General features: G+C 48.4%; 2 protein-coding genes and 1 pseudogene across 2 annotated transcripts; 2 read left to right on the top strand and 1 right to left on the bottom strand.

Annotated features, from left to right (window-relative positions):
- Nucleotides 1–29924: 29924 nt before the first annotated feature.
- LOC132358163 (myosin-8-like) lies at nt 29925–36326 on the top strand (the record flags this gene model as incomplete). Its single annotated transcript, XM_059912008.1, has 9 exons — nt 29925–29994; nt 30168–30292; nt 31070–31378; nt 31459–31662; nt 33618–33743; nt 34053–34226; nt 34411–34515; nt 35076–35171; nt 36177–36326. Coding segments are annotated over 9 exons (1359 nt in total), but the record flags the coding sequence as incomplete, so codon positions are not given.
- A 24848-nt stretch (nt 36327–61174) lies between these two features.
- On the top strand, nt 61175–71690 carry LOC132358166 (myosin-13-like). Its single transcript, XM_059912010.1, has 6 exons — nt 61175–61378; nt 65853–65996; nt 66082–66238; nt 68064–68091; nt 68897–69008; nt 71562–71690. The coding sequence occupies exons 1-6, from the start codon at nt 61175–61177 to the stop codon at nt 71688–71690; spliced, it is 774 nt and encodes a 257-aa protein (XP_059767993.1).
- Nucleotides 62904–64589, bottom strand: LOC132358167 (UBX domain-containing protein 4-like; annotated as a pseudogene).
- Nucleotides 71691–72089: the final 399 nt, after the last annotated feature.

The following is a 72089-nucleotide window of genomic DNA, read 5'->3' as shown; positions in this document are numbered from 1 at the left end:
CCACATCACAGGTATGTGAAACACACCAGCTGTCTCCGCATCACAGGTATCTGACAGCCCCCAGGTCTCTCCCCATCACAGGTGTTTGACAGTCCCCATCTCTTTCCCCATCACAGGTGTGTGACAGACCCCAGCTCTCTCCCCATTTCAGGTGAACAAGAGATCCCAGCTCTCTCCGCATCACAGGTATATGAGAGACTCCATCTTTCTCCGCATCACAGGACTCTAACACCCCCAACTCTCTCCCCATCAGAGGTATGTCACAACCCCCATTGTCTCCACATCACAGGGATGTGACAACCACTAGCATTCTGTGCATCATAGGTATGTGTGAGCACCCAGCTCTCTCCCCATCCCCGGTGAGTGACAGCCCCCAGCTCTCCCCCAATCACAGCAGTGTGACAGCCCGCAGCTGTCTCCACATCACAGGTATGTGACAACGCCAAGCTCTCTCCTCGTCACAGGTGTTCCACCATCCCCAGCTGTCTCCATATCACAGGTGCGAGGAAGCCCCAGCTCTTTCCCCTTCACAGGTGGATGACAGCCCCCAGCTCCCGCCCCATCACAGTTGATTGACAGCCCCCATCTCTCTCCCCATCACAAGTGAGTGACAGCCACCAGCTCTCTCCCCATCACAGTTGTGTGACCGTCGCCAGCTGTCTCTATATCACAGGTGCGTGACAGCCTCCTACTCTTTCCCCATCACAGGTATGTCACAGCCCCCAGCTGTCTCCCCATTATAGGTATGTGATAGACCACAGCTGTCTCTATATCACAGGTATGTGACAAACCCAAGCTCTCTCCCCATCACAGGTGTTTGACCGTCCCCAGCTCTCTCCATATCACAGGTGAGTGACAACGCCCAGCTTTCTCCTCTTCATAGGAGGATGACAGCCCCCAGCTCTCTCCCCATCACAGGTGAGAGACAGCCCCCATCTCTCTCCTCATTACAGGTGAGTGACAGCCCCCAGCTCTCTCCCCATCACAGGTGAGTGGCGGCCCCCAGCTCTACCCGTCACAGTTATGTGACAGCCCCCTGCTGTCTCAGCGTCACAGGTATGTGACAGTCCCCATCTCTCTCCCCATCAAAGCTGTGTGATAGCCCCCAGCTCTCTCCACATCATAGGTGAGTGACAGACCCCAGCTTTCTCCCAATCACAGGTATGTGACAACTCCCAGCTGTCTCCACATCACAGATGCCTGACAGCACCCAACTTTCTCCCCATCACAAGTATGTGTTAGCCCTTAGCTGTCTCCACATCAGAGGTATGTGAAAGACACCAGCTGTCTCCGCATCACAGGTATGTGACAGCCCCCAGGGCTCTCCCCATCACAGGTGTTTGACAGTCCGCATGTCTTTCCCCATCACAGGTGTGTGATAGCCGCGAGCTCTCTCCCCATTAGAGGCGAGTGACAGCCCCCAGCTCTCTCCCCATCACAGGTGTGTCAGTCCCCAGCTCACTCCCCATCACAGGGGAGTGACATTCCCCATCCCTTCCCCTTCACAGGTGTGTGACAGCCCCCAGCTCTCTCCTGATCACAGGTAAGTGACAGCCCCCAGCTCTCTCCACATCACAGGTGTGTGACAGACCCCAGCTGTGTCCGCATCACAGGTGCCTGAAAGCCCCCAACTATCTCCCCATCAGAGGTATGTGGCAGCCCCCACTTGTCTCAACATCACAGGTATGTGACAGACCCCAGCTCTCTCCCCATCACAGGTGTTTGACAGTCCCCATCTCCCGCGCCATCACAGGTGTGTGACCGTCCCCATCTATCTCCATATCACAGGTGCGTGACAACGCCAAGCTCTCTCTCTTTCACAGGTGGGTGACGGCCCCTAGCTATCGCTCCAACACATGTATGTGACAGCCCCCATCTATCTCCCCATCACAAGTGAGTGACAGCCTCCAGCTCTCTCTCCATCACAGGTGTGTGACCGTCCCCAGGTGTCTCCATATCACAGGTGAGTGACAATGTCCAGCTCTCTCCCATTCACAGGTGTGTGACGGCCCCCAGCTCTCGCCCCATCACATGTGAGTGACAGCCCCCAGCTCTCTCCCCATCACAGGTGTCTGAGAGACCTTAGCTGCCTCCGCATCAAAGGAGCCTAACAGCCCCCAACTCTCTCCCCATCACAGGTATGTCACAACGCCCATTGTCTCCACATCACAGGTATGTGACAACCACTAGCTGTCTACGCATCACAGGTATATGTGAGCCCCAGCTCTCTCCCCATCATAGGGGAGTGACAACCCCCAGCTCTCTCCCCATCACAGGTGTGCGACAGACCCCAGCTCTCTCCCCATCACAGGTGTGCGACAGACCCCAGCTCTCTCCCCATCACAGGTGAGGGATAGGCCCCAGCTTTCTCCCCATCACAGGTATGTGACAGCCCCCAGCTGATTCCGCATCACAAGAGCCTGACAACCCCCAACTTTTTCCCCATCACAGGTATGTGTCAGCCCCCAGCTGTCTCCACATCACAGGTATGTGAAACACACCAGCTGTCTCCGCATCACAGGTATCTGACAGCCCCCAGGTCACTCCCCATCACAGGTGTTTGACAGTCCCCATCTCTTTCCCCATCACAGGTGTGTGAAAGACCCCAGCTCTCTCCCCATTTCAGGTGAGCAAGAGATCCCAGCTCTCTCCCCATCACAGGTATATGAGAGCCCCCAATTTTCTCCGCATCACAGGACCATAACAGCCCCCAACTCTCTCCCCATCACATGTATATCACAACCCCCATTGTCTCCACATCACAGGGATGTGACAACCACTAGCTGTCTCTGCATCATAGGTATGTGTGAGCCCCCGGCTCTCTCCCCATCCCTGGGAAGTGACAGCCCCCAGCTGTCTCCCAATCACAGCAGTGTGACAGCCCACAGCTGTCTTAGCATTACAAGTAAGGGACAATCCCCATCTCTCTCCCCATAACAGTGTGTGACAACCCCAAGCTCTCTCCCCATATCAGGTGTGTGACATTCCACAGCTCTCTCCCCATCACTGGTTACTTACAGCCCCCAGCTCTCTCCCCATCACAGGTATGTGACAGCCCCCAGCTGTCTCCGCATCACAGGTGCATGACAAACCCCAAGTCTCTCCTCATCACAGGTATGTGACAGCCCCCAGCTCTCTCCCCACCACAGGTGAGAGACAGCCCCCATCTCTCTCCTCATTACAGGTGAGTGACAGCCCCCAGCTCTCTCCCCATCACAGGTGAGTTGCGGCCCCTGCTCTACCCGTCACAGTTACGTGACAGCCCCCAGCTGTCTCAGCGTCACAGGTATGTGACAGTCCCCATCTCTCTCCCCATCAAAGCTGTGTGATAGCCCCCAGCTCTCTCCACATCATAGGTGAGTGACAGACCGCAGCTTTCTCCCAATCACAGGTATGTGACAACTCCCATCTGTCTCCACATCACAGATGCCTGAGAGCACCCAACTTTCTCCCCATCACAGGTATGTGTTAGCCCTTAGCTGTCTCCACATCACAGGTATGTGAAAGACACCAGCTGTCTCCGCATCACAGGTATGTGACAGCCCCCAGGGCTCTCCCCATCACAGGTGTTTGACAGTCCGCATGTCTTTCCCCATCACAGGTTTGTGATAGCCGCGAGCTCTCTCCCCATTAGAGGTGAGTGACAGCCCTCAGCTCTCTCCCCATCACAGGTGTGTCAGTCCCCAGCTCTCTCCCCATCACACGTGCGTGACCGTCCCCAGTTGTCTCCATATCACAGGTGCGTGAAAGCCCCCAGCTCTTTCCCATTCACAGGTGGGTGACAGCCCCCAGCTCTCGCCCCATCACAAGTGAGTGACAGCCCCCAGCTCTCTCCCCATCACAGGTGTGAGACCGTCCCCAGGTGTCTCCAAATCACAGGTGAGTGACAATGCCCAGCTCTCTCAGATTCACAGGTGTGTGACAGCCCCCAGCTCTCTCCCCGTCACAGGTGAGTGACAGCCCCCAGCTCTCTCCCCATCACAGGTATCTGAGAGCCCCCAGCTGTCTCCACATCACAGGAGCCTAACAGCCCCCAACTCTCTCCCCATCACAGGTATGTCACAACGCCCATTGTCTCCACATCACAGGTATGTGACAACCACTAGGTCTCTACGCATCACAGGTATGGGTGAGCCCCAGCTCTCTCCCAATCACAGGTGTGCGACAGACCCCAGCTCTCTCCCCATCACAGGTGAGTGATAGACCCCAGCTTTTTCCCCATCACAGGTATGTGACAGCGCCCAGCTGATTCCGCATCACAGGAGCCTGACAGCCCCCAACTTTCTCCCCTTCACAGGTATGTGTCAACCCCCAGCTGTCTCCACATCACAGGTATGTGAAACACACCAGCTGTCTCCGCATCACAGGTATCTGACAGCCCCCAGGTCTCTCCCCATCACAGGTGTTTGACAGTCCCCATCTCTTTCCCCATCACAGGTGTGTGACAGACCCCAGCTCTCTCCCCATTTCAGGTGAACAAGAGATCCCAGCTCTCTCCGCATCACAGGTATATGAGAGACTCCATCTTTCTCCGCATCACAGGACTCTAACACCCCCAACTCTCTCCCCATCAGAGGTATGTCACAACCCCCATTGTCTCCACATCACAGGGATGTGACAACCACTAGCATTCTGTGCATCATAGGTATGTGTGAGCACCCAGCTCTCTCCCCATCCCCGGTGAGTGACAGCCCCCAGCTCTCCCCCAATCACAGCAGTGTGACAGCCCGCAGCTGTCTCCACATCACAGGTATGTGACAACGCCAAGCTCTCTCCTCGTCACAGGTGTTCCACCATCCCCAGCTGTCTCCATATCACAGGTGCGAGGAAGCCCCAGCTCTTTCCCCTTCACAGGTGGATGACAGCCCCCAGTTCCCGCCCCATCACAGTTGATTGACAGCCCCCATCTCTCTCCCCATCACAAGTGAGTGACAGCCACCAGCTCTCTCCCCATCACAGTTGTGTGACCGTCGCCAGCTGTCTCTATATCACAGGTGCGTGACAGCCTCCTACTCTTTCCCCATCACAGGTATGTCACAGCCCCCAGCTGTCTCCCCATTATAGGTATGTGATAGACCACAGCTGTCTCTATATCACAGGTATGTGACAAACCCAAGCTCTCTCCCCATCACAGGTGTTTGACCGTCCCCAGCTCTCTCCATATCACAGGTGAGTGACAACGCCCAGCTTTCTCCTCTTCATAGGAGGATGACAGCCCCCAGCTCTCTCCCCATCACAGGTGAGAGACAGCCCCCATCTCTCTCCTCATTACAGGTGAGTGACAGCCCCCAGCTCTCTCCCCATCACAGGTGAGTGGCGGCCCCCAGCTCTACCCGTCACAGTTATGTGACAGCCCCCTGCTGTCTCAGCGTCACAGGTATGTGACAGTCCCCATCTCTCTCCCCATCAAAGCTGTGTGATAGCCCCCAGCTCTCTCCACATCATAGGTGAGTGACAGACCCCAGCTTTCTCCCAATCACAGGTATGTGACAACTCCCAGCTGTCTCCACATCACAGATGCCTGACAGCACCCAACTTTCTCCCCATCACAAGTATGTGTTAGCCCTTAGCTGTCTCCACATCAGAGGTATGTGAAAGACACCAGCTGTCTCCGCATCACAGGTATGTGACAGCCCCCAGGGCTCTCCCCATCACAGGTGTTTGACAGTCCGCATGTCTTTCCCCATCACAGGTGTGTGATAGCCGCGAGCTCTCTCCCCATTAGAGGCGAGTGACAGCCCCCAGCTCTCTCCCCATCACAGGTGTGTCAGTCCCCAGCTCTCTCCCCATCACAGGTGTGTCAGTCCCCAGCTCACTCCCCATCACAGGGGAGTGACATTCCCCATCCCTTCCCCTTCACAGGTGTGTGACAGCCCCCAGCTCTCTCCTGATCACAGGTAAGTGACAGCCCCCAGCTCTCTCCACATCACAGGTGTGTGACAGACCCCAGCTGTGTCCGCATCACAGGTGCCTGAAAGCCCCCAACTATCTCCCCATCAGAGGTATGTGGCAGCCCCCACTTGTCTCAACATCACAGGTATGTGACAGACCCCAGCTCTCTCCCCATCACAGGTGTTTGACAGTCCCCATCTCCCGCGCCATCACAGGTGTGTGACCGTCCCCATCTATCTCCATATCACAGGTGCGTGACAACGCCAAGCTCTCTCTCTTTCACAGGTGGGTGACGGCCCCTAGCTATCGCTCCAACACATGTATGTGACAGCCCCCATCTATCTCCCCATCACAAGTGAGTGACAGCCTCCAGCTCTCTCTCCATCACAGGTGTGTGACCGTCCCCAGGTGTCTCCATATCACAGGTGAGTGACAATGTCCAGCTCTCTCCCATTCACAGGTGTGTGACGGCCCCCAGCTCTCGCCCCATCACATGTGAGTGACAGCCCCCAGCTCTCTCCCCATCACAGGTGTCTGAGAGACCTTAGCTGCCTCCGCATCAAAGGAGCCTAACAGCCCCCAACTCTCTCCCCATCACAGGTATGTCACAACGCCCATTGTCTCCACATCACAGGTATGTGACAACCACTAGCTGTCTACGCATCACAGGTATATGTGAGCCCCAGCTCTCTCCCCATCATAGGGGAGTGACAACCCCCAGCTCTCTCCCCATCACAGGTGTGCGACAGACCCCAGCTCTCTCCCCATCACAGGTGTGCGACAGACCCCAGCTCTCTCCCCATCACAGGTGAGGGATAGGCCCCAGCTTTCTCCCCATCACAGGTATGTGACAGCCCCCAGCTGATTCCGCATCACAAGAGCCTGACAACCCCCAACTTTTTCCCCATCACAGGTATGTGTCAGCCCCCAGCTGTCTCCACATCACAGGTATGTGAAACACACCAGCTGTCTCCGCATCACAGGTATCTGACAGCCCCCAGGTCACTCCCCATCACAGGTGTTTGACAGTCCCCATCTCTTTCCCCATCACAGGTGTGTGAAAGACCCCAGCTCTCTCCCCATTTCAGGTGAGCAAGAGATCCCAGCTCTCTCCCCATCACAGGTATATGAGAGCCCCCAATTTTCTCCGCATCACAGGACCATAACAGCCCCCAACTCTCTCCCCATCACATGTATATCACAACCCCCATTGTCTCCACATCACAGGGATGTGACAACCACTAGCTGTCTCTGCATCATAGGTATGTGTGAGCCCCCGGCTCTCTCCCCATCCCTGGGAAGTGACAGCCCCCAGCTGTCTCCCAATCACAGCAGTGTGACAGCCCACAGCTGTCTTAGCATTACAAGTAAGGGACAATCCCCATCTCTCTCCCCATAACAGTGTGTGACAACCCCAAGCTCTCTCCCCATATCAGGTGTGTGACATTCCACAGCTCTCTCCCCATCACTGGTTACTTACAGCCCCCAGCTCTCTCCCCATCACAGGTATGTGACAGCCCCCAGCTGTCTCCGCATCACAGGTGCATGACAAACCCCAAGTCTCTCCTCATCACAGGTATGTGACAGCCCCCAGCTCTCTCCCCACCACAGGTGAGAGACAGCCCCCATCTCTCTCCTCATTACAGGTGAGTGACAGCCCCCAGCTCTCTCCCCATCACAGGTGAGTTGCGGCCCCTGCTCTACCCGTCACAGTTACGTGACAGCCCCCAGCTGTCTCAGCGTCACAGGTATGTGACAGTCCCCATCTCTCTCCCCATCAAAGCTGTGTGATAGCCCCCAGCTCTCTCCACATCATAGGTGAGTGACAGACCGCAGCTTTCTCCCAATCACAGGTATGTGACAACTCCCATCTGTCTCCACATCACAGATGCCTGAGAGCACCCAACTTTCTCCCCATCACAGGTATGTGTTAGCCCTTAGCTGTCTCCACATCACAGGTATGTGAAAGACACCAGCTGTCTCCGCATCACAGGTATGTGACAGCCCCCAGGGCTCTCCCCATCACAGGTGTTTGACAGTCCGCATGTCTTTCCCCATCACAGGTTTGTGATAGCCGCGAGCTCTCTCCCCATTAGAGGTGAGTGACAGCCCTCAGCTCTCTCCCCATCACAGGTGTGTCAGTCCCCAGCTCTCTCCCCATCACACGTGCGTGACCGTCCCCAGTTGTCTCCATATCACAGGTGCGTGAAAGCCCCCAGCTCTTTCCCATTCACAGGTGGGTGACAGCCCCCAGCTCTCGCCCCATCACAAGTGAGTGACAGCCCCCAGCTCTCTCCCCATCACAGGTGTGAGACCGTCCCCAGGTGTCTCCAAATCACAGGTGAGTGACAATGCCCAGCTCTCTCAGATTCACAGGTGTGTGACAGCCCCCAGCTCTCTCCCCGTCACAGGTGAGTGACAGCCCCCAGCTCTCTCCCCATCACAGGTATCTGAGAGCCCCCAGCTGTCTCCACATCACAGGAGCCTAACAGCCCCCAACTCTCTCCCCATCACAGGTATGTCACAACGCCCATTGTCTCCACATCACAGGTATGTGACAACCACTAGGTCTCTACGCATCACAGGTATGGGTGAGCCCCAGCTCTCTCCCAATCACAGGTGTGCGACAGACCCCAGCTCTCTCCCCATCACAGGTGAGTGATAGACCCCAGCTTTTTCCCCATCACAGGTATGTGACAGCGCCCAGCTGATTCCGCATCACAGGAGCCTGACAGCCCCCAACTTTCTCCCCTTCACAGGTATGTGTCAACCCCCAGCTGTCTCCACATCACAGGTATGTGAAACACACCAGCTGTCTCCGCATCACAGGTATCTGACAGCCCCCAGGTCTCTCCCCATCACAGGTGTTTGACAGTCCCCATCTCTTTCCCCATCACAGGTGTGTGACAGACCCCAGCTCTCTCCCCATTTCAGGTGAACAAGAGATCCCAGCTCTCTCCGCATCACAGGTATATGAGAGACTCCATCTTTCTCCGCATCACAGGACTCTAACACCCCCAACTCTCTCCCCATCAGAGGTATGTCACAACCCCCATTGTCTCCACATCACAGGGATGTGACAACCACTAGCATTCTGTGCATCATAGGTATGTGTGAGCACCCAGCTCTCTCCCCATCCCCGGTGAGTGACAGCCCCCAGCTCTCCCCCAATCACAGCAGTGTGACAGCCCGCAGCTGTCTCCACATCACAGGTATGTGACAACGCCAAGCTCTCTCCTCGTCACAGGTGTTCCACCATCCCCAGCTGTCTCCATATCACAGGTGCGAGGAAGCCCCAGCTCTTTCCCCTTCACAGGTGGATGACAGCCCCCAGCTCTCGCCCCATCACAGTTGATTGACAGCCCCCATCTCTCTCCCCATCACAAGTGAGTGACAGCCACCAGCTCTCTCCCCATCACAGTTGTGTGACCGTCGCCAGCTGTCTCTATATCACAGGTGCGTGACAGCCTCCTACTCTTTCCCCATCACAGGTATGTCACAGCCCCCAGCTGTCTCCCCATTATAGGTATGTGATAGACCACAGCTGTCTCTATATCACAGGTATGTGACAAACCCAAGCTCTCTCCCCATCACAGGTGTTTGACCGTCCCCAGCTCTCTCCATATCACAGGTGAGTGACAACGCCCAGCTTTCTCCTCTTCATAGGAGGATGACAGCCCCCAGCTCTCTCCCCATCACAGGTGAGAGACAGCCCCCATCTCTCTCCTCATTACAGGTGAGTGACAGCCCCCAGCTCTCTCCCCATCACAGGTGAGTGGCGGCCCCCAGCTCTACCCGTCACAGTTATGTGACAGCCCCCTGCTGTCTCAGCGTCACAGGTATGTGACAGTCCCCATCTCTCTCCCCATCAAAGCTGTGTGATAGCCCCCAGCTCTCTCCACATCATAGGTGAGTGACAGACCCCAGCTTTCTCCCAATCACAGGTATGTGACAACTCCCAGCTGTCTCCACATCACAGATGCCTGACAGCACCCAACTTTCTCCCCATCACAAGTATGTGTTAGCCCTTAGCTGTCTCCACATCAGAGGTATGTGAAAGACACCAGCTGTCTCCGCATCACAGGTATGTGACAGCCCCCAGGGCTCTCCCCATCACAGGTGTTTGACAGTCCGCATGTCTTTCCCCATCACAGGTGTGTGATAGCCGCGAGCTCTCTCCCCATTAGAGGCGAGTGACAGCCCCCAGCTCTCTCCCCATCACAGGTGTGTCAGTCCCCAGCTCTCTCCCCATCACAGATGTGTCAGTCCCCAGCTCACTCCCCATCACAGGGGAGTGACATTCCCCATCCCTTCCCCTTCACAGGTGTGTGACAGCCCCCAGCTCTCTCCTGATCACAGGTAAGTGACAGCCCCCAGCTCTCTCCACATCACAGGTGTGTGACAGACCCCAGCTGTGTCCGCATCACAGGTGCCTGAAAGCCCCCAACTATCTCCCCATCAGAGGTATGTGGCAGCCCCCACTTGTCTCAACATCACAGGTATGTGACAGACCCCAGCTCTCTCCCCATCACAGGTGTTTGACAGTCCCCATCTCCCGCGCCATCACAGGTGTGTGACCATCCCCATCTATCTCCATATCACAGGTGCGTGACAACGCCAAGCTCTCTCTCTTTCACAGGTGGGTGACGGCCCCTAGCTATCGCTCCAACACATGTATGTGACAGCCCCCATCTATCTCCCCATCACAAGTGAGTGACAGCCTCCAGCTCTCTCTCCATCACAGGTGTGTGACCGTCCCCAGGTGTCTCCATATCACAGGTGAGTGACAATGTCCAGCTCTCTCCCATTCACAGGTGTGTGACGGCCCCCAGCTCTCGCCCCATCACATGTGAGTGACAGCCCCCAGCTCTCTCCCCATCACAGGTGTCTGAGAGACCTTAGCTGCCTCCGCATCAAAGGAGCCTAACAGCCCCCAACTCTCTCCCCATCACAGGTATGTCACAACGCCCATTGTCTCCACATCACAGGTATGTGACAACCACTAGGTCTCTACGCATCACAGGTATGGGTGAGCCCCAGCTCTCTCCCAATCACAGGTGTGCGACAGACCCCAGCTCTCTCCCCATCACAGGTGAGTGATAGACCCCAGCTTTTTCCCCATCACAGGTATGTGACAGCGCCCAGCTGATTCCGCATCACAGGAGCCTGACAGCCCCCAACTTTCTCCCCTTCACAGGTATGTGTCAACCCCCAGCTGTCTCCACATCACAGGTATGTGAAACACACCAGCTGTCTCCGCATCACAGGTATCTGACAGCCCCCAGGTCTCTCCCCATCACAGGTGTTTGACAGTCCCCATCTCTTTCCCCATCACAGGTGTGTGACAGACCCCAGCTCTCTCCCCATTTCAGGTGAACAAGAGATCCCAGCTCTCTCCGCATCACAGGTATATGAGAGACTCCATCTTTCTCCGCATCACAGGACTCTAACACCCCCAACTCTCTCCCCATCAGAGGTATGTCACAACCCCCATTGTCTCCACATCACAGGGATGTGACAACCACTAGCATTCTGTGCATCATAGGTATGTGTGAGCACCCAGCTCTCTCCCCATCCCCGGTGAGTGACAGCCCCCAGCTCTCCCCCAATCACAGCAGTGTGACAGCCCGCAGCTGTCTCCACATCACAGGTATGTGACAACGCCAAGCTCTCTCCTCGTCACAGGTGTTCAACCATCCCCAGCTGTCTCCATATCACAGGTGCGAGGAAACCACAGCTCTGTCCCCTTCACAGGTGGATGACAGCCCCCAGCTCTCGCCCCATCACAGTTGATTGACAGCCCCCATCTCTCTCCCCATCACAAGTGAGTGACAGCCACCAGCTCTCTCCCCATCACAGTTGTGTGACCGTCGCCAGCTGTCTCTATATCACAGGTGCGTGACAGCCTCCTACTCTTTCCCCATCACAGGTATGTCACAGCCCCCAGCTGTCTCCCCATTATAGGTATGTGATAGACCACAGCTGTCTCTATATCACAGGTATGTGACAAACCCAAGCTCTCTCCCCATCACAGGTGTTTGACCGTCCCCAGCTCTCTCCATATCACAGGTGAGTGACAACGCCCAGCTTTCTCCTCTTCATAGGAGGATGACAGCCCCCAGCTCTCTCCCCATCACAGGTGAGAGACAGCCCCCATCTCTCTCCTCATTACAGGTGAGTGACAGCCCCCAGCTCTCTCCCCATCACAGGTGAGTGGCGGCCCCCAGCTCTACCCGTCACAGTTATGTGACAGCCCCCTGCTGTCTCAGCGTCACAGGTATGTGACAGTCCCCATCTCTGTCCCCATCAAAGCTGTGTGATAGCCCCCAGCTCTCTCCACATCATAGGTGAGTGACAGACCCCAGCTTTCTCCCAATCACAGGTATGTGACAACTCCCAGCTGTCTCCACATCACAGATGCCTGACAGCACCCAACTTTCTCCCCATCACAAGTATGTGTTAGCCCTTAGCTGTCTCCACATCAGAGGTATGTGAAAGACACCAGCTGTCTCCGCATCACAGGTATGTGACAGCCCCCAGGGCTCTCCCCATCACAGGTGTTTGACAGTCCGCATGTCTTTCCCCATCACAGGTGTGTGATAGCCGCGAGCTCTCTCCCCATTAGAGGCGAGTGACAGCCCCCAGCTCTCTCCCCATCACAGGTGTGTAAGTCCCCAGCTCACTCCCCATCACAGGGGAGTGACATTCCCCATCCCTTCCCCTTCACAGGTGAGAGACAGCCCCCATCTCTCTCCTCATTACAGGTGAGTGACAGCCCCCAGCTCTCTCCCCATCACAGGTGAGTTGCGGCCCCTGCTCTACCCGTCACAGTTATGTGACAGCCCCCAGCTGTCTCAGCGTCACAGGTATGTGACAGTCCCCATCTCTCTCCCCATCAAAGCTGTGTGATAGCCCCCAGCTCTCTCCACATCATAGGTGAGTGACAGACCGCAGCTTTATCCCAATCACAGGTATGTGACAACTCCCATCTGTCTCCACATCACAGATGCCTGAGAGCACCCAACGTTCTCCCCATCACAGGTATGTGTTAGCCCTTAGCTGTCTCCACATCACAGGTATGTGAAAGACACCAGCTGTCTCCGCATCACAGGTATGTGACAGCCCCCAGGTCTCTCCCCATCACAGGTGTTTGACAGTCCGCATGTCTTTCCCCATCACAGGTTTGTGATAGCCGCGAGCTCTCTCCCCATTAGAGGTGAGTGACAGCCCTCAGCTCTCTCCCCATCACAGGTGTGTCAGTCCCCAGCTCTCTCCCCATCACACGTGCGTGACCGTCCCCAGTTGTCTCCATATCACAGGTGCGTGAAAGCCCCCAGCTCTTTCCCATTCACAGGTGGGTGACAGCCCCCAGCTCTCGCCCCATCACAAGTGAGTGACAGCCCCCAGCTCTCTCCCCATCACAGGTGTGAGACCGTCCCCAGGTGTCTCCAAATCACAGGTGAGTGACAATGCCCAGCTCTCTCCTGATCACAGGTAAGTGACAGCCCCCAGCTCTCTCCACATCACAGGTGTGTGACAGACCCCAGCTGTGTCCGCATCACAGGTGCCTGAAAGCCCCCAACTATCTCCCCATCAGAGGTATGTGGCAGCCCCCACTTGTCTCAACATCACAGGTATGTGACAGACCCCAGCTCTCTCCCCATCACAGGTGTTTGACAGTCCCCATCTCCCGCGCCATCACAGGTGTGTGACCGTCCCCATCTATCTCCATATCACAGGTGCGTGACAACGCCAAGCTCTCTCTCTTTCACAGGTGGGTGACGGCCCGTAGCTATCGCTCCAACACATGTATGTGACAGCCCCCATCTATCTCCCCATCACAAGTGAGTGACAGCCTCCAGCTCTCTCTCCATCACAGGTGTGTGACCGTCCCCAGGTGTCTCCATATCACAGGTGAGTGACAATGTCCAGCTCTCTCCCATTCACAGGTGTGTGACAGCCCCCAGCTCTCGCCCCATCACATGTGAGTGACAGCCCCCAGCTCTCTCCCCATCACAGGTGTCTGAGAGACCTTAGCTGTCTCCGCATCAAAGGAGCGTAATAGCCCCCAAATCTCTCCCCATCACAGGTATGTCACAACGCCCATTGTCTCCACATCACAGGTATGTGACAACCACTAGCTGTCTACGCATCACAGGTATATGTGAGCCCCAGCTCTCTCCCCATCATAGGGGAGTGACAACCCCCAGCTCTCTCCCCATCACAGGTGTGCGACAGACCCCAGCTCTCTCCCCATCACAGGTGTGCGACAGACCCCAGCTCTCTCCCCATCACAGGTGAGTGATAGGCCCCAGCTTTCTCCCCATCACATGTATGTGACAGCCCCCAGCTGATTCCGCATCACAAGAGCCTGACAGCCCCCAACTTTTTCCCCATCACAGGTATGTGTCAGCCCCCAGCTGTCTCCACATCACAGGTATGTGAAACACACCAGCTGTCTCCGCATCACAGGTATCTGACAGCCCCCAGGTCTCTCCCCATCACAGGTGTTTGACAGTCCCCATCTCTTTCCCCATCACAGGTGTGTGAAAGACCCCAGCTCTCTCCCCATTTCAGGTGAGCAAGAGATCCCAGCTCTCTCCCCATCACAGGTATATGAGAGCCCCCAATTTTCTCCGCATCACAGGACCATAACAGCCCCCAACTCTCTCCCCATCACATGTATATCACAATCCCCATTGTCTCCACATCACAGGGATGTGACAACCACTAGCTGTCTCTGCATCATAGGTATGTGTGAGCCCCCGGCTCTCTCCCCATCCCTGGGAAGTGACAGCCCCCAGCTGTCTCCCAATCACAGCAGTGTGACAGCCCACAGCTGTCTTAGCATTACAAGTAAGGGACAATCCCCATCTCTCTCCCCATAACAGTGTGTGACAACCCCAAGCTCTCTCCCCATATCAGGTGTGTGACATTCCACAGCTCTCTCCCCATCACTGGTTACTTACAGCCCCCAGCTCTCTCCCCATCACAGGTATGTGACAGCCCCCAGCTGTCTCCGCATCACAGGTGCATGACAAACCCCAAGTCTCTCCTCATCACAGGTATGTGACAGCCCCCAGCTCTCTCCCCACCACAGGTGAGAGACAGCCCCCATCTCTCTCCTCATTACAGGTGAGTGACAGCCCCCAGCTCTCTCCCCATCACAGGTGAGTTGCGGCCCCTGCTCTACCCGTCACAGTTACGTGACAGCCCCCAGCTGTCTCAGCGTCACAGGTATGTGACAGTCCCCATCTCTCTCCCCATCAAAGCTGTGTGATAGCCCCCAGCTCTCTCCACATCATAGGTGAGTGACAGACCGCAGCTTTCTCCCAATCACAGGTATGTGACAACTCCCATCTGTCTCCACATCACAGATGCCTGAGAGCACCCAACTTTCTCCCCATCACAGGTATGTGTTAGCCCTTAGCTGTCTCCACATCACAGGTATGTGAAAGACACCAGCTGTCTCCGCATCACAGGTATGTGACAGCCCCCAGGGCTCTCCCCATCACAGGTGTTTGACAGTCCGCATGTGTTTCCCCATCACAGGTTTCTGATAGCCGCGAGCTCTCTCCCCATTAGAGGTGAGTGACAGCCCTCAGCTCTCTCCCCATCACAGGTGTGTCAGTCCCCAGCTCTCTCCCCATCACACGTGCGTGACCGTCCCCAGTTGTCTCCATATCACAGGTGCGTGAAAGCCCCCAGCTCTTTCCCATTCACAGGTGGGTGACAGCCCCCAGCTCTCGCCCCATCACAAGTGAGTGACAGCCCCCAGCTCTCTCCCCATCACAGGTGTGAGACCGTCCCCAGGTGTCTCCAAATCACAGGTGAGTGACAATGCCCAGCTCTCTCAGATTCACAGGTGTGTGACAGCCCCCAGCTCTCTCCCCGTCACAGGTGAGTGACAGCCCCCAGCTCTCTCCCCATCACAGGTATCTGAGAGCCCCCAGCTGTCTCCACATCACAGGAGCCTAACAGCCCCCAACTCTCTCCCCATCACAGGTATGTCACAACGCCCATTGTCTCCACATCACAGGTATGTGACAACCACTAGGTCTCTACGCATCACAGGTATGGGTGAGCCCCAGCTCTCTCCCAATCACAGGTGTGCGACAGACCCCAGCTCTCTCCCCATCACAGGTGAGTGATAGACCCCAGCTTTTTCCCCATCACAGGTATGTGACAGCGCCCAGCTGATTCCGCATCACAGGAGCCTGACAGCCCCCAACTTTCTCCCCTTCACAGGTATGTGTCAACCCCCAGCTGTCTCCACATCACAGGTATGTGAAACACACCAGCTGTCTCCGCATCACAGGTATCTGACAGCCCCCAGGTCTCTCCCCATCACAGGTGTTTGACAGTCCCCATCTCTTTCCCCATCACAGGTGTGTGACAGACCCCAGCTCTCTCCCCATTTCAGGTGAACAAGAGATCCCAGCTCTCTCCGCATCACAGGTATATGAGAGACTCCATCTTTCTCCGCATCACAGGACTCTAACACCCCCAACTCTCTCCCCATCAGAGGTATGTCACAACCCCCATTGTCTCCACATCACAGGGATGTGACAACCACTAGCATTCTGTGCATCATAGGTATGTGTGAGCACCCAGCTCTCTCCCCATCCCCGGTGAGTGACAGCCCCCAGCTCTCCCCCAATCACAGCAGTGTGACAGCCCGCAGCTGTCTCCACATCACAGGTATGTGACAACGCCAAGCTCTCTCCTCGTCACAGGTGTTCCACCATCCCCAGCTGTCTCCATATCACAGGTGCGAGGAAACCACAGCTCTGTCCCCTTCACAGGTGGATGACAGCCCCCAGCTCTCGCCCCATCACAGTTGATTGACAGCCCCCATCTCTCTCCCCATCACAAGTGAGTGACAGCCACCAGCTCTCTCCCCATCACAGTTGTGTGACCGTCGCCAGCTGTCTCTATATCACAGGTGCGTGACAGCCTCCTACTCTTTCCCCATCACAGGTATGTCACAGCCCCCAGCTGTCTCCCCATTATAGGTATGTGATAGACCACAGCTGTCTCTATATCACAGGTATGTGACAAACCCAAGCTCTCTCCCCATCACAGGTGTTTGACCGTCCCCAGCTCTCTCCATATCACAGGTGAGTGACAACGCCCAGCTTTCTCCTCTTCATAGGAGGATGACAGCCCCCAGCTCTCTCCCCATCACAGGTGAGAGACAGCCCCCATCTCTCTCCTCATTACAGGTGAGTGACAGCCCCCAGCTCTCTCCCCATCACAGGTGAGTGGCGGCCCCCAGCTCTACCCGTCACAGTTATGTGACAGCCCCCTGCTGTCTCAGCGTCACAGGTATGTGACAGTCCCCATCTCTCTCCCCATCAAAGCTGTGTGATAGCCCCCAGCTCTCTCCACATCATAGGTGAGTGACAGACCCCAGCTTTCTCCCAATCACAGGTATGTGACAACTCCCAGCTGTCTCCACATCACAGATGCCTGACAGCACCCAACTTTCTCCCCATCACAAGTATGTGTTAGCCCTTAGCTGTCTCCACATCAGAGGTATGTGAAAGACACCAGCTGTCTCCGCATCACAGGTATGTGACAGCCCCCAGGGCTCTCCCCATCACAGGTGTTTGACAGTCCGCATGTCTTTCCCCATCACAGGTGTGTGATAGCCGCGAGCTCTCTCCCCATTAGAGGCGAGTGACAGCCCCCAGCTCTCTCCCCATCACAGGTGTGTCAGTCCCCAGCTCACTCCCCATCACAGGGGAGTGACATTCCCCATCCCTTCCCCTTCACAGGTGTGTGACAGCCCCCAGCTCTCTCCTGATCACAGGTAAGTGACAGCCCCCAGCTCTCTCCACATCACAGGTGTGTGACAGACCCCAGCTGTGTCCGCATCACAGGTGCCTGAAAGCCCCCAACTATCTCCCCATCAGAGGTATGTGGCAGCCCCCACTTGTCTCAACATCACATGTATGTGACAGACCCCAGCTCTCTCCCCATCACAGGTGTTTGACAGTCCCCATCTCCCGCGCCATCACAGGTGTGTGACAGCCCCCAGCTCTCCCTCCATCACAGGTGTGTGACCGTCCCCATCTATCTCCATATCACAGGTGCGTGACAACGCCAAGCTCTCTCTCTTTCACAGGTGGGTGACGGCCCCTAGCTATCGCTCCAACACATGTATGTGACAGCCCCCATCTATCTCCCCATCACAAGTGAGTGACAGCCTCCAGCTCTCTCTCCATCACAGGTGTGTGACCGTCCCCAGGTGTCTCCATATCACAGGTGAGTGACAATGTCCAGCTCTCTCCCATTCACAGGTGTGTGACAGCCACCAGCTCTCGCCCCATCACATGTGAGTGACAGCCCCCAGCTCTCTCCCCATCACAGGTGTCTGAGAGACCTTAGCTGCCTCCGCATCAAAGGAGCCTAACAGCCCCCAACTCTCTCCCCATCACAGGTATGTCACAACGCCCATTGTCTCCACATCACAGGTATGTGACAACCACTAGCTGTCTACGCATCACAGGTATATGTGAGCCCCAGCTCTCTCCCCATCATAGGGGAGTGACAACCCCCAGCTCTCTCCCCATCACAGGTGTGCGACAGACCCCAGCTCTCTCCCCATCACAGGTGTGCGACAGACCCCAGCTCTCTCCCCATCACAGGTGAGGGATAGGCCCCAGCTTTCTCCCCATCACAGGTATGTGACAGCCCCCAGCTGATTCCGCATCACAAGAGCCTGACAGCCCCCAACTTTTTCCCCATCACAGGTATGTGTCAGCCCCCAGCTGTCTCCACATCACAGGTATGTGAAACACACCAGCTGTCTCCGCATCACAGGTATCTGACAGCCCCCAGGTCTCTCCCCATCACAGGTGTTTGACAGTCCCCATCTCTTTCCCCATCACAGGTGTGTGAAAGACCCCAGCTCTCTCCCCATTTCAGGTGAGCAAGAGATCCCAGCCCTCTCCCCATCACAGGTATATGAGAGCCCCCAATTTTCTCCGCATCACAGGACCATAACAGCCCCCAACTCTCTCCCCATCACATGTATATCACAACCCCCATTGTCTCCACATCACAGGGATGTGACAACCACTAGCTGTCTCTGCATCATAGGTATGTGTGAGCCCCCGGCTCTCTCCCCATCCCTGGGAACTGACAGCCCCCAGCTGTCTCCCAATCACAGCAGTGTGACAGCCCACAGCTGTCTTAGCATTACAAGTAAGGGACAATCCCCATCTCTCTCCCCATAACAGTGTGTGACAACCCCAAGCTCTCTCCCCATATCAGGTGTGTGACATTCCACAGCTCTCTCCCCATCACTGGTTACTTACAGCCCCCAGCTCTCTCCCCATCACAGGTATGTGACAGCCCCCAGCTGTCTCCGCATCACAGGTGCATGACAAACCCCAAGTCTCTCCTCATCACAGGTATGTGACAGCCCCCAGCTCTCTCCCCACGACAGGTGAGAGACAGCCCCCATCTCTCTCCTCATTACAGGTGAGTGACAGCCCCCAGCTCTCTCCCCATCACAGGTGAGTTGCGGCCCCTGCTCTACCCGTCACAGTTACGTGACAGCCCCCAGCTGTCTCAGCGTCACAGGTATGTGACAGTCCCCATCTCTCTCCCCATCAAAGCTGTGTGATAGCCCCCAGCTCTCTCCACATCATAGGTGAGTGACAGACCGCAGCTTTCTCCCAATCACAGGTATGTGACAACTCCCATCTGTCTCCACATCACAGATGCCTGAGAGCACCCAACGTTCTCCCCATCACAGGTATGTGTTAGCCCTTAGCTGTCTCCACATCACAGGTATGTGAAAGACACCAGCTGTCTCCGCATCACAGGTATGTGACAGCCCCCAGGTCTCTCCCCATCACAGGTGTTTGACAGTCCGCATGTCTTTCCCCATCACAGGTTTCTGATAGCCGCGAGCTCTCTCCCCATTAGAGGTGAGTGACAGCCCTCAGCTCTCTCCCCATCACAGGTGTGTCAGTCCCCAGCTCTCTCCCCATCACACGTGCGTGACCGTCCCCAGTTGTCTCCATATCACAGGTGCGTGAAAGCCCCCAGCTCTTTCCCATTCACAGGTGGGTGACAGCCCCCAGCTCTCGCCCCATCACAAGTGAGTGACAGCCCCCAGCTCTCTCCCCATCACAGGTGTGAGACCGTCCCCAGGTGTCTCCAAATCACAGGTGAGTGACAATGCCCAGCTCTCTCAGATTCACAGGTGTGTGACAGCCCCCAGCTCTCTCCCCGTCACAGGTGAGTGACAGCCCCCAGCTCTCTCCCCATCACAGGTATCTGAGAGCCCCCAGCTGTCTCCACATCACAGGAGCCTAACAGCCCCCAACTCTCTCCCCATCACAGGTATGTCACAACGCCCATTGTCTCCACATCACAGGTATGTGACAACCACTAGGTCTCTACGCATCACAGGTATGGGTGAGCCCCAGCTCTCTCCCAATCACAGGTGTGCGACAGACCCCAGCTCTCTCCCCATCACAGGTGAGTGATAGACCCCAGCTTTTTCCCCATCACAGGTATGTGACAGCGCCCAGCTGATTCCGCATCACAGGAGCCTGACAGCCCCCAACTTTCTCCCCTTCACAGGTATGTGTCAACCCCCAGCTGTCTCCACATCACAGGTATGTGAAACACACCAGCTGTCTCCGCATCACAGGTATCTGACAGCCCCCAGGTCTCTCCCCATCACAGGTGTTTGACAGTCCCCATCTCTTTCCCCATCACAGGTGTGTGACAGACCCCAGCTCTCTCCCCATTTCAGGTGAACAAGAGATCCCAGCTCTCTCCGCATCACAGGTATATGAGAGACTCCATCTTTCTCCGCATCACAGGACTCTAACACCCCCAACTCTCTCCCCATCAGAGGTATGTCACAACCCCCATTGTCTCCACATCACAGGGATGTGACAACCACTAGCATTCTGTGCATCATAGGTATGTGTGAGCACCCAGCTCTCTCCCCATCCCCGGTGAGTGACAGCCCCCAGCTCTCCCCCAATCACAGCAGTGTGACAGCCCGCAGCTGTCTCCACATCACAGGTATGTGACAACGCCAAGCTCTCTCCTCGTCACAGGTGTTCCACCATCCCCAGCTGTCTCCATATCACAGGTGCGAGGAAGCCCCAGCTCTTTCCCCTTCACAGGTGGATGACAGCCCCCAGCTCCCGCCCCATCACAGTTGATTGACAGCCCCCATCTCTCTCCCCATCACAAGTGAGTGACAGCCACCAGCTCTCTCCCCATCACAGTTGTGTGACCGTCGCCAGCTGTCTCTATATCACAGGTGCGTGACAGCCTCCTACTCTTTCCCCATCACAGGTATGTCACAGCCCCCAGCTGTCTCCCCATTATAGGTATGTGATAGACCACAGCTGTCTCTATATCACAGGTATGTGACAAACCCAAGCTCTCTCCCCATCACAGGTGTTTGACCGTCCCCAGCTCTCTCCATATCACAGGTGAGTGACAACGCCCAGCTTTCTCCTCTTCATAGGAGGATGACAGCCCCCAGCTCTCTCCCCATCACAGGTGAGAGACAGCCCCCATCTCTCTCCTCATTACAGGTGAGTGACAGCCCCCAGCTCTCTCCCCATCACAGGTGAGTGGCGGCCCCCAGCTCTACCCGTCACAGTTATGTGACAGCCCCCTGCTGTCTCAGCGTCACAGGTATGTGACAGTCCCCATCTCTCTCCCCATCAAAGCTGTGTGATAGCCCCCAGCTCTCTCCACATCATAGGTGAGTGACAGACCCCAGCTTTCTCCCAATCACAGGTATGTGACAACTCCCAGCTGTCTCCACATCACAGATGCCTGACAGCACCCAACTTTCTCCCCATCACAAGTATGTGTTAGCCCTTAGCTGTCTCCACATCAGAGGTATGTGAAAGACACCAGCTGTCTCCGCATCACAGGTATGTGACAGCCCCCAGGGCTCTCCCCATCACAGGTGTTTGACAGTCCGCATGTCTTTCCCCATCACAGGTGTGTGATAGCCGCGAGCTCTCTCCCCATTAGAGGCGAGTGACAGCCCCCAGCTCTCTCCCCATCACAGGTGTGTCAGTCCCCAGCTCACTCCCCATCACAGGGGAGTGACATTCCCCGTCCCTTCCCCTTCACAGGTGTGTGACAGCCCCCAGCTCTCTCCTGATCACAGGTAAGTGACAGCCCCCAGCTCTCTCCTGATCACAGGTAAGTGACAGCCCCCAGCTCTCTCCACATCACAGGTGTGTGACAGACCCCAGCTGTGTCCGCATCACAGGTGCCTGAAAGCCCCCAACTATCTCCCCATCAGAGGTATGTGGCAGCCCCCACTTGTCTCAACATCACAGGTATGTGACAGACCCCAGCTCTCTCCCCATCACAGGGGTTTGACAGTCCCCATCTCCCGCGCCATCACAGGTGTGTGACAGCCCCCAGCTCTCCCTCCATCACAGGTGTGTGACCGTCCCCATCTATCTCCATATCACAGGTGCGTGACAACGCCAAGCTCTCTCTCTTTCACAGGTGGGTGACGGCCCCTAGCTATCGCTCCAACACATGTATGTGACAGCCCCCATCTATCTCCCCATCACAAGTGAGTGACAGCCTCCAGCTCTCTCTCCATCACAGGTGTGTGACCGTCCCCAGGTGTCTCCATATCACAGGTGAGTGACAATGTCCAGCTCTCTCCCATTCACAGGTGTGTGACAGCCCCCAGCTCTCGCCCCATCACATGTGAGTGACAGCCCCCTGCTCTCTCCCCATCACAGGTGTCTGAGAGACCTTAGCTGTCTCCGCATCAAAGGAGCCTAACAGCCCCCAACTCTCTCCCCATCACAGGTATGTCACAACGCCCATTGTCTCCACATCACAGGTATGTGACAACCACTAGCTGTCTACGCATCACAGGTATATGTGAGCCCCAGCTCTCTCCCCATCATAGGGGAGTGACAACCCCCAGCTCTCTCCCCATCACAGGTGTGCGACAGACCCCAGCTCTCTCCCCATCACAGGTGAGTGATAGGCCCCAGCTTTCTCCCCATCACAGGTATGTGACAGCCCCCAGCTGATTCCGCATCACAAGAGCCTGACAGCCCCCAACTTTTTCCCCATCACAGGTATGTGTCAGCCCCCAGCTGTCTCCACATCACAGGTATGTGAAACACACCAGCTGTCTCCGCATCACAGGTATCTGACAGCCCCCAGGTCTCTCCCCATCACAGGTGTTTGACAGTCCCCATCTCTTTCCCCATCACAGGTGTGTGAAAGACCCCAGCTCTCTCCCCATTTCAGGTGAGCAAGAGATCCCAGCTCTCTCCCCATCACAGGTATATGAGAGCCCCCAATTTTCTCCGCATCACAGGACCATAACAGCCCCCAACTCTCTCCCCATCACATGTATATCACAACCCCCATTGTCTCCACATCACAGGGATGTGACAACCACTAGCTGTCTCTGCATCATAGGTATGTGTGAGCCCCCGGCTCTCTCCCCATCCCTGGGAAGTGACAGCCCCCAGCTGTCTCCCAATCACAGCAGTGTGACAGCCCACAGCTGTCTTAGCATTACAAGTAAGGGACAATCCCCATCTCTCTCCCCATAACAGTGTGTGACAACCCCAAGCTCTCTCCCCATATCAGGTGTGTGACATTCCACAGCTCTCTCCCCATCACTGGTTACTTACAGCCCCCAGCTCTCTCCCCATCACAGGTATGTGACAGCCCCCAGCTGTCTCCGCATCACAGGTGCATGACAAACCCCAAGTCTCTCCTCATCACAGGTATGTGACAGCCCCCAGCTCTCTCCCCACCACAGGTGAGAGACAGCCCCCATCTCTCTCCTCATTACAGGTGAGTGACAGCCCCCAGCTCTCTCCCCATCACAGGTGAGTTGCGGCCCCTGCTCTACCCGTCACAGTTACGTGACAGCCCCCAGCTGTCTCAGCGTCACAGGTATGTGACAGTCCCCATCTCTCTCCCCATCAAAGCTGTGTGATAGCCCCCAGCTCTCTCCACATCATAGGTGAGTGACAGACCGCAGCTTTCTCCCAATCACAGGTATGTGACAACTCCCATCTGTCTCCACATCACAGATGCCTGAGAGCACCCAACTTTCTCCCCATCACAGGTATGCGTTAGCCCTTAGCTGTCTCCACATCACAGGTATGTGAAAGACACCAGCTGTCTCCGCATCACAGGTATGTGACAGCCCCCAGGTCTCTCCCCATCACAGGTGTTTGACAGTCCGCATGTGTTTCCCCATCACAGGTTTGTGATAGCCGCGAGCTCTCTCCCCATTAGAGGTGAGTGACAGCCCTCAGCTCTCTCCCCATCACAGGTGTGTCAGTCCCCAGCTCTCTCCCCATCACACGTGCGTGACCGTCCCCAGTTGTCTCCATATCACAGGTGCGTGAAAGCCCCCAGCTCTTTCCCCTTCACAGGTGGGTGACAGCCCCCAGCTCTCGCCCCATCACAAGTGAGTGACAGCCCCCAGCTCTCTCCCCATCACAGGTGTGTGACCGATCCCAGATGTCTCCATATCACAGGTGCGTGAAAGCCCCCAACTCTCTCCCTTTCACAGGTGGGTGACGGCCCCTAGCTATCGCTCCAACACATGTATGTGACAGCCCCCATCTCTCTCCCCATGACAAGTGAGTGACAGCCCCCAGCTCTCTCCCCATCACAGGTGTGTGACCGTCCCCAGGTGTCTCCAAATCACAGGTGAGTGACAATGCCCAGCTCTCTCAGATTCACAGGTGTGTGACAGCCCCCAGCTCTCTCCCCATCACAGGTGAGTGACAGCCCCCAGCTCTCTCCCCATCACAGGTTTCTGAGAGCCCCCAGCTGTCTCCACATCACAGGAGCCTAACAGCCCCCAACTCTCTCCCCATCACAGGTATGTCACAACGCCCATTGTCTCCACATCACAGGTATGTGACAACCACTAGTTGTCTACGCATCACAGGTATGGGTGAGCCCCAGCTCTCTCCCAATCACAGGTGTGCGACAGACCCCAGCTCTCTCTCCATCACAGGTGAGTGATAGACCCCAGCTTTTTCCCCATCACAGGTATGTGACAGCGCCCAGCTGATTCCGCATCACAGGAGCCTGACAGCCCCCAACTTTCTCCCCTTCACAGGTATGTGTCAACCCCCAGCTGTCTCCACATCACAGGTATGTGAAACACACCAGCTGTCTCCGCATCACAGGTATCTGACAGCCCCCAGGTCTCTCCCCATCACAGGTATTTGACAGTCCCCATCTCTTTCCCCATCACAGGTGCGTGAGAGCCCTCAGCTGTCTCCCCATCACAGTTGAGTGACATCCTACAGCTTTCTCCCCATCAGAGGTGTCTGCAGCCCCCAACTCTCTCCCCATCACAGGTGTGTGTTAGCCCCCAGCTCTCTCCCCATCACAGGTGAGTGACAGGCCCCAGCACTCTCCCCATCACAGGTGTTTGACAGTCCCCATCTCTCTCCCAAACACAGGTCTGTGAAGGTACCCAGCTCTCTCCCTATCACAGGTATATAACAGCCCCCATCTCTCTCCCCATTATAGGTGAGTGACAGCCCACAGCTATCTCCCGATCACTGGTATGTGACAGCCCCTAGCTGTCTCCGCATCACAGGTTCGTGACAGCCCCCAGCTCTCTCCCTATCACAGGTATGTGACAGCCCCCAGCTCTCTCCCCATCACAGGTGATAGACAGCCCAAATCTCTCCTCCCATCACAGGTGTGTAACAGCTCCCAGCTCTCTCCCCATCACAGGTATGTGACAGCACCCAGCTCTCTCCATATCATAGGTGTTTGACAGTCCCCATCTCTCTCCCCATCACAGGTGAGTGACAGCCCCCAGCTCTCTCCCCATGATAGATACGTGACAACCCACAGCTGTCTCCGCCTCACAGGTGAGTGACAGCCCCCAACTCTCTCCCCATCACAAGTATGTGACCTCCCCCAACTGTCTCCCCATTATAGGTATGTGATAGACCCCAGCTGTCTCCACATCACATGTATATGACAAGCTCATGGTCTCTCCCCATCACAGGTGTGTGCCGTCCCCAGCTGTCTCCATATCACAGGTGCGTGACAACGCCCAACTCTTTCCCCTTCACAGGTGAGAGACAGCCCCCATCTCTCTCCCCATTACAGGTGAGTGACAGCCCCCAGCTCTGTACCCATCACAGGTATCTGACAGCCCCCAGCTGTCTACGCATCACAGGAGCCTGACCGCCCCCAACTCTCTCCCCATCACAGGTATGTGACAACCCCTAGCTTTCTCCCCATAACAGGTATGTGACAGCCCCCACCTGTCTCCACATCACAGGTATGTGACAGACCCCATTTCTCTCCCCATCACAGGTGTTTGACAATCCCCATTGCCTTCCCCATCACAGGTGTGTGACAGCCCCCAGCCCTCTCCCCATTACAGGTGAGTAACAGCCCACAGGTCTCTCCCCATCACAGGTGATTTTAAGCCCCCAGCTCTCTCCCCATCACAGGTATGTGACAGCCCCCAGGTGTCTCCACATCATAGATGCCCGACAGCCCCAACCTTCTCCCCATCACAGGTATGTGACAGCCCCCAGCTGTCTCCGCATCACAGGTGCGTGACAGCCCCCAACTCTCTCCCCATCACAGGTATGTGACAGACCCCAGTATCTCCACATCACAGGAATGTGACAGCCACGACTTGTAACCGCATCACAAATATGTGTGAGCCCCAGCTCACTCCCCATCACAGGTGTTTGACAGTCCCCATCCATCTCCCCTTCACAGGTGTGTGACAGCCCCCAGCTCTCTGCCCATCACAGGTGAGTGACAGCCCCCAGCTCTCTCCCCATCCAGGTATGTGACAGCCCCCAGCTTTTTCCGCAACACAGGTGCCTGACAGCCCTCAACTCTCTCCCCATCACAGGTATGTTACACCCCCCACCTGTCTCCACATCACAGGTATGTGACAGCCCCAAGCACTCTCCCCATCACAAGTGAGTGGCAGTCTCCAGCTCTCTCCCCATCACAGGTGAGTGACAACCCCCAGCTCCCTTCTCAATCACATGTATGTGACAGCCCCCAGCTCTCTCCCCATCACAGATGATTGACAGCCCCCATCTCTCTCCCCATCACAAGTAAGTGACAGCCCCAATATCTCTCCACATCACTTTTGTGTGACCACACCCAGCACTCTCCCCATCACAGGTGAGTGAAAGCCCCCAAGCTCTCTCCCCATCAGAAGTATTTGACAGCCCCCAGCTGTCACCACATCACAGTTGACTGACAGGCCCCAACTCTCTCCCCATCACAGGTGTGTGACCGTCCCCAGCTGTCTCCACATCACAGGTGCGTGACAGCCCCCAACTCTCCCCCCATCACAGGTGATTGACAGCCCCCATCTCTCTTCCCATTACAGGTGAGTAAGAACCCCTAGCGCTCTCTCCATCACAGGTTTGTGACAGCCCCCAGCTGTCTCCGCCTCACAGGTGCGTGACAGCCCCCAACTCTCCTCCCATCACAGGTATATGACAGGCCCCAGCTGTCTCCACATCACAGGTATATGACAGCCCCCAGCTGTCTCCCCATTAGAGGTGACAGCCCCCAGCTCTCTCCACATAACTGTTATGTGACAACCACAAGCTCTCTCCCCATCACAGGTGTGTGACCTTCCCCAGTTGTCTCCATATCACAGGTGCGTGACAACGCCCAGCTCTCTTCCATTCACAGGTGGGTGACAGCACCCAGCTCTCTCCCCATCCCTGGTGAGTGAGAGCCCCCATCTCTCTCCCCATTACAGGTGAGTGACAGCCCCCAGCTCCCTCCCTATCACAGGTGATTGGCAGCCTCCAGCTCTCTCCCCATCACAGGTATGTGACAACCCCCAACTGTCTCAGGGACTCAGGTATGTGACAGTCCCCATCTCTCTCCCCATCACAGGTGTGTGACAGCCCCCTGCTCTCTCCACATCACAGGTGAGTGACAACAACCTGGTCTCTCCCCATCACAGGTATCTGACAGCCCCCAGCTGTCTCCGCATCACAGGAGCCTGACAGCCCCTAACTCTCTCCCCATCACAGGTATGTGACAGCCCCCATTGTCTCCACATCACAGGTATGTGGCAACCACTAGCTCTCTTCCCATCACAGGTGTTTGACAGTCCCCACCTCTCTCACCATCAGAGGTGTGTGTCAGCCCCCTGCTCTCTCCCCAGCACAGGTGAGTGACAGCCCCCAGCTCTCTCCCATCACAGGTGTGCGACTGCCCCCAGGTCTCTCCCTATCACAAGTGAGTGACAGCCCCCTGCTTTCTCCCCATCACAGGTATGTGACAGCCCCCAGCTCTCTCCTCGTCACAGGTGCCTGACAGCCCCCAACTTTCTCCCCATCACAGGTATGTGTCAGCCCCCAACTCTCTCCACTTCACAGGTATCTGAAAGACACCAGCTGTCTCCGCATCACAGGTATGTGACAGCCCCCAGGTCTCTCCCTATCACAGGTGTTTGACAGTCCCCATCTCTTTCCCCATCACAGCTGTGTGACAGCCCCCAGGTCTCTCCCCATTACAGGTGAGTGACAGCCCCCTGCTCTCTCCCCATCACAGGTGTGTGATATCCTCCTCTTCTCTCCCCATGACAGGGGAGTGACAGCCCCCAGCACTCTCCCCATCATAGGTATGTGACAGCCGCCAGCTGTCTCCGCATCACAGGTGCCTGACAGCCCCCAACTGTCTCCCCATCACAGGTATGTTACAGCCCCCAGCTGTCTCCACATCACAGGTATGAAACAGCCCCCAGCTCTCTCCCCATCACAGGTATGTGACAGCCCCCAGCTCTCTCCCTATCATAGGTGTTTGACAGTCCCCAGGTCTCTACCCATCACAGCTGTGTGACAGCCCCCAGCTCTCTCCCCATCACAGGTGAGTGACAGCCCCCAGCTGTCTCCGCATCACAGGTATGTGACAGCCCCCAGCTCTCTCCGTATCACAGGTGCCTGACAGCCCCCAACTCTCTCCCCATCATAGGTATGTGACAGCCCCCAGCTGTCTCCCCATCAAAGGTATGTGACAGGCCCCATCTGTCTCCGCGTCACAGGTCCCTGACAGCCCCCAACTTTCTCCCCATCACAGGTATGTGACAGCCCCCAGCTGTCTCCACATCACAGGTGTGTGACCGTCCCCAGCTGTCTCCATATCACAGGTGTGTGACAGCCCCCAGCCCTCTCCCCTTCTCATTTGGGTGACAGCCCTCAGCTCTCTACCCATCACTGGTATGTGACAACCCCAAGCTGTCTCCACATCACAGGTGCGTGACAGCCCTCAGCACTCTCCCCATCACAGGTAGGTGGCAGTCCCCATCTCTCTCCCCATCACAGGTGAGTCACAGCCCCCACCTCTCTCCCCATCTCCGGTGAGTCACAGCCCCCAGCTGTCTCCCAATCACAGGTATGTGACAGCCCCCAGCTGTCTCTGCACCACAGGTGCCTGACAGCCCCCAACTCTCTCCCCATCACAGGTATGTGACAGCCCCCAGTCGTCTCTACATCACAGGTATGTGACTGCCCCCAACTGTCTCCCCATCACAGGTATGTCACAGCCCCCAGCTGTCTTCCCGTCACAGGGGTGTGACAGCCCCCAGCTCTCTCCCTATCACAGCTGTGTGACAGCCCCCCTTCTCTTCTGGCCACCACTCCCCCATTTGGCCACAGCCTCTTCCTTCCCGATTCCCCACAAAATCCTCACATCTATTCTCTTTACCCTGGGACCCAAACTTCCCCCATGTAAGGCATAGTCACAGCCAAGCCTTGTTCTCGAGAACAGAGGCTTCGCTGGGCTGCTAAGCTCCGTGCTCTTCTACAGAACATATCTTCCATGGATTCTGTCTCTACATGGCTTTGTGTCCTTGATCCTGTCACTAGATCCCTTAGGATCTCAGACCGCTGTCCTACAAAACTAGACCAGACCCAATGGCCTCTAAAGCCCCTTCTATTTCTGAGACCATGATTCTGTGTTTTCTCCACAGTAGTCTCCCCCGGTCCTCTCTGTGACCCTTTTGTGTACCGTGTGAAGGTTCAGGGTCATACAGGTGTTCTGTTGTTCCTCCCTCTGCATCTTCAGGTGAGGCCACACACCTGTGTCTTGTCGACACCTCCCCCGAAAGGTTTCCCTGTCTTTGTCCTCTCCTATATGAAGGTCATGAATGAATCACCAATCCCCAAATTCCCTGGCAAATGCCGGTGCTATCAGACAGAGCCTGTGAAAACAGCCTAAATCAAGCCTGTGCTTTGCAGAAGAGATTTCCGACTTAACCATGCAGATTGCGGAAATGAGCAAGAATCTTCAGGAATTGGAGAAGACCAGGAAGCGAGTGCAGCAAGAAAAGTCAGACCTCCAGGCTGCCCTGGAAGAGGTGGAGGCACGTGTCTGAGATGTGAAGGAGGGCGGGGCGCTGAGGAAGGGGACTAGACCACCCCCAGGGGCCCTTCCTGCAGGAGGCACTGGGGCTCCAATGGGAAGAATCCAGCCCCACCCCCACCCTGGGGGGGACCAGCTGCTCTCTGCTGCCTCGCCTCATGAGTGTTCTCTAGTCCATCGTATTTCTCCTATTGAATAAATAAACTTGTTCATTATGTCCTCAACGTCTTCCTCTCAGAAAGCAAGGACTCAATCACCAAACATCCTGAGAGCCAGCTCAGAATCCCTTAGTTTTAACAGAGAGTTATACACGGTCATCTTTGGCTGCTGGGAATTCTGTGTGGTCCAAAGAGTGCAGGATCCTGATGCAATCCCCAGCTTTGGCCAGTGAGGGGCGGATGCTTAAGAGGGTCTAGGGAAATTTGCACTATGCAGGATAACAGGAGAGCAATTCCTCTGTCTTTCTCTGTCTTTTTTGAGCAGAGGTTGGCTCCTGACTTATGGTCACTATTTAAAAAGACACAGTAATCAAAATTTTTATTAATTGAAAACGATGCTCTGTCCTTCTCAAGACATAAAATTGTTAACAACAAAGCTTCAATTCTAGTTTCATTACTAGTAACAATTTGGGAGCAAACTGTTTGACCTTTTTGAGTACTGTTCTATTTATTTGTAAAATGAGCCTAATAATACCCTTTTTATCCTAATGGGGATGAAAAACCTCATTCAAGAAGGTGGCTGCCCCCGGCAATCCCAATCACTCCTTTTCTTTTATCAGGGTTCCTTGAAGCATGAAGAGGGCAAGATTTTGCGTGTCCAGCTAGAGTTGAACCAGCTGAAATCTGAGCTTGACCGCAAGATCACTGAGAAGGAAGAAGAAATCGAGCAGCTGAAAAGAAAGAGCCAGCGGGCAGCAAAGGTCATGCAAAGCGTGCTGGATGCTGAGATCTGGAGCCGGAATGTTGCTCTGAGGCTGAAGAAGAAGATGGAGAGAGACCTCAGTGAGATGGAGATTCAGCTGGGCCACTCCAACCGCCAGGTGGCAGAGACCCAGAAACACCTGTGCTCAGTCCAGAGCCAGCTCAAGGTGAGTGCACGGCCCCTGGAGGACCTGGCGGGACCTCAGCCTGCCCTGGGCTCCGGTCTCACCCCTGGTTTCTCGTGAACGACTCCCAGCTGCATCTGGATGACGCCCTGAGGAGCAGCGAGGACCTCAAGGAGCAGCTGGCCCTCGTGGAGCACAGGAATGGCCTCTCGCTGGAGGAGCCGGAGGAGAGGAAGGTGGCCCTGGCGCGGACGGAGCGCACCCGCAAGCTGGCGGAGCACGAGCTGCTGGAGGCCAGCGACCGCGTGCAGCTCCTTCACTCCCACGTGTGTCCGTCCTCACTCCACTCTGGGTCCACCCTGGAGGCAGGCAGGACCCAGGCTTGATGGAGAGGAGTTCCCACCGCTCCTTCCAGGCTAGCGGTCAAGACAAACTTTCATTAGGCCTAGTTCTTGGAATAACTTGGTCTCTAGATGGACAGATTGCTGAGCTTTCTTTTATCTGAAGATAAAAGATCATGGGGAAATCAGAGCAAGGCATGACAAATTATTGCATAAAAGGGCTGGAAAAGGCTTCACAGAGGCAGTAACATTTAAGCTGCAAGCTTAGAAAATTAGGATTGTCTTTTGAAATAATTACTTTTAGGAAAGTTCAAGAATTCCTTGTTTCATTTCTTATTTTTTTGGACCACACCACATGGCATACGGGATCTTAGTTCCCCAACCAGAGATTGAACCCGCGCCCCGCGCGGTGGAAACACAAAGCCCTAATCACTGGACTGCCAGGGAATTCCCCCAAAATTCCTTGCTTTAAAAACTATTTTTTGAATTAGCCAAAAAACTAGAAGAATACCAACCATATTGTTAGCATTTGGGGATCTCCTATTCTAGGCTCTTGTGTCTATACATAAATATGATATTTTTTGTAAACGTGATCAATCCTTTTGCAACTTTTTTTCATTTAACAACGTGTTGTGAACATATTTCTATATTTTAAAACAGTTTTCTATGATGCAGTTTTTTAATGGCAGAAAAGCAGTCCATTGTAGTTGTGTATTATGGCACATTTATTTAATCAGTCTTCTACGGTTGGATATTTTTAGACTGTTCCCAATAAAAATGTTTATGATTAGAAGATTGTATGACTAAGTTCTTCATAACTAAATTTTCACATATATCCATGATTACTATTTCCTTAATATTCCTAAAAGTCAGTAACTTCCTGGAAGTATATATTCATGGTCAAAACAGCAAAGACATTTATGATATGTTGTAAATTGGTCTTTAACAAAGTTGTCCCAATTTTTACTCCCGTGGGGAAAATAAGTGAGAGTGCTTAGCTATTATTTTTTTTTTTAATCTTCACCGATTTTATGGTTGAAAATGCCTCATTTTAAAAAATTCTTATTTCTTTGATTACTAATGAGGTGGAACATTTTGTCGTATTTGTTGGCTATTTGTATTTCTTCTGCTGTGTCTTAGCTATTTGTACTTTTGCCCTTTTTTCTTAATGATTTGTCTTTTTTACATATTAAGGAAGGAACTATTTTTTCAGTAATGCACATTGCAAATGTTTCCTCGTTTGTCATCATCCTAACAACTCTGTACAATGTTTTTGTTTTGTTTTGTTTTGTTTTTTAAAGATTTATTTACTTATTTATTTATTTATTTATTTATTTATGGCTGTGTTGGGTCTCTGTTTCTGTGCGAGGGCTTTCCCTAGTTGCGGCAAGTGGGGGCCACTCTTCATCGCGGTGCGCGGGCCTCTCACTATCGCGGCCTCTCTTGTTGCGGAGCACAGGCTCCAGACGCGCAGGCTCAGCAGTTGTGGTTCACGGGCCCAGCCGCTCCGCGGCATGTGGGATCTTCCCAGGCCAGGGCTCGAACCCGTGTCCCCTGCATTGGCAGGCAGACTCTCAACCACTGCGCCACCAGGGAAGCCCTGTACAATGTTTTGATCATGAGAATTATTTTTCATTTCACATAGTTACGTCAACCATTTCCTTGTTCCAGCACCTTTAACTAAATAATTTATCCTTCCTCAAATATTTAAATGTCCACATTTATCATTTACTCAATTCTTTTATGTACAATTCTCGGGCCTGTTTTGGGATATCTGTCTATCAAAAAGGAAAGTCTTTTTAATTTTTTAATTTTTTAATTTTTTTTCACCTGTGTGAAACGTTCTCGAGCTTGACTTCTTTCCCCACCCAACCCTCTCCCTTCCAATCGTTGTAAGTGTCCAAATGTAGCCCGAACCTCTTATCTAATTTTTCTTGTAGAACACGTGCCTGATAAATACCAAGAAAAAACTGGAAGCTGACATAGCCCAATGCCAGGCAGAGGTGGAGAAGTCTATCCAGGAGTCCAAAAATGCAGAGGAGAAGGCCAAGAAGGATGTCACGGATGTGCGCTCCATTCTTTCTTATCAGAGATGCTGTCTGGAGATAAGAAAGGGGCTTCTACGCCGCCCCTTTGGGACCTGCAAGTAGGTTTCCTCTCCTCACCCCTGCATTCAGTCAGTGGTGGCTTCCCGGAGAGACGGAAGGAGACGGAGCCTCAGCAGAGGCAAAGTGGGAGGGGAACCATGCAGCATCAGCGGTGGCTGCGGCAAGGAGGAAAGCATCAGCGTGCCTAGTACCAGCCTCACAGCACCCTCCGTGTGCCCGCATAGGAGGGGTGGGTGGCCCACTGCTGCCTCTTGTGAACTTAACCAGGCGGCCATGATGGCCGAGGCGCTGACAGAGAAGGAGCAGGACACCAGCGCCCACCTGGAGCGGATGAAGAAGAACCTGGAGCAGACGGTGAAGGACCTGCAGCACCGCCTGGACGAGGCTGAGCAGCTGGCCCTGAAGGGTGGCAAGAAGCACATCCAGAAGCTGGAGGCCAGGGTGGGTCTCTCAATCTCTCTGAATCCGGAAAGTGAAAACGGCACTCCCCGATCCTTCTCTCTTCTTGTATATTGACTCCCATCCTTATCCTGTGGCTGGGGACAGCCACCCAATATCGTCAGTAGGTCCTGAGGTAATTAACATCCCCCAAAACTGACTATATAAGTATCTTTCTTGATTGTAGGTACGTGAGCTTGAAGGAGAGGTTGAAAGTGAGCAGAAACGTAATGCTGAGGCTGTTAAAGGTTTGTGGAAACACGAGAGAAGAGTAAAGGAACTCACCTACCAGGTAAGGGGAAGAGCTTTCTAGAATATCCAGACTTCCTGCACAAAGGGAAATTGAAAACCTGGTGACTATGTGGTACTCACAAATAGCTACATGTTAACTCGATATACATAAGGGGCAAATGACACAATCACCTATCACAGACCCTTTCCTAAGCTAGGAAAATCAGGAAGGCCTTTAGAAAATCGTGTAAGTGAGGAAAGAATACAGGTTTCAAAGACAGATAAACTGGTATTAGTCCTAGTTTGGCCTCTTACTTTTTAAACTCGGATAGGTTACCTAACACTCTCAACCTTAATTCATCACCTGTAAAATAGAATAAAAACATCTACTCACCAGAGTAGGCAGGTAAGGATTAGAGACGTGTATAACTCTCCAATATAGTGCCTGCACACAGTGGACATTTAACAAGAGTGGCTACTGTTAATACTATGAAGGAAGCCTCAGAGTTGACCACATTTACCCCAGGCCCACCTGCCATCATATCAAAGTGATTTACTTCACCACCTGTAGTGGGTTGATTTTGTTGGATTCAATGCAGACCATTTTTTTCAAACTTCCAGACTGAGGAAGACCGCAAGAATGTTCTCAGGCTGCAAGACCTGGTAGATAAATTACAGGCAAAGGTGAAATCATACAAGAGACAAGCTGAGGAGGCTGTAAGTATCTTTAAGCCCTTGAGGGAAGAAGGAAACTTCGTTGGGGGTAGAAAGTATATTAAGAGAATGTGTTAATGAGAAAGAAAGAGACCAAGTAAGAATATGTCATTCTTATTTTAAGAGAGAGGATATAAATATGAATTTACCCCCAAATCCTAATTATAGAATAAGACCTCAAGACGAGATATTTTTATTATTAAGCAATTTGTAGGGGTTGGGGGAAAAAAAGAAAATTCCAAATAACCCACCTTACTTGATAGCTGCAAAGAATATCCAGCAGAAAATCTAACACCATGATAAATATTCCTCTCCCTCTAGAAATGCACAAAATCAATTGTTCCCAAAAGCCAAACAGAAATCTTTTACCCCAGCTGACTCCTTCCCTCACTACCACTGTCATCAGCAGGGACTTATCCCTGCACATTCGCTGTAGCAAATTAGGATGTGTTGGGAGATTCTCCAGCTTCACTTTTCCTGGTTGTTCCCCACTCTTCCAGACACAATGTAGTGGGTAAGAGGTAAGAAAAGGGAACACGAAAGGGAGAGGCACAAATGGTAGTAAGTGCAACCAACAAAGGGCATAATTTCTTCCTATCCCCATCCCCCCACCCGCAGCGTCTCTGTATGCCAGAGTCAAAATATATGGCAAAAACACTTCAACTGGGATTTTCCCAAAGTTAGAATTTGACCTTACATTTACTGTCTAACCTCTGTGAGCGAGCGCACGTGGGTCTCTTCCTCCTTTCCACTCAGTCCATACATCGTAACTAGACTTCACGTATACATGGGTTTGACATAATGAGCTCGTCTCTTCCATTTCAAAACTATTTCTTCTTTCATTCTTTAGAGTAAAAAATGTAACTGAAGTTACAAGTTCTGTCTGGATTTGAAATCCGATATGACAAACAAACCGTAAGGAGGAAATATCTGAGTTGAGGAAATAATCCTGTTTGTGACAAGTGCAATGAGAACCACAAAGTCTAACTCTCACAACTTTATTCTTAGGAGGAACAATCCAATGCTAATCTTGCCAAATTCCACAAGCTCCAGCACGAGCTGGAGGAGGCCGAGGAACGGGCTGACATTGCCGAGTCCCAGGTCAACAAGCTGCGGGTGAAGAGCCGGGAGATTCACATACAAGTCAGTGCAGAGTGAACACATCTGCCTGATGCTGCCAAGGGGCTGAAGAAATGCACAAAACGTGCTATTTTGGGTCACTTGCTTTGTGATGTTTTTCTCTTCATGTTGAATAAATAAAAACTACAGTGAACTGATAAACTGAACCAGACTCATTTACTTCCAAAATTACTTATTCTCAAACACAGTTCTCACCTAGCTATTATTATTCTAACATTATATATGGCTTTGTGGAACATTCAATATCTGTACCTCCCTCACCACCCCGCATCCCCTTTCCCATCTCCAGCTCCACCACACACACACACTATTATCTTTTACTGGACTTAATTTTATTAAGTCTCTCTAGACTGTTACAAATGACTAAGGAAACCACTCACTGAGGTTACGCCTTCAGACAGGACACACTCATGCACCCACTCCGCAGGTGGTTACTGAGCATCTACTATGCGCCGGGCCCTGCTCTCAGTACTATGGGAATAGCAGTGAACAAAGCATAGTTCCCTCCCTCTGGGAACTTATATTCTGCAAGGAAAGAAAGGCAGTCAACAAATAAGAAGCTGTGTCTACTATATTTAAAATAGATAATCAACAAGAACCTAGTGTATAGCACAGGGAACTCGGCTCAGTATTCTCTAATAACCTAAACGGGAAAAGAATTTGAAAAAGAATGGATACTTGTATGGGTATAAGTGAATCACTCTGCTGTACACCTGTAACTAACACATCATTGTTAATCAACTATACTCCAACATAAAATTTTTGTAAAAAGATCTACAAAAAAAATAAGAAGCTGCGTAATGTGTCAGGTAAGTGCTCATGAGAAATAAAAAAAGTAAGAGGGAGGCAGTTAGTACTATGTAGAGAGGAGTCAAGCAAGGCCTCTCTAAGAAAAACACATTTGAGCTGAGACCTGAAGGAAGCAAGAGTATTCCAGGCAGAGGGAACAAAAGAAAATGCAAAGGCCCTGAGGCAGGGGCAGCTTGGCATGGCCCAGGGACAGGAAGGAGGCCAGCAGGGCTAGAGGAGAATGAGCAAGATAGTCACGGCATAAGAGAGGAACCTGGGACCCCAGGGATCATGTAGGGCTTCAGGGCCACCTGAGGACTTTTCTCTTCACTCAGAGTGAGATGGGAAATCTTTGGAGTGTTTTGAGCAGAGGAGTGATATTAACACACATTTTAAAAGAATCACTCTGGGGACTTCCCTGGTGGCGCAGTGGTTGAGAATCTGCCTGCCAATGCAGGGGACACGGGTGCGAGCCCTGGTCCTGGAAGATCCCACATGCCGCGAAGCAACTAAGCCCATGCACCACAACTACTAAGCCTGTGCTCTAGAGCCCGCAAGCCACAACTACTGAGCCTGCATGCTGCAACTACTGAAGCCCTCATACCTAGGGCCCGTGCTCTGCAAGAGAAGCCACAGCAATGAGAAGCCTCTGCACCGCAAGGGAGAGTAGCCCCCTCTCGCCGCAACTACAGAAAGCCCGTGCGCAGCAAAGAAGACCCAACACAGCCAAAATGAATAAATAAATAAGTCTTTAAAAAAAAAAAAAAAGAATCACTCTGCTGCATTGAGAATACACTGAAGGGGGCAGAGGTCGAAACTGTGAGACCAGTTAGGAGCCTACTGCAAAATAAAAGATAAAAAATGACAGTGGCTTAGACCAGAGAGATAGGCACTGGGAGATGACGAGAAGCAGATGGATTCTAGATGTACTGTGAAGGTGGCGCACATAGGGTTTTCTGACAGATTGGATGGATGAGTGGGTGAGAGAGAGAGAGAGAGAGAAAGGACTTATGAAAAGAGGAAGGATAAAACAAGATAGATTTAGTGCAGTATAAACATGAGGAGTTTGGTATCTAGAAAGAGAGGAAGCATTAGAACAAAAATGCAATCTAGACAAAAATTGTACTTTATGCACTCCTGTCCCTCTTCCACCTTCTACCATCCACAATCCCTTGCCTCTCAACCCCTATCAGCCTCACTCCTTTACAGTATAAACTGCACAGGCCTCAATCGCAAAAATGTCTAAAATTAATAACAGTTTAAAACAAAAAAATTCAAAATACTCTCCTAAATTAAATTTTGGATCAAAGAGGAAACCAAAAGTAGAATCACAAAAACTTCTAGAAGTAAACATAAGAGTAAATCTTTGTGACCTTGGTTTACACAAAGATTTCTTAGATGCCAACACCAAAAGCACAAGCCATGAGAGAAAAAATTGATAAACTGGATTTCATCAAAATTCAGTTTCTGCACTTTGAAAAACACTGTTAAACAGAATGAAAGGACAAGCCACCGACTGAGAAAAAAGTATTTGCAAATTATACCCCTGATAAAGGACTTGTGTCTAGAATACATACAGAAATCTATATCTTCACTAAAAAGAAAACAAATCACCCAATTTTTAAAGAACCAAAAGATTTAAACAAACATTTCACCAAAGAAGATATACACAGAGCACATGAAAAATGCTCATCATGAATCATTAGGGGACTAATAATTAAAACATAATGAGATATCACAACACACCTATTACAATGACTAAAAGTCCAAGTGTTGGCCAAGGGGTGGAGGTACTGGACCTCTCACACCAGCTAGTGGTCATGTAAAACAGCATAACCATTTTGGAAAATAGTTTGGCAGTCTCTTAAAAAGTTAAGAAATTACCCATTTGTTCCAGTCGTTCCACTTCTAGGTATTTACTCAAGAGAAATGAAAACGTATGTCCACACAAATATTCACAGCATATTTATCTGTAATAGCCCCAAACTGAAAACCACCCAAATGGCCATTAACAGGTGAATGGATAAACACATTGTGGTAAATCCATATAATGTAATACTACAAAATGATAAAAAATAAACTATTGGGCTTCCCTGGTGGCGCAGTGGTTAAGAATCCGCCTGCCAATGTAGGGGACACGGGTTCGAGCCCTGGTCCAGGAAGATCCCACATGCCGTGGAGCAACTAAGTCCATGCACCACAACTACTGAGCCTGCGCTCTAGAGCCCGAGAGCCACAACTACTGAAGCCCACGCACCTAGAGCCCGTGCTCCACAACAAGAGAAGCCACCGCAATAAGAAGCCCGCACACCGCAACGAAGAGTAGCCTCAGCTCGCCGCAACCAGAGAAAAGCCCGCCCGCGGCAACGAAGACCAAATGCAGCCAGAAACAATAAATAAATAAAATAATAAAATAAATAAATTTTTTTAAAAAAATGATAAAAATAAACTATTAACACACACAAAAACATGGATGGATCTCAAAATAATAATGCTGATGGAAAGTAGCCAGACCAAAAAAGTGTAGACTCTATTATTCCATTTATATAAAATTCTAGGGAAAAAAAAATGAATCTATAGTGACTGAAAGCTGACTAGTGGTTGCCTAGGGATAGAGAGGCAGGATTTATGGGAGGCACAGAAGGACAGTAGGATGTATTACAAAGGACCAGGAGGAAACTTTGCGGGTGATGGACATGTTCATTATCTTGATTCAGATGATGGTGTCACAGTGTCTACATGTGTCGAGACTCTTTAAATATGTACAGTTCGTTATACATCAATTATATCCCCATAAAGCTGTTAAAATTTTTCATTGGGGGAAATACTACAATTATAGTGCTTTGGGAAAATAATAATTAGGATACTGTATGTCCAACTTTAAAGCCAGAGTTATAATTTTTGATAGGAATTACATTAAATCTATTTACCAGTTTGGGGGAAATTAGCTTACTATATTGATTCTTCCAATTCGTGAATAAAGTATGTTTTTCCATTTATTCAGATCCTCTTCAATTTCTGTCTTCCTTGTTTTACAGTTTCCAGCATACAAGTCCTGTACATGTTTTGTTAGATATACACCTAAATTCTTTTTCTTTCTTTTTGTTTTTAAGTAATTGTAAATTGTATTGTACTTCTTGTTTTTGTTTTTGTTTTTGTTTTTTTGGCTGCATTGGGCCTTTGTTGCTGCACGCAGGCTTTCTCTAGTTGCAGCGAGCATGGGCTGCTCTTCATTGCGATGCGCAGGCTTCTCACTGCGGTGGCTTCTCTTGTTGTGGAGCACGGGCTCTAGGCACACGGGCTTCAGTAGTTGTGGCTCTCGGGCTCTAGAGCACAGGCTCAGTTGTTGTGGTGCACGACCTGAGTTGCTCCATGGCGTGTGGGATCTTCCCGGACCAGGGATCAAACCTGTGTCCCCTGCATTGGCAGACAGATTTTTAACCACTGCACCACCAGGGAAGTCCCTGTATTTCTAATTTTGGTGTCCACATGTTCACTGCTAGCATACAGCCTAAAGAAATACAACTGATTTTTGTATGTTTATGTTATACCCTGAAACCCTACTGAACTCACTTCATAGTTCTGAGTTTGGGGGGAAATTCTTTGGGATTTTCTACATCAACAATCATGTACCTCAGAAAACAACCACTTAAGGTGAATCTAAATTAATTAAAATGAAGTCCAAAATTACACAGTAAATTGTGGGGGAAAAGTCTGATTGGGATTTTATCATAAAAATCAAGCCAGAACCACTGAAATAAATTTATTTTCTCTTATACTTCACAAGATTTACGTTACAACTGCATCTCTGTTAATTCTTAGAACAAAGAATGAATCAATGTTGGAGTTGGGAGGAAAGGAACATCCTTCTCACAATCTTGTATGATGTGGCACCCTTTATGTTTAACTTTTGCAATGCAATCATAAAGAATGTCCTTTTTTGCAAAAACTGTATGATGTCTTCATTGATATTTTAAGGGTCTTCCTAATCCTTTGATCCTAAACTCACTCCCTTGAAGCACTTATTGGATCATCATTGTCCATGTTCAGAGTTTTATAATTATTAACTAGTTCAGTGCTGCTGCATCACCCTGGCCAGTGGCTTTGCAAAATTCAAGCAGGTTTCTAATACCACTTTCATCAACTTCATTAAATTCTGAAAATTTTGCAGTATTTGTCATTTTATTTTGCAGTCATGTTGCACTGACTATTGCATATTTACAACACCTGATAATCAGTATGCTCATGTACTAGGGAATAACAAAACTGACTCCATATCAGATCTGTTTCTTTTACTTTAACCTTTGTACTTTGTTTTTGCTACAACTTAATGTTGTCTATAGCCTGAAATATACAGGATAGCCAATTCTCAAGGCTCTGGCCTTTACAGGTGTAACACTTTTCCATTCATAGAGAGATAAAAAGTTGCAGAACAGAGAATAACGTTTGTCTTGTTGGGAGGTTTACAGGAACAGCATGACCTGACCTAAGTGGACAGCTACAAGAACAAAGGATTCCGACACCAAGTTTGCAACAGCTAACAACACTCCCTCCCCTTTTAGTATAAAAAAAGCCTGAATTCTACCTCGGGGAAGATGGTTCTAGCCCATCTTACCTGAGGACCCTAGCCCACCATCTTCTCGGTCTGCTGGCTTTCCGAATAAAGTCACTATTCCTTGCCCCAACCACTCGTCTCTCGATTTGTTGACCTGTTGTGCGGCAAGCAATATGAGCTTGGGCTCCGTAACGATCATTAGAGAATACTTATTGTTTTCTTATGCCACATCACTACTGTGGAGACTCTAATAACAGGCATTGTACTACTGCAAACCTTAAAACAGTCATACCCTTTGCCCAGAAAGTCTATTCTATAAATATCGTCAAGATATGCATAAACATATGCACACATATGTTTACAGGAATATTTAAAAGAAAAAAAAATTAGCGCACCCTAGGTGCCCCAAAATAGAAAACTGAGTACAGTCATAGGATGGAACGATATGTAACTATTAAAAATCATGATGTAGAAGAAGAGTTAATATCATGGTAAAATTTCCCAGAATCTGTTAAGTTGCAAAGGCAGAATACAAAACCATGCTTACAGGCTGATACCCTAATTGTGTATTTGTTTAAAGCACGTGTTTAAAAAAACAAAACAAAACTGTGTATGTGTTTACAAACATAAAAAAAAGTGTAAAAGGACTTAATCCAAACTCCGGTAGAGATTACTTCTATGCTAAAATCTTAGGAGGGATTTAAATTTTTCCTTCAGTATGTTTGATTATGTTTTTCAATCTTTCTACAATGTGTACCTCACTTTGAGAATTTTTTTAAAGGCTCGTGTTCTTTAAATACAATAAATAAAAGGAACGTGCTTCTTAAGAGGACTTCATACCCAATTCTCATCAAAGACATGGGTATAACTGACAAGAGAAAGGTGAAGAGGAGAGGGTCATTTGATGGACGAGACCATTAGCACAACTACTAAAAGCTGTTGCCTTTCAGCCAAGTTTTCCATAAGCATTACCATTCCAGGGCTAACACAGCAGCTGTCGGTGAGCAAACTTAAATTCTGCCTCCTGGCTGTGACAGAGGTTTGGGCACGTTACATTGACACCAGTGTCCCCAGGCACCTTCACTGCGGACTTAGTCGGTCCCATTTTCCTAAGTGGGAGGCTGAAGAATCAGCTGCGGGCAGATGCAAAGAACCTTACTTCCTTAAGGATGGAATTTACCAGCCTGATTCCTCCCTCCTGGCTCCAAGCGCCACCAAGATGCTGCTTCCGGAGCCCACGAGAGAAAAAGAAAGCCTCTTCGCTGATGAAGGAGAAAAACATTCCCCTTGGGGAACACACCCAAAACAGGGCTTTTCTTATATTATAGTAGCCTGACCTTCCCAAGAGGGCGGGCTATTTTCTCAGCTCCTCACAGAAACAACGGCTTATGGCTCTCTCTCGGGGAAACTGAGGTACAACACAGGGGGAGCCCTCAAATTATGAAAAATGTTGTTAAGAGGATGGATGGGAAAGGTGGTATCTTTGGAGCAACAGAATCATATTTTTTTCCGGTATATTCTGAAAAATAATTCTATTGATACCCACAGTTTTTAGTACCCAAAAATGGATTTAGCCCTATATATTACATAAGTACATGTATATGCAATGTAATAAAATGCCTATAAACGTACTGAAAAACTTCAAATGGAATTTGGCGACTTGAGAATTTTCAGAAATTTCCTTGTGGCCCAGTCACGTCAAGAGCCTGGGGTTCGAATTCCCTCGCCCCTTCCGGCTTCACACCCTCCCACCACACGCACAGTTAAGCTCTGGAATCGCGGAGCTGACGAGAAAGGCCTGCCTCTCTCACAAACTCCAAACGTACACTCACCGGCCAGGGCCCCTCACCGTCTCCAGGCTCGTCCCAACCCTGGCGGAATCACTCCCAGCCTTTCCTTCCCCGGTGGCGCACTCCTCCCATGATGCCCCGGGGCCCACCCCTCCCATGATGCCCCAGGGCGCACCGGAAGCAACTCCTCACCTCTCTGGGAAATTGAAACTGCCTTTCTTCTCAGTAGTTACCGGCTGTTTCCTTGGAAGTCCACGGCTGCTGATTTTTTCACGTGTTTTCAATACTGTGATCCACCCACCCTCCCCGAACTAGATGGTAAGCTGTTGGAGAGAACCAACTTCTAATCCCCAATGCCTGGAACGGTGTCTTTATAAGCCTTTTGCTAAATGAAGAGCAGCTAAACGTTTTGTTTGACAGAGTGAAGCAAAGCTGAGTAGAAAAACAGCAGATAACAGAGCCAACGCTCAGCAGAGAATACGGAAGAATAGCGTTACCTTTATAATAACAGCTGGCATTTAAAACCCTAAATCCTTACCTTAGTTTGCAAGGCTCTAAGCATCTGGCCCCTAGCCGCTTCTGCCACTTCATTCCTTGCTACTGTATCCCTGGCTCCTTTCATCCCTGCCCTACTGGCCTTTATTCTCTTCCTGTGCAGGCAAGTTCCCCTCCCAGAGCCTTTGCATTTGTTTCCTCTGCCTGGAATACTGTGCCCCGTTGATATTCGCCTGGCTTGCTCTTCCTCTAAGTGCTCAAATACCATCTCTTTAGAGAAACTTATCCTGATTGATCCATTTCAAACCCACACAGCCACTGTTTCCTTATCCTAATTTTCCTTTCCTTCAGAGAATTTATCACTAATTGACATTTGATATCTGTTTGTTTGTTGTCTGTCCCCACATACACACACACTAGAATAGAGTTTCCATGAGGGCAGAGACTTTGCCTGTTCTGTTCCCTAGTGCTTAAAATCTTCCCAGCATATAGTAAGCCCTCAATGAATGTTTGATGAATAAACAATTGAATACGTGCATGCTCCCTGTTACCGGCTCTGTGCATTACAGCTTCAAAATTAGCAATTCCATATGTGAATTTCAGCACCATCCTGGTTTTGTGAGAGATCTCAAGCTGGTTCCATCTAGCCCCATCTTGGTCAAGTTTGAGGATTTTGCCATCATACCCCCAACCACCTTTTGGGTAGGGTGATAAATTTATCTGGGTTTGCCCAGGATTGTCCTGATTTTAAAACTGAAGTCTCAGGAATCTCTTCAATTCCAAGCAAATTAGGAAGGTTGGTCACCCTGCTTTGAGGTATCTAGGCTCCATCTTCCTCGTCTTGTTTTATTGTTGTGAGTGTGTGGAATGAGGGGGTGGGGGGTGGGGGGTGGCAGTGACTTAAGAGTGTTCTGGGCCATCTGGAGAGGAAATTGGCTATATGTAGTGGGTAGAATGGGAGGGCTGGATGGCCAGTAGTGAGGCTGTGGTCAGCTGATGGGCCTTACCAAACAGCAACAAAAAAGAGATGAAAGAACAACATAGAAGATGCTGTCCTGGCTTCCAGAGCCCTCTGGCACAGGCAATGGTTGGTACATTCTCTAGAGAAAGTTCCTGGCTTCTAAGTCTCAGGCTCTGCTGTTGACATGGCCTCACCCACTCCATGTCACTTTCAAAAAGTAGCCTATCATGCATTTATTAACTCAGTTGTCACAGGAACCCCATGAGTTAGGTATTGTTATTATCCCCATTTTACAGATGAAGAAACTGAGGCTCAGAAAAGTAGAATAAGTTGCGCAAATTCAAATAGTTTAAATAGTGAAGTCAGGATTTGAACCTCAGTATTCTGACTCTCAAAGTCCACTCTTAGTCACTACATTATCATGCAGCTCTTAACAATGTAAATATGCATTTGGGCTATGCCTAGCCAAGGGCATAAAATCTTTTTTTTTTTTTTTAGGCTATGTTGTTTCATACCCCAACAGTTGAAATTAAAAGTAACTGATCACGAGTTTCTTAGTTCTAATGAGGCTTTAAGCACTGAAGAAACCAACAAAAAAAATACAACTACTAGACAAAAAAGGGCAAATGACATGGACCCTAAGTCTCACAGGCATCAGTCAAGATTATGAGTCCAGATAAGAAAGTCTCCAGTTTACTGGACAGACCTAACTGGTAGAATTTCTTCTCTGAACACAATGTTCCCAGGCCATGCACACACTCTCTCCATGATATTTTCAGAGAAGGATGCCTCGTTTGCGTGTAATTCTGAGAAGCATGTATAATTCTGAGAGCGTTAGTGTCTTAACAGGATCTTGCAAAGCCAGAAACAGCTGTCTTGTAGTGAAAACACAAACTGGACTTGGATTCAAACCAGACTTGTTCTAGCTCCCATTCTGCCACTTACTAGCTGTATGACTAGTCACTTAATCTTGCCAAGCCTCAGTTTTCCAACCTGTAAAACTGATAAATCTATGTCCTCACTGATTGAAGGAAAATCAGTTTAAATATTTCTCTGGATAATCCCCCATCAACTTTTTGCTTTGCAAAATTGTAGTGTAGAAAGGCCAGCAGTGGGCTTCCCTGGTGGCGCAGTGGTTGAGAGTCTGCCTGCCAATGCAGGGGACACGGGTTCGAGCCCTGGTCTGGGAAGATCCCACATGCCACAGAGCAACTGGGCCCGTGAGCTACAACTACTGAGCCTGCGCGTCTGGAGCCTGTGCTCCGCAACAACAGAGGCCTGCGCACCGCGATGAAGAGTGGCCCCCGCTCGCCGTGACTAGAGAAAGCCCTCGCACAGAAACGAAGACCCAACACAGAAAAAAATAAATAAATTAATTAGTTTAATAAGTAAATAAATACATTTATTAAAAAAAAAAAGAAAGAAATGCCAGAAGTATGGAAGTTTATGTATTGCACTTGAAAGAGTTCTGAACTAGCGCTCTTGGATCTGAGAGTAGAATGGGAAGGGGGACTGTCTAATTAATTAGCATTAATTAGGTAACCTGTCCAGAACCTCAGTTTCTGATTCTGTAACATCAGGGTTAGATTAGGTAATATTCAAGGTTCCCCTGTAGTTCTGGATCTAATATTCTCACTCAATATTTTTAATTAGGCGATTCAATATAAATTTGTATCATTCACTAATATACCTGTCCTGTGACTTTTGCCCAGAAATTTCTGTTTCTGGCTGGGGAACTTCTTGCTGCTTTTGGAAATTTCATCTGTTACATAGCTCTTAGATAGTTGTAACGGGTAAGGGATGATCCTCCTATCAGCACAATTAACTGCCCTTTCTTCTCAAGTAGCCCTCTGCGGAATGAACTTGATTACACTTGTTTCCTGAGCCTCTCTATTTGGCCCTGCTGCTGCTTTCTTCATCCAAATCTGCATTTCCTCTGAATGTGCCTTATATAGTGATTGGTGGAGAGATTTGCTCCCGGGGAAATCAGGAAAATGTTTTCCTCCTCCTTAACACCTGCTCACTCCTTAATCCTTGCCTTCAAAGCTTCCACCCCCACCATCCTGCTGACATTAATGTCAGGATCACCTCTCTGACTGACCCAATGCCCTTTTCATGGTCCTCCTTTTCTCCATCTTCTCTGTAGAGCTTTTTACTATATCCTCTCTCTTGAAAATACCACCTTCTCGAAGATACCACCTCCCTTGACTTCTTCTGACACTAATAATGAAGTTCCCATCACTTTAGAGTTGACAAAATGATTTTGTAACAAGACTGGAGAAAACCCTCATCGACACAACTCCTCTCAGGGTTGGGAGAGATGGAATGATGGTGTGGGGTGTGAGCTGGGGACTACAGGGCATAGTGGTGGGATAAAGATGAAGCTCCCAAGGGGAATATGTGAGTAAAAATAGGTGATCACCAAACTTGCTAAGGATAAAAGTGGTGTTCTTTACTTGAGGACTTCTATTTTGTTGAGTAACCAGATGAGTAGGCATGCAGGTCAATGGCAGAGCTAAAGGGCCCCATGTAACAGAGGAACAACTGAGTACCCGTAGGGGTCGGGCAGACACCTCAGGGGAAGAAAGGAAATCAACCACCTGCATCAGTGTGACGGAAAATGGACTTCGTGGAAGTCATTGCTGATGGAAACTGAATACTTTAGGGGATGTAATATAATCCTCTTCTAGTCTGCTCTACAAAATCTTCAGTAAAGCCTGCATTGCTCACTTATGTTTTTTGTGCTAGTGGATTATTTGCCAAGGTCTGTGTCAAGGTTGAAAGAGATTGAAGCATACTGTTTGGCACTGGCTGGAAAGAGACTGCCTGCGGAGACAGCCACGTCTTGACAGTATCTCATTTGATCCCCACACTATCCCCATGACTTGGGCAGAAACAGAATTATGTTTCTGATTTTGCAGCGGAAGGAGAAAACATCACAGCTGCGAAGACAGGTGATGGGACTTGCCATTTATGGCAGTAAATGACAGAAGTAAAATATGGATCCACGTGGCTCTTTTGACTCCAGCAAGATCTCACTCAGATATTTGTTTACCTGAAGAATAACCTTTTTTTTTTCCACTCTTTTTGTCTTCATTTCCGCCTCTCACCTCCTCAACATGCAGCCTTTCTCTGAGAACCCAGCTTCCTTAATAAGTTCAACTATCAACTGCATACAGGTGACACCCTCATACTCACAGACCTACATCTTCAGTCTTAATGTCTCCTGTATGTAAACTTTGAATCCTTATCTCTACCTACTTAGCTGGATATCACCATCATCTCAATCTCAATCTGTCCAAAATCGAAATTCTTATTTCCCTCCCTTCACTATTTCTCCTGGGCAGGTATCATGCCCCTAGATTTCTAGGCTGCAATGCGGGCTGGATGAAAGGTAGGATCCTCTGATTCCTTTTTCCTCCTCAAAGTCGGCATCATCAAAGTCTTGTGGATCCTGCTTTCAGGGTATCCCTTGGGTTTTCTCTTTCCTTTTACATCTCATTTCTGTACTGCTTAATCAAGGCCCTCTTCATTTTACACCATGATTATTTTTATATTCAATGCAAATAGATATTACTTGCATGTTTAATATTATGTTGAGAGGATTGTAATATATTAATGTGGGATAGGGCCTCGAAAAATAAGTCTAGAGGACTTCCCAGTGGTCCAGTGGGTAAGACTCTGCACTCCCAATGCAGGGGGCCCGGGTTCGATCCCTGGTCGGGGAGCTAGATCCCACGTGCATGCCACAACTAAAGATCCCGCATGCCACAAAGAGGATCTCACATGACGCAACTAAGACCTGGAGCAGCCTAAATAAATGTTAAAAATAATAATAATAAGTCTAGAGCTCAGAGAGGTCTTAAATGAGAGAAACATATTCCTTTCACCTCCTGGGGTTCTCTTTTTGCCAGGCCTAAATGGGACAGTGAGGCAGACAACTTCAAGCCCACACAATACTCTTCTTGAACCTATGGGATGGACCCGGAGATACCAGAGGACAATCACTGGGAAAGCCAGCCCTCTGGTGCTATGGAGAATTTTAACACACATCTGAATTTATAGGGTCATCCAGGGGTTAATTCTAACTGCCCACCTACTCCCATAAATCATATCAGAGCCTGTATAATCATCTTGGCAAGTTGTACACCAAGATTTTCTAAATAGTTGCTAAGTGGTTCTAGGACCTCAGGTTCTCCCTCTCCATTATATCCTACCATCAGTTCTATACTAATCTTCAGATATATGTGTGTGTCTACACACACACACACACACACACGTTCACTTTTCTGCTTAAAACCTTGAAAGGTTCCCCAGTGATCTCAGAATAATGTCCTGACTCCTTCCATGGGCATTGGGAGCCTATCACAGACAAGCCCAGCCCACTTCTCCAGCCTCACCTCCGTGTTACCCCCAACCCTTCCATCCAGGCTTGCCCATTCCACCTTCCTGAAACACACCCTGGGAAGTCTTGTTTCTAACCACAATCCCTACGTTCCCTAAGCCTGGAACCTCCTCCCTGTACTCTTAAAATCTGCCTCCTTTAAGAGAGAGTAGAGAATAGAGGAAAAGGCGAGGCTTTGGAATCAGCAACCTGGGATTCCAATTCTGGCTCCATTGCCTACTAGCTGTGGGGCCTTTTGGTCAATCCCTTAACTCCCTTAGGCCTCAGTTCCCCATATGGACAATGGGAATAATAAGAATATAAACAGTATAACCCCCTAAGGCTAGCAGAGAAAAATAAACATAATAAAATATAAAAAAGTGCTATGTAAACTGGAAAGAACTACAAAAAGCATTATTATTATTATTTTATTATTATTATTATCTCCACAGTCACCATCCCCTTCAGATCTCTCCTCCAAAGCAGTATCATTATCATTAATAACAATTCGAGAATATTTTACATACACAACATACCTTATGGGTTTTAAATACCTTGTCCATACATCTAGTCCACTGTGCATCTCACTCATCTTGGCACTTAACCTTGGAAAAGTAATTTATCTTTTCGTGTCTATGTACTCTCTTCCCATGTCCATTATCACCTCCTTTGGAGCAATGTCCCTATTTCATATCTCCTTTCCCCATTGCCAGCACTCAAAAGTGATGGGCTTGCAAAAGTGAAAGTTTATAGGCATTGGCTCTAGAGCCAGAGAGGATTTGAATCCCATTTCTGCCACTTACTAGTTGTGTGGCCTTAGGAAGTTTATTTAAACTCTCAGTGGCCCAAATTTCTTCAGCCATAAAATGGGAATGATGTTAGCATCTACCCCACAAAACTATTATGATGCTTAAGTGAGCCAATATGGATAAAGCCTGGCACGTAGTGAGTTCTTAATAAATATAAACTATTACTATTAAGTGAGACTGAGTCTGATTCCATTCTTTTCTGCCTTATCACTTCAGCCCTCTTTCAACACAGATTCCCCATGAATCGTCCTTATTCATTTATACACAGGAACAAAATCTACTGAGCATCTGTTACATACAAAAGACTGTCCCTTGGATAAAAGCAGCTGTGTTTATGCCTGATCACTCTCTGTTGCTTTCTCCTGGGCCAAATGGTACTAAGAATGAGACGAGTTCTCTGTGGATTGCAGCCTTCAGCCTTCTCCTCTTGTTTTCTCAAGCAGGGAGTAAGATGGTGTTCCAACATCAGATCACCAGGTACAAAAATTTCTTCATATTTTTTTACTGAAAGGCTTCTCAGGCCCCTTAACATGCTAGTATTTATGGTGAATCTCCAACAACAGGGAATAGAGTTGGCCACATTTCCTGAACTCATTTAGCCACGGGACCTTTTATTTCACAGTTTCTCTCAGAATCAGCATTCTGTCAAATCTACTTTGGAAAATGCTACGTGGAAGTCCTATTCCTATCTGTTTCTCCTTTGTCCACAATTTCATTTTGACTAATGCAAACTGTCCTTGGAAATGCCTCACCTATATGAGACTACCCACTGGAAGACTAGAGAATCTTTTTTTCTTTTTAATTGAAGTATAGTTGATTTACAATATTGTGTTAGTTTCAGGTTTACGGAAATGTGACTCAGTTTTATTGTTTTCAGATTATATTCCATTATAGGTTATTACAAAATATTGAGTATAATTCAGTACACATTGATCATATACAACATAAACAAGTCAGGCTGTATTGCTGTAAATGGCTCTAACTTCTAAAATGTATGGTAATTCCTACATAGTCAAACATTACTTATGTTTCAGCCAAAAAACAACCCCGAGCAACCATAAGAGTTGTCACAAACACCATGTATTTCCATTAGGACTTCTAGAACTTCCCATGGAACTTATGACTCCTTTTTTTTGTTTGTTTTTTCCTTTAGCTTGCTCATCTGTTTCCCATTCTATAGCAGATTAGAAAAAGGAAGATTGGGCTCACAGAGGCAAACACACTAACCACAGACAGAATACAGCTGAGTACCTTGCCGTGAAGGTGTAGATATAAAAACTAGAAAGGTGACACAAAAATTCATTGCAACCTAGGAACAATTAGTGCAGGGTAAAATCCGCGAAGAAACTATAATATCCCTGACGACTTTATTACATCACCTCCCAGGCCCCTGAATGATCAAGGAAAAGTTGAAGTCTATTCAAGATACTAGATTAAATAAATCAAGATAATATATAATACATTTTAGAAAGTTTTCCATCTACAATGGATTTTTTAACAAAATAAATTAATGGCTAAGAATAGATGGGTTAGATGGACCTAGAGATTATCACACTAAGTGAAGTAAGCCAGACAAAGACATATATACGATATCGCTTATATGTGGAATCTAAAAAAAAAAAAAAATGATACACATGAACTTATTTACAAAACAGAAGTAGACCTACACATATAGAAAACAAATTTATGGTTACCTAAGGGGAAAGGGAGGTGGGGGATAAATTAGGAGTTTGGGATTAACACATACACACTACTATATATAAAATAGAAAAACAACAAGGACCTACTGTATAGCACAGGGAACTATACTCAGTATTTTGTAATAAGCTATAAGGGAAATGAATCTGAAAAAGAATATATAGATATATGTGTGTGTGTGTGTGTGTGTGCGTGTGTGTGTATATATATATATATATATATATATATATATATATACACATACATGAATCTCTTTGCTGTACACCTGAAACTAACACAACATTGTAAATCAAATATACTTCAATTAAAAAATAATGTTTAAAAAAAAAAGAATGGATGTGTTAAATGGCCAATCTTATGTTTTCCGGAGATTTCTGAGGAGAGGCGCACACCACCTCATGTTTACGATGCTGGGTAAAGGAGACGTACTTAGTATCCATGCTATTGATCATCCATCGCTTGACAATTCACCCTGTGGCTCTGCCCTTCACTGACCTTCTTAGCACACTCTGCCCCAGTTCTGCTCGGCCTCTAGGACTCTCTAAGTCTCAAAGATCTGTGTCCAACGTCAAAATCCCTACGCAGCTGACTTGGCATTATACAGCCTCCGCTGGTCATTTATCCAAGTAACTTAACAAGAGTGAAGGATCAGGGCTACGATGCATTTACATCTAAGGAATAAATGGTGATCCCCCAATACAGCCACGTTAGAGTGCTGGGCTTGCGCATTTGGGAGTATAAAGGGAGCTGGGGGCCACACTTTCGAAACTGCTTCGACCACAGCACCGCAAGGTAAGTGCTCACAAGTGCCCGCTTTTTTGCTCCATGTAGCTGTGATTATACCTGATCAGGTTACCTGGAGAGGAGAGAAGGCAACACAGCAGCCTTTGCTGAGGGCCTACTAAGCGTAAGGAACTGTGTTAAGGGCAATATGGGAAACAAGATGGCGAGGCCTTTCAAGAAGCTTCTACAAAGAGTAAAAAGACAAGAATATAAGCAATTATGACACCAAAAAAAAAAAAAAAACTAACCTGCAGGATATAAAGCTGAATATAATACGTACTTACCCCTCTAATTGTTTAGGTCAGTATTATAATTGCAGTTAACAAATAAACATGCTAATTTGTGATATCTCTTCTGTGATTGCCTTGAAGTATTATTTGAAATTTTTGTGGTTGGTTATGTAAACTTTTTCTTATGTCAGGATTTCTGGGAGATGATTGCGGGAAGAAATTCTCCCATGCATTTGATCCATCTCAGAATGCATCCTCGTTTGCTTATTAATGACCAGTGTCCAGACTGCTCATTCATGGCATGCCTTGTGGACTTCGGGCTGGGTCGTGTCTGACTCTGCAGGAGCGTCCCTCAGAGGGATTCTGTAGCTCTAGGAGCTTGCGATGCTTCGATTTCTGGCCACCATCTTCACCAGAATACCTTCTGTCAGACATTCACAGGGTTAAGAGAAACCTTGGGGATTTTCTGGTCCAGCTGTCTCATTTACAGAAGGAAACCAAAGCTCAAGGAAATTACAACAGCTACTTTACAGAGCTGGCATTAGAAAACCGAGGTTCTGCCTCCAAGTGTGATTTCGTTTGAACCAAGGATTCAGAATATGACACTTAATCATTTAATCTTTTCCTGAGAAAGTTGTGAGAATTTTAGGATATAGCTGGAGATTATTAGAGACTCATAAAAGGTAGAGACCAAGAGTACGCGACCAAAGTAGGAAAGCAAGTGTTGAAATGTCTCTTCCTGCCTAAATGGTATTTCACGACATGTTCCCCAGGTTCCATAAAAGTACTGTGTGGTAAATGGGAAGTTTAAGTTAAATTTGATATTGAAAATTATTCAGACTCTTATGGTATCCTGAGATCTTCATGTAGGTTATAAACTTCTGGACTGAGATTCCTTAGTCCCAAATAAGTTATCAGCTACCCTACCTTCATCTTCTCCAAGAGAATATAGGATATTTAAGAGAGTGCCCTTCCTAGACCTCTTAAAGAAGTCTTGCCCATAATTCACAACTTTTCTCTCATTGACAAAGAATTCAACTTCTGGTCTAAAAGCATCCAAGTTACAATCCGGATCATTCCCCTCCCTCCCTCCTTTCTTTTTTGACCCCTCACGGCCCCCTACCCTCAGCCGGAAGCATCATCTCTCTAAGTCCCCATAACACTTCATTTAGTGCTTACAGAATTTGTATTATTCTTTCTTATTCAAAGATTTATTCGAGCATTTCTCTTAACTGTTCCTAAATTTTGCATTCCTTTAGGGTAGAGACTGTCTTTATCCTTTTTTATACCCCCTTAAGGAGCTGACATGGTACTTTGCACACACAGAAGATACTCAAAAAAAATGTTAATCAGTGCTGTAATTACCCAATTATTTAAAGAATGATGACTTAACCGAAGGGAAAAATGGAAAATGTATTTCCATCCCACACCATCCACTGTGTACTATTTAAATGTAGCTAAACTTAGAAAAGTACAATTTCTAGATTTATTTAAACTCTTCATAGTTCATTTGTTCTTTGTTTTGTTTAGTTTTGATTTCTGGAATCACTCTCTCAGAAGCCACTTCATTCCTGAAGGACACTAACCATTGCTTTGGAAACCAAGAAGGTAAGAGTCACTTTCATCTTGATTGGGAATACAATAATTGAAATTAGCAAACAGTGTTTTACACATTCTCATTCTTGCCACACTCATAGGAATCTGAAACTGATGACATTAAAATCCATTACTTAAGTATTTCTAAAGGCAGATTACAAAATATGCAGCTAAGGAAGCAGGTCTTCCCAAATTTGCTCATCACACTAACAGGAATAAAACACACTGCAGAACTTTGACACACAAGCTCCAGGTCAATATACTTAGGTTGGCCCCAAACATGATGTTCGTAGGCTCAAGATTCAGTCTTCACACAAGTCTAACTTTGCTGTGTTTTCAGCAGAGGCCGCACCCATGAATCCCCTCAGCTGTGTCTTTACTCACAAATGATGCTGAGAGAATAAGGAGAAATGGATTCAAACCTATGTCCACTGTAGTAATAAAAAAAAATTACTCCCCCACCTCAAGATTTGTGTTTATTGGAAGTAATTCTAGACGAATTAGGACCAAGGAAACCAAAGTATAATTAAGTCATGACCACACCATTGCTGACAAGATGCAGTAGCTGAGAAGTTCCCAGGAGAGGACTGAAAGTTGAGAGCAGTGTCATAGCGCACTGACAGCAGTAAGAGGGGTTGGGGAGCACTCAGAAGGTGGTGCTGGAGGTCAGGGAGACTGGGATGGCCATCCCCATTGGAAGACCCCTAAAGACAGGAACAGAGGGGATGGTTGGAGGGACACAGCTGTGTAGGGCTGGAAGCAGGTCAAGCTCTCAAAACCAAGAAGCAGATAATTAGGGGACTTTCTGGGGGTAGAGTTTCCAGGGACACCATGAGTCATGCCAAGAGAGTTGGATGAGACCTAACAAGGGAAAGTTTTATCAGCCAAGAATACATGGTTTTAGCCCTGGGTCCCAGAGTACAGTTGTATAAATATGGGGACAAGATCTGACTTAGCAACCGGACGCACACAGCGTGCGTTGAGGGGCTTTGCTTGACAGTGAGTGGTGAGCCATCGGTGTGAGGAGGCTGCCAGAGGGCATGACACCTAGGTCAGGAGAGGTGAGGGCACATGCTGATGGAGGACAACATGTGGTCTGGATGTCACACTTAAGAGATTAACAGGAGTGAGCTCACTGTGATGGTAAAGGAGATGCAGAAGCACATCACGGAAGAAACAGATGAAGACAGCACTGGGGCCACTTAGCCTGGAAAAGAAAAAGCTAAGGAGGGCTTCCCTGGTGGCGCAGTGGTTGAGGGTCTGCCTGCCAATGCAGGGGACATGGGTTCGAGTCCTGGTCTGGGAAGATCCCACATGCCACGGAGCAACTAGGCCCGTGAGCCACAACTACTGAGCCTGCGCGTCTGGAGCCTGTGCCCCGCAACAAGAGAGGCCGCTATAGTGAGATGCCCGCGCACCGCGATGAAGAGTGGCCCCTGCTCGCTGCAACTGGAGAAAGCCCTCACACAGAAACGAAGACCCAACACAGCCATAAGTAAATAAATAAATAAATAAAATAATAATAATAATAATTTAAAAAAAAAAAAAAAAAAAAAAAAAAAAAAAAAGCTAAGGAGGGACTTCCCTGGAGGTCCAGTGGTTAAGACTTCGCCTTCCAGGCTCAATCCCTGGTCTGGGAGCTAAGATCCTACATGCCTTGCAGCCAAAAAACCAAAACATAAAACAGAAGCAATACTGTAACAAATTCAATAAAGACTTGAAAAATGGTCCACATTAAAAAAAAAAAAAAAAAAAAAAGCTAAGGAGAATCCAGAGCAGCCACCAAACGGGTGAAGAGTTGTCTTGTGGGGAGAAGGTTTGAACTCTTTCTGTTGTTACCAAGAGCCGAAAGGAGGATCAAACATCCTGAAGTCACAGAGAGCCAGATTTCAGATTAAAGCAAGAAGTATCTTTGGCCTGCAGAAACTACCCCAAATGATTTTCCAAAATTTTCAAAAGGGAAAAAAGTCATCTTGAAGGCATTTGAGTAGGCTGGACAACACATTTGCAAGAATATCGCTGAGACAACTCATGCATCATCTAGGCAGTAAAAGTAGGAGATACTGGATTCTGAGTCATGGTTAGAGCTGTGGGTGGAAGAAGAAAAATCTTCCCCTCAACACACGCAGTGACTTGAATCCCAGACGGAAAGTCTTGTTTTTCTAAGAGACCTAAAGGTATAGTTTGACCATGAGTCATTGTAGTCTTTCCCCAACTTCAGACTTCATTCTTATACTACTATCACAAATTTTGCAATACCCATTTAAGACCAGTACTGCTAATTCACTTAATATTTTGATTTACCTTGATTCCTTTTACTTCTTAGATGTGTTTTTCAAAGTTAGCCTATATGCTTGCTATGAAAGTCCGGACAGTCTATCTCAGCATCAGCTGAGACATTTAGATATTCAGAATCTCAAACTCTACTCCAGCTCTGCTGAATCAGAATATCTATTTCAACAAGATTCCCAGTTGGATTCCTATGCCCACCAAAGTTTGAGAAACACTGCTTTATATCACTACTATAAACAGATATTTCACTGTCTCTAAGTCGTTAGCACATATTATTCTATTTTATTCTAACTTTCTTCACATTTTCACAAAATATTATCTCTAAACTTGGGATGCATCTTATAATCAATGAAAGGAGTACTGTAATTAGCAGGGTGTTTTCCTTTATTAGTGGGACACAAAATAGGTTATCTTACAATCGATGGCATCTTACATTTTGCTAAAATAAGGTAATAGACTTTAATATAACTATTAAAATTAAGAAAGAGTTGCCTAAAATCATTTTGTATTGGACCATTGGGACTATGCCATGGTTTTGGAAAGAGTGGCTTTATAAAAGCAAAATAATGCTCCCAAACATCACTGTGTTTGAGGCCCTTGAGAACAATTCAGTTTCCTCAGTCCCAACCACAGAGATTCTGTTGCAGATGATTTTGATGTGGATCAACTTTCAACACTTTGGGTAGCAGGCTGAACACTAAGTCAAGCTAAATGACATCAGATCATACACTTGCAGCCTGATGAGATTCCCTCACACTATAGTGCAACCATTCTCAAACTGTGGCCCATGGATCCTTGGAGATTCCTAAGAACTTTTCAAGAGGTACATGAGGTCAAAACAATTTTCATAATACCCAGATGCCATGTGCTTTCTTCACTGTGTTGACTTAATGATGCAAAAGCAAGGATGGATAGACGATCTGACACTTTATTACAAATCAAGATATGGCACCAAGCTGTACTAATAGTCATAGTATTCTTCACAGCCATACACTGACAGTGAAAAAGAATTTTTTTTTAATTTAAAAAGCCAGCTTCAGGACTTCCCTGGTGGCACAGTGGCTAAGAATCCGCCTGCCAATGCAGGGGACACGGGTTCGAGCCCTGGTCCGGGAAGATCCCACATGCTGCGGAGCAACTAAGCCCGTGAGCCACAACCACTGAGCCCGTGTGCCACAACTACCGAAGTCCGCATGCCTAGAGCCCATGCTCCGCAACAAGAGAAGCCACTGCAATTAGAAGCCCGCGCACCGCAACGAAGAGTAGCACTCGCCGCAACTAGACAAAGCCTGCACGCGCAACAAAGACCCAACGCAGCCAAAAATAAATATAAATAAATAAATTTTTTTTTTAAAAGCCAGCTTCATTGAAAAATGACCTAAAATTTGCAGCAGTGGAAAGTATTAATTTGACTACATCTCAAATTTATCCACATCTTTATAATATTCTACATGATCAAACAGGAAGTCCATGAAAAGCACTCCTTTTGCACACTGGACTTTGACATTTGTCTCAAGGAAAAACACATGTGCAGTTGTCTGAGTTGCAAGATGAACCAGCCACTTGATTCATGAAGCACCATTTTTACTTGAAAGAATGACTAGAGGACAAACTATTGTTTCTCAGACTTGTATATCTGGCACACAGTTTCTCAAAAAGCAGTCAAGTGTGTTTATCCTTTCAAGGAAAACTACTGACAGTATTTTTTACTAATGATATAGTTGAGTTTTCAAGCAAAACTTAAAATTTTGTAAGAATTGTATCTACTATCATTAGCTTGACAACGTCCTAATATTTGAATTTTCTAATGAGATCAGTACTGATATTAATGATTGTGATTTTTTATACTGTATAATGAAACGTGCCAATATGTGGAAGTTCTGTATAATTCAGTGAACAATATTTTCCAAATGATCAATGTATGATGTTTACACATGGGTAAAAGTTTCATTCAAAGTTCAACACAGACCAACAGATCATAATGTTTGTTGATATGGTTTCAGATTCCACATTGCAACTAGCCTTTAAGGAACTACCACAGAAACTACCACGTGTCAAGTTTTGGTATAGTATCTAAAAAGAATTTCCACAATTATGTGAAAGGGCAATTAAAATACTCTTTCCTTTTCCAAATTATATATCTGTGAAAGATTTTCTATATCTACTTTAACCAAAAAACAAAAAACCATACAGCAACAGACAGAATACAGAAGCAAGCATGAAAACCCATCCATCTTCTACTCAGCAGACATTAAAGTGAGTTGCAAAAATGAAAAACAACGGTACTCTTGCCACTAATTTTTTTGTTTTGGAAAATATAGTCATTTTCATAAAAATATGTCATTAATGTTAACATGCAATGAATTTGATAGGAACTTTAAATGAATTAGATTTTCTCAATTTTGACTTCTAATACCATAAATATTGGTAGATATGACCTGCATAAACCAAACTCACTGGGTTCTCAATGGTTTTTAAGAGTGTGAAGGGGTTCTGAGAAAACAAAGCTTGAGAACTGCTGCTGTCATAAAACTCACTTAAGCCACAAAAGTAGGGACTATCTTCACAGATGAGGAAACAATATGGATGAATTCTTCCTCTCCACCAGGCAGTAACTGAGAAAATTTAAACCGCATGAAGCCTGCAAGCCAGAGGTCCTCTTTGCGGTGCTATATTGAGCTCCAATCTCTTAACTATGAAAACTTAACCACGAGCACACAGATGGTTCAGCAGAGCCGCTGGCCAAAGTAAAATCGAAATGCAACTTATCCTGAATAAGATCCAGAGGGAAGCAGTTGCTCCTCTTTCTGTAGGACTAGATCCCCCCAGAATCTCAAGGAGGGATATTGAAACAACAGTCAGTTACCAATGAAGAGTAATTTCATAAAGTGTAAGATTGAGGGCGGGGGAAGTTCCAAGAGACAACCATAAAATGTTCAATTTTCCCACTTTTAATAGGAAACATAAAAGGCTTTATTCAAAACATATGACCTATTTCTTAAGAGAGATATGGGGATACATGTGTGTAATTGAACTCCATTTTATGGTCACTTACAGAAGAATGTATGGAAAGGAAAAAGCAGAGAAAGAAAGGGAGAAAGGGAAGAGTTGTGGGGAAAAGAAGTAGAGGGTCAGGAAGGATACGGGAAGACGTCCAGAGGGAACAGGAAAAGCAAATGCAGATGAGGAAAAGGAACCAGAAAAGTCACACAACCTGCAGGGGCCTTAGAAATGAACTAGGCTTGCTTCTTCATTTTAAGTGAAATTAGTGGCCCAAAGAAGTTAAGTGGTTTGACCAAGTTCAGTGCCGGGACTTTAAGCCAAATTTTTCTAGCTTCTAAGCAAGGAAAACACATACAGAGAAGGTCTATGAAAGGGGATGGTTTGGAAAGAAGTGACGGGAGGGATGAGCGGGAGGGTGGACAGAGAGAGAGAGGCAGAAAGATACATAAACACACCATACACATACATGCACACACACACACACGCTAAGCAGTGAGTTCTAAAGCAGGTATTTAATTAAACACTGTTTGTCACACCCCGACACTGCTACACATAACTAAAGTTTGGAGACCCCTGCCTTAAGCCCAGTACTTCTCAACTCTACTATGCCTGGAAATCACCTGGAGATCTTGTTAAAGTGCAGATTCTGGTTTTGTAATGCGGGGTGGTTCTGAGATTCTGAATGTCTAACAACTCCTCGGTGATGCTGATGCAACGTGTTCAAGGACCACTCTTGGAGTCAGAAGGCCCTACACCAGCAGTTTTCAGAGTGTGGTCCCTGGACCACAATGATGAATTCACCATCAGCTGATGAATTCACCACGAGCATTGCCTAAGAACTTGCTAGAAATGCATATTCTCAGGCCCCATCCCATACCTACTGAATCAGAAACTCTGGGGGTGAGGCCCAGAAATCTGTGTTTTAACAAGCTCTCCAGGTAATTCTGGCGCATATTAAAGTTTGGAACCATTGCACTAGGCCATAATGTCTCCTATCACCTTGTTGCCTGTAATTGGCTAAACAAGTGTGGCAGTACTTTATGTTCAAGTCATTACTTTTCACTGGGCTATCTGAACTTTCTACTAGGAATTATCAACATTCCAGTAATTCTTTTCAGACACCCTTAAGATTTGGGAATGACACCGAGATCATGAGGCTCAAATGTGATGTGTAATTAAGGAAGTATTTTCTGAGGCCTCCTTTATTAGGCTCAGCTTGTCTTCCTCTAATTGGTTTAGACTTCCACACCTGGAGCTGGACTAAGAGATGTCCCCTCAAACTTTTTTCTTGGAGTAAAATATCTCCTTTAGCTCACCCCCACTTGCCCACTCTAGGCCCCTATACCAGGTCCTGGATTCCTCAGAACGTAGGTTAATCCCAGGAACTTTTGAATCTGGCCCCCTGTCTGAATGGAAATAACAGGATGGAGCTCCCCAAAGTTCCAGATTCAGCAGCCCTGGTCTTCCCAGCCCCTGCAGTCATGAGCTCTGATGCAGAGATGGCCATTTTTGGAGAAGCAGCTCCCTACCTGTGGAAATCAGAGAAGGAGAGAATCGAGGCTCCAAATCGCCCATTTGATTCTAAGAAAGCTTGCTTTGCAGTGGATGATAAGGAATTTTATGTGAAAGGTATGATCCAGAGCAAGGAAAATGACAAAGTCACAGTCGAGACCCTCGACAACCGGGTAAGTGTTGATCTCAGATGTCCTTGCTAACATGGGCATCCCCCTTTGCCTTTGGAGTAGAATAGTAGAAATTGCATACTGGCCCATAGGAATCTGAAGATAGAACAAGACTCACATTGATCTACTCTGAGTGAAGTCGCAGGTAAAAACTGCCATGGCACATACCTTTCCTCTGGCTCTTTCCTTGGGCTTTGAGAGTTTTTATGATGTTTGCTTTGGAGAAAGGGGAAGGTGGTGGTGGAAGAGTTTGGACTGTTTAAGGGAGAGATTGATACAGATTGCTGCTGGATGGGCGAATATACCAAATAGAACTCTCTAGGCTGCAGAGTGACTTACAGAGGGAGCTCCAGAGGCAATGCCTAATTTAATGCAGAGAATTACAGAGCACAATTCAATTCAATCCTTACTGGACACACACCATGTCTAGGTCACAGTGTCTATCACTCTGCAAATATGAGCAAATCTCAGTCCCGCTTCCCCAAAGTTTATCATCTAGTGTAGGAATCAAGAGTACATGGTGGGTATGGGGACTTCCCTGGTGGCACAGAGGTTAAGAATCCGCCTGCCGATGCAGGGGACACGGGGTCAATCCCCGGTCCCAGAAGATCCCACATGCCGCGGAGCAACTAAGCCCGTGTGCCACAACTACTGAGCCTGCACTCTAGAGCCTACGAGCCACAACTACTCAGCCCGTGCACCACAACTACTGAAGCCCGTGTGCCTAAAGCCTGTGCTCTGCAACAAGAGAAGCCATGACAATGAGAAGACCGTGCACCGCAACGAAGAGTAGCCCCCACTCGCCACAACTAGAGAAAAGCCCGTGTGCAGTAAGGAAGACCCAACGCAGCCAAAAATAAATAAATAAAATAATTTTTTTAAAAAAGAGTACATGGTAGGTATGAATCGCAGTTCACAAATTCAAGCATACAAGACAGATGACGATGACGATGATGATGATGATGATGATTGTTATTATTAAACTTAACCTCTGGTGTCAGCTTCTTTTCACAGGGCCGGAAATAAATTTTCTGGAGTTACTACTGGGGTCTCCTCCCCAGAGCCATGCCACATTTTCAGTAATACCACATGGGGTGTCACTGCCCCCCTGAAGGATTGCTAAGAAACAAGCCCCAGTTTCTTTTCTTTTTTTTTTTTTTTTTTTTGGAAAAGATTTTTTTATTCAGTGTTTAAGTAAGATTAAAAACTACAAGATTTTGCTTGCAGCTGATGAGCAAGAAGAGAAAAGTTAAACCCAAATTATCATCTGATTGGCTAGTTAAAACGCTCTGACTCAAGATCAAATTATTCAGTGACACACCAGTTACTTTGTGTGGGCTGAGGAGTTCTGGAGCAAAACAGCCCTAAACAAAACATATCATCTGAGAGCACAGGGCTAATGGGCATATGAAATACTAAACAAGAAAGCTGATAAAGGGAGGCTGTCGCAGACCTTTTGCTATTTTAGGCTTCTAGCAGTTGCTTACCATATACAAGGACCTAGCAGCCAGTTATTTTATCTCTTGACTTATCTGAGGTTAAACAACTTTAACCCACTAAGCAGGAATAAAGAGACACTTTGTAGATGAGTTGGAAAACATAAAGCAGTCCCACTTCTCCAGTAGAATTTTAGTTGAATTAAATCATAAGAGAAACAATGATTACTGCACATATTGTACTTGTCACACTGCATCTGTTGAGTAGAATTTCCATTCCAAGTGTTGTTTTCATCTTCACCATCGTCTTGAGTCCTCAATCTATATATCTTGCCCTCCTTTTTCAAGTCTTCCCCCCGTTTCTCCAGCACTCTTTTTCTGACTGGTTCCCTTTTTTCTGAGTTGCTAGAGGATGCAAGGTTTGAGGATTCCAATGATGCTGCTCTCACCGAGGTCTGTGCAGGAGGAGGATTACCAAATAAGAAGTTGCTAATCAATCTCCAGATGGCAAGGAATGGGTAAAGTACTGTCCCCAAGAATGTCCAAAAGTCGCCACTGGAAGAATGTACCATGGATGTAGTTGGTCTTCCTGCTGACAACAGTACCACTGAAGCACTTGGGGCAAGTTCCAAATCCAGTAATTTCTTTTTATAATCTTCTTTGGTAAATTCCCTCCTGGGAAACATTGTCGCTAATGAAAAATTACCGTAAGTGTTGCCAACAGTCTGTGCAGCAAACTGCCTTGCTGCTTCTAGAGGAGCATCAGAAGGGAACTGATTTGTGAAGGAAGAACCATCAGGAAGACGGAATTGAATTCTCGCAACACTGCTTCCTTCTGTTGCGGAAGAGTCTCTCCTGACTTCCATTTCTGCCTGTTTGGCCAGCAGGGCAGCAGCTTTAGCAGCTTCTCCTTCTTCCTTTGTCTTTGCAAAACGAGCAGCTCTCTCTGCACGGTCCAGTGCAATCTTCTGTTTTATACGCTCTCGAGCTGCCCTATCTTCTGCCTTTTCTCTGTTCCTTTCCTCTAACACTCTTTTTGTTAATTCTTCTTCTTGCTTTCTTTTATAATCCAACATTTCTTTTCCAGTTTTCCTCCTCTCAATTTCCTCCTTAATCTCTCTCTGTTCTTCCTCTTTCCTTTTCTCTTCTCTCTTTTCTTCAAGTTTTTTGGTTAGTCTTTCCACTCTGACGGTGAGCTCCTCTGTAGGTCTCTGATTTGAACATCCACCAGGCTCTGGAGACACAGTGGCCTGGCCTGAAATTTCTCCTCCTGTTGCAGAATCTGACTTTGTATCAGAAGTGGGTGGTGTCTCACAGAGCTCTACATTTCTGGACTGACAGTTTTCAGAAGTGTTGTTCTGATCAAATGAGGTGGATGGAGTAGAGACTGAACTTTCTCACTGGCCACTATTTGCCACTGATATTTCACCTTTTAACGAGTGCATCTGCCGGACTTTGTGGATTCTGCTAACAAGTTCATCTGCAGGAACACTTCCTGCTATTACTTCCAAGGGAATTCCACTGTCTCCAATAAAGAAACTGGATGGAACACACACTACAGGGTAGATCTGTGAAAACTGTAGGCAGGCTTCACTTTTGGTATCGATTTTCACAGCAACAAAACTGTTGGAAGATGCTTCTGTCACTTTCTCATCTTCCCAACTTGCAGCCATCTGTGTAGCCTGTTCATCATCACCTGCCACGAACACCACGAAGACCACGCCGCTCCTCTTGGCTGACGCGACGGCGGCCGGAATGGCGCCCTGGAACCACAGCATCGCTGCCCTCGGGCACAGGCGCTCGCTCGGCATGTTGCCGCCTCGGTCCCGGAGCCGACCCGCCCTCTCCGTCTTTGGGCCCCCGCGGCCCGCCTCCGGCTCCGCACCGGCGCGCAGGCCCGTCAGCGGCTCCCAGGACGCGTGCAAGCGCGCAGGCCGAGGCGCGCCCCGCGACGCATGACGCCACGCGTCGCCGTTGGCAGCGCGCCCCTGTCCTTTGTCTCGTTGGCAAGTCGGTGCGTGCGGGAGCCCGGGAGACCGCAGGCCCTGCAGTCCCGGAAGTGGAAGGAGCGCCCCAGTTTCTGATCCTTCAGGACACACAGATTTTTCCATCTTCCTTATGCTATTTTGGATGTCCCTCTCTCTCTAGTTTAGGGCGGTGGGGCAGAAGGGCTTCCTTTCCTCAAGAGATTTGGTCTATATCAACAAATCTCCTCCCTTTTATCTTTTCGGTAAAACCCTCAAAGCTCTTCTGAGGATTCGGGCTTTTGGAAAACAAACGCTAGAAAGGCTTACAGGCTCTCTCGCTTTTATGCCCTATTTTCTACCTTTCCTGAGTAATGGAGTGCCAGTTGTATGCTTAAAGGGGAGGGAAAACAGAGAGGGGAAAATTAGGTAATAGTCTCAAAATACTGTTCAGGCATGGACCATGCTTCAAGTCCAAATGTTTTAACTATTAGGGCAGCGGTGCAAGGAATTCTGGAAGCCTTGAAAAGACAGGGGAGAGCAGAAACAGGTCATGGAAGAGGTGGCACTTCAGAAGAGCTTTGAAGGTTGCTAGATGTAATTTCAATGTAGATATATTCCAGACAAAGGGACCCACATGAGCAGAGGTATTGAGGTGGAGATTTACAGAATACACTGGAAGAGTTTTTTCCAATCTTCCAAGCTTGATCTCTTTGCAGCACTCATAGCAAATGGGGTAAACAGAGGCAAGCTGCTGTGGCCTTGGCCATCCTGAGTTCCACCTGGCCACCCTGAGGCTGAAGGGCTCTATAACTTTGCACACCTGTAACCCTCTTCTGGCACACAGAATGGCATGCTGACTTGGGGGCATCAGACCAGAATTGGTTATACAGTTTGACCAGTCTTAGATTTATCAAGAACAGTTATTTACGGATCATCTCTGGGCACAGAAATGATCCATAACGTTAACCACGGTAATGGGGTAATCTCACCACAATATCTCACCATTTTCACCCCACTGGTAGGTCACCACATCGGCTCTCCCACTCATCATGTGATTTTCCTCTCAATATCCAGACACTCACTCCGAACAGTGACCAAGTCTTCCCCATGAACCCTCCCAAATTTGACAAGATCGAGGACATGGCCATGATGACCCACCTACACGAGCCAGGAGTGCTGCACAACCTCAAAGAGCGTTACGCAGCCTGGATGATCTACGTGAGTACCCTTCAACCTCTCTTTATTCCATTTCCTTCTCTTAGTAAAGTCAAGATCCATAGGTTGAATTTTCTGATTTTCTCAGACCTACTCAGGCCTCTTCTGTGTCACCGTCAACACCTACCAGTGGCTGCCGGTGTACAACCCTGAGGTGGTGATGGCCTACAGAGGGAAAAAGCGCCAGGAGGCCCCGCCGCACATCTTCTCCATCTCTGACAACGCCTATCAGTTCATGTTGACTGGTGAGTAATTTCTTTAATCCATATTTTAAAAAATAGTTTTAGTGAAGTATTCAAGTCTTTTAACTGCACTGGTTCTTAGTTAATTACTCGAGCCCTTCACAGGCTTTGGTCATCCAAACGGTGCAATGACCAAAGTGACCTCAGTAGATTCAGAGGATGTCAGGATGGAAAGCCAGGGGCGCAGTATCTTCCATTACCAGTCACGGTTCTTAAGCCAGAGCTTGGGACTGAAGCCACACTAAGTACATGCTTCTCTGGGGGTGGATGTGAAGCACAAGGAGATGCGCTGCCCCCAACTCCAAAGAAACCCCCAACAGGAGCACACTTGGAAGAGAGACTATATTAGTAGCCACTTAGGAATGCAAAGTTGGAGAAATGGGCACAGCAACTTCCCTTCACCTGTTTTCTCAGGCTCCCTCTTTCTCCTCCTTAAATTTCCAGAATAGCAGATGAAATAGCAGAGATGTGGTAATACTGTCACCCTTGTCATGCCTAACATCACTTCGGTCTGTTCCACTTTCACCTAATTTGACTTGGTGCAGAGAGAAGAAGTAGAAGCAAGCATCTGAGATCTGAAGATGCTTAAAAGTCATCCAGAACAATGTTGCCCAAACTTCAGCCATTCCAATGTCACATTCGCAATCCTGGCCATTTCTGCATATTTAAAATCTTTCCTTATAGTGACTGAAGTTCCGTCCATTTCAAAAAGGAAGAATAGGGAATTCCCTGGCGGTCCAATGGTTAAGATTCTGTGCTTCCACTGCAAGGGACACGGATTCGATACCTGGTCAGGGAACTAAGATCCCACATGCCACGTGGCGTGGCCAAAAATAAAAATAAAATAGGAACCGAACAAATCTGCCCTTTGATCTGGAGGAAAACTATTTTTTAAAAAAAGGAAGAATAATATCACTATTAGTATTAGTTTCTTAGGACTGCCGTAACCAAGTACTACACACTGGGTGGCCTAAGCAACAGAAATGCATTGTGTCACAGCTCTGGAGCCTGGAAGTCTGAGATCAAGGTGTCAGCAGGGTTGGTTCCCTCTGAGGGCCGAGAGGGAGAATGTGGTCCAGGCCACTCTCCCAGCTTCCAGTGGTTTGCTGGCCATCCTTGCCATCCCTTGGCTTATAGAATCATCACCTTGATCTGCACTTTCACCTTCACATTGTGTTCTCATCTGTCTCCAAATTTCTCTTTTTATAAGGACACCAGTCATATTGGATTAGGGGCCCACCTCCTCCAGTATGACCTCATCTTCACTAATTACATCTGCAATGACCCTATTTCCAAATAAGGTCACATTTTGAGGTACTGGGGGTTAGTTAGGGCCTCAACATATTAGTTTGTTGGGGGGAACACAATTCAACCTATAACACTCTTGTAAATGGAAAACCACGGTCACTGTCCACAAGTAGAAAGTAAAGGTGAAAGAAAAAGGCAATGACAACAAATCAGTGTCCATAAATTCTAATTAGAAGCTGTGGCTTCTTACAAGTTCTAAGTCTGAGACTTGCTTTCTTTGTTGAAAAGGGAGATAAGAAAGCGCTATTGAGGAGGTAAAGATCTGTGAACACGAATAACTTCCACACTGTGGGACTCACCGTTCACTTCCCATGCTGCCCACGTTACACATCCAGCATTTGGGAAATCTGCACAAATTGTCTCCAAGAAGATTCGACATGCCCAAATCATCACACCACTAGTTAATGGCAAAGCCAGAACTAGAACTCATGGGCTCTGTCTACCCCCAATGTTGCCTGATTTGTATATCCTGCCTGTATCTTGTTTATTTATTCTGTCCTGCTTCCTTCTGCATTTCTAGATCGAGACAACCAGTCCGTCCTCATCGCGTGAGTAACCTGTGTTGTTGCCATGATGACTTGGAAGGGGCTGTCCATTCCTTCTGCTCTCCTTTAGCTCACTTACTTTTTTAAAAAAATTTATTTTATTGAAGTATACTTGATTTACAATGTTGTATTAATGTCTGCTGTACAGCAAAGTGATTCAGTTATACATATATATTCCTTTTCATATTCTTTTCCATTTTGTTTTATCACAAGGTATTGAATATAGTTCCCTGTGCAATGCAGTAGGACCTTGTTGGTTATGCATTCTATATCTAATAGTTTGCATCTACTCATCCCAAACTCTCAATCCATTTGTCCTCCATTCCCCCTTTCCTTGGTCCCCTTGGCAATTACAAGTCTGTTCTCTATGTCTGTGTATCTCACTTTATTTTATTTTATTTTACTTTATTATATTTTATTTATTTTGGGGTGTGTCGGGTCTTAGTTGCAGCACTCGGGATCTTTTGTTGGGGCGCGTGGGCTCTTCGCTGTGGTGTACAGGCTTCTCTCTAGTTGTGGCGGGCGGGTTTTCTCTTCTCTAGTTGTGGCACGCAGGCTCCAGAGTGCGTGGGCTCTGTAGTTGTGGCACGCAGGCACCAGAGCACGTGGGCTCTGTAGTTTGTGGCACGTGGGCTCTAATTGAGGTGCGCAAGCTCAGTAGTTATGGCGTGCGGGCTCGGTTGCCCCGCGGCATGTGGGATCTTATTTCCCTGACCAGGGATTGAACCCGCGTCCCTTGCATTGCAAGGCGGGTTCTTTACCACTGGACCACCAGGGAAGTCCCTCTCACTTACTTTTAAATCAACAGCGGAGAATCCGGGGCTGGGAAGACAGTGAACACCAAGCGTGTGATCCAGCACTTTGCAGCAATTGCGGTCACTGGGGAGAAGAGGAAGGAGCAGCGGCCGGGCAAGATGCAGGTGAGCAGCTTCCTGCACCTGGAAGGCTTGCTGGAATGACTATAACTGAAACCCCAGGTGAGCCCCAAGTGTCCGCAGGGCTTTGTGCTCAGCAGAGATGCACAGCACGAGGTCCTGCCCCAGGGGGTGTTTACCGGGTAAGGCAGGAAATGGCTCCACCTTGTGGACTCGGGCTCTAGCACCAGCTCCATCAGCAACAGCCGAGTGACCTTGAACAACTCCACATCCTCCTTTGGAGAAGGAATGGTTTAGGCCAGTGGTTCTCAAACTGGAGTGCACGTCAGAATCACCAGGAGGGTTCGTTAACAACGGATTGCTGGTCCCCAGGCCCAGAATTTCTGACTGAAATTCCTGTCTCACATTCAAAATCCTGGCATGTTGCATTTCTGTCATGTTCCCATTGTTCATGCCCTGTCCAGGGATCACACTTTGAGAACCACTGGTCTGGACAGTAGTTTCCAAACAGCTCTGAAGTCAGAAAGGCAAGCAATCATGTGGGGAAGGGGGAAAGGTGAAAACTCTGCTTTCTATAAGTGGATTTCTACGTAATAATTCTCACAAAATATTTTATGCAACTTAAACATTTTTTTTGAGAACCACTGTTTCTATCATATGGGTCACTTTCATTGCTCACAGTCTGTTTCTACTTCTGAACCCGAATATCTGTATAAATGGGTCCTGGTGCATGCAGGAACAGAGGTCTATATTTTACAAATCCATAATTTATGATAAAATGTTATCAGAAAAGAAAGGCCATCTGGGAGATTGAGAGGTAGCGGGTAGGGCTCCAACCTGGAATCTGGTGTGGCCAGAAGCCACTTTGATGCTGTGCTAAGACTCCTTCTACGATGGGACCTTGAAGCCTCCTTGGGTGGGGTGGGGATGGGCCTGTGGGTACTCAGCACAACTGTACCTGTCACCAGCCTGAGCTGGGCGACATCTCTCCCTGAGACCTTCCCAGAGCATCCACACTTTTGAGTCACTGGGAAGTTACTTCGGAAGACGTCCGAAGTCCTCTCTTTTCCTCTTCTCACTTATTATTAGGGAACCCTGGAAGACCAGATCATCCAGGCCAACCCCCTCCTGGAGGCCTTTGGAAATGTCAAGACCGTGAGGAATGACAACTCCTTGAGATTCGTTAAGACTCAGTCCAATTGTCAATGACCCCCAGGAAGAAAACCCTCTCCTCCAATGCTGAATATGATAAATGGCCACATAAACTAGGATATACCTGGCCTTAGTCTACCCCCAAGCGCTTCAGATCAAGCTGCCCAACCGGGATATTCTGATAACCCTTCAAAGAACATTTTGTCTTATTCCCAGCCGAAGGAAGATTTAGCTGTTCTTCCCTAACTAGTCAGCATCACCTCAGAGCCTCCTGAAGTCACAATGATTCAAGATTCAAATTCCACAAGTACAAAATGACTTCTCTATGCTAAAATTGGTCTCTTCAGGTGGAAGCATTTTAAAATACATAAGTCCATTGAACAGTATCCACTGACTTATTAGCCATGAAAACCTTAGTGTGAAGTTAGTTAGCAGATCTGACCTTCTCCAAGTCAGGAGGTGCTGGGAGGAGGGAAAACCTGGTGGAGGCAGCAGAGCTCAAAAATTGGGAAGAAGTTGATACTGAAGATACTGAAGGATATGTCCCATCCTTCAATGTTTCACTTAGGATTAGCTCAACCAAAGAGGCATTTACTTCCGACACTGGCAAATAAACAAGTATCCAGTCTCCTATCTAATTTCACTGGCCAGTAGAGCAAGTACCCAGAGGCACTTGCATTCAGCAGCTAGAACTCCTGAAGAGCGAACACATAATTCACATAAACCTACACTGGTCCTTCATTAACTCTTCTTAGGCTTCATTCAGAGAATACTGAGAATACTACTGAGTATGTACTACATTCCAGGGTCTGTGGGTGAACAAGCAAGGCAATATTTTTGCCCTCCAATTGGCTCACAGAGTGGTAGCGACCAATTAAGCAGATGATGTAAGAAGGGAGTATACACACGCACATATATACTATATATAATTTCACCCCTCACTCCCCAAGATTGGGGGAACCCAAGTGCTGAGTGGGTCTTTGGGGAGCCAGGAGGCCTGGCCTGGGGGCTAGGTTTGCATGTAGTAAGTAGTAAGGAAAACTGAGGCAAGAAATCTCAGAAGTAACATCCAGAGGCAAAAAAGAAGTCAGATAGTCCAACCAGGTTATCAGTTCAAAGGTGTTACAAAGAGTTTGAGCAGGATAAAGACCAAGGAGACAGTCAGGTGTGAGGTGGTCCCAAACAGAGACTTGAGAGGGAGCCTGCAGGCATCCCCAGAGCTGTGGGAACAGGGCCAGGTGCTTTGGGCAGAGCTACCTGAGTCTTGGCTGAGCCGGCGTGGGGACCAGATGCCAAGCAAACAGAGAGAAGGAAGGTCCTCATGCTTCTGGCATCACCTCCTCCGTGAGCCTACACAGCCCACCCATCCTCAGTAGTACCTAACAGAAGCTGGCTACAGTACCATAGAAAGAAAATAACTGTGTTTTTCAATCTGTCTTTGGACAGGGGACGTTCATTCGCATTCACTTTGGAGCCACAGGAAAGCTGGTGTCAGCGGACATTGAAACCTGTGAGTCCAAACACTCTATCTGGCACCTTGGCTTTGGCCACAGAGGCATCTCCTGGGGACCCTAAAATCACATCGTTTTTTGTTATCTTAGATCTCTTAGAAAAATCCAGGGTGGCATTTCAGTTATCCCGTGAGAGAGGCTATCATATTTTTTACCAAATCATGTCAAACAAGAAGCCGGAACTTATGGGTAAGTTCCTTGGTTATCATTCTCATCTTCCAAATCGATCACATTGGAAAAAAACTCAGAGTCAGTTGTGCATAAGATGCTAAAGGGATCCTTCTGCTTCACAGACCTGCTTCTCATTTCAACCAACCCCTTTGACTTCCCCTTTGTGAGCCAAGGAGAGGTCACCGTGGCCAGTATTGATGACAGTGAGGAACTGTTGGCCACTGATGTATTTTGTGTGTTTATTTACTTACGTAAGGAATTGTTGAATTTATGCACTGAGAGGTACCCATGA

The sequence above is a fragment of the Balaenoptera ricei genome, assembly GCF_028023285.1.
Source record: "Balaenoptera ricei isolate mBalRic1 chromosome 2 unlocalized genomic scaffold, mBalRic1.hap2 SUPER_2_unloc_2, whole genome shotgun sequence".
In the NCBI taxonomy this organism is placed as follows: Eukaryota; Metazoa; Chordata; class Mammalia; order Artiodactyla; family Balaenopteridae; genus Balaenoptera; species Balaenoptera ricei.
This window is presented reverse-complemented; position numbering and strand designations above follow the sequence as displayed.

Coding starts and splice junctions, on each gene's coding strand:
- LOC132358166 (XM_059912010.1), top strand. CDS start 61,175: ATGAGCTCTGATGCAGAGATGGCCATTTTTGGAGAAGCAGCTCCCTAC. Junction 61,379..65,852: donor TCGAGACCCTCGACAACCGG/GTAAGTGTTGAT, acceptor CTCAATATCCAG/ACACTCACTCCGAACAGTGA. Junction 65,997..66,081: donor ACGCAGCCTGGATGATCTAC/GTGAGTACCCTT, acceptor TGATTTTCTCAG/ACCTACTCAGGCCTCTTCTG.